General features: G+C 53.3%; 1 protein-coding gene across 1 annotated transcript; it reads right to left on the bottom strand.

Annotated features, from left to right (window-relative positions):
* Positions 1-30,507: 30,507 nt before the first annotated feature.
* Positions 30,508-56,984, bottom strand: CDK18 (cyclin dependent kinase 18). Its single transcript, XM_019976831.2, has 16 exons — positions 56,838-56,984; positions 39,851-39,999; positions 39,547-39,686; positions 38,833-38,958; positions 37,662-37,718; positions 36,592-36,706; positions 36,337-36,431; positions 36,071-36,133; positions 35,337-35,460; positions 35,120-35,240; positions 34,307-34,404; positions 33,985-34,090; positions 33,831-33,873; positions 32,947-33,037; positions 32,573-32,650; positions 30,508-31,924 (listed from the first exon to the last, which is right to left on the bottom strand). The coding sequence occupies exons 2-16, from the start codon at positions 39,972-39,974 to the stop codon at positions 31,890-31,892; spliced, it is 1,416 nt and encodes a 471-aa protein (XP_019832390.1). The 5' UTR covers positions 39,975-39,999; positions 56,838-56,984; the 3' UTR covers positions 30,508-31,889.
* Between the last annotated feature and the right edge of the window lie 13,463 nt (positions 56,985-70,447).

Genomic DNA, 70,447 nt, shown 5'->3' with positions numbered 1-70,447 from the left:
TGGGGGCAGGAGGAGAAGGGGATGACAGAGGATGAGGTGGCTGGATGGCATCACTGACTGGATGGACGTGAGTCTGAGTGAACTCCGGGAGTTGGTGATGAACAGAGAGGCCTGGCGTGCTGCGATTCATGGGGTCGCAAAGAGTCGGACACGACTGAGTGACTGAACTGAACTTTCTATTGAATGACTTCCCTGATGGGCCAGTAGTTAAGAATCTGCTTTCCAATGCAGGGGATGTGGGTTTGATCCCTGGTTGGAGAACTAATATACTACATGCCATGGAGCAACTAAACCCTGGTAGCACAACTGCTGAGCCTAGGCACCTCAGAGAGCCTGCGTGCTGCAAACTGCAGAGCCCATGCACTCCGGAGCCCACATGGCAGAGCTAGAGAAAAGCCTGTGTGCCCCAACGAAGACCCAAGGCACCAAAAATAAATGAATAAATAAATACATATTTCGTATTGAAAGACTTGCAAACAAAGCTGCTTCATCTTCCCTAGAAACTTTGACAGCCATTTATTGGGTGCCCCCTCTGTGCCAACCACGTGACATACAAAAACCTTTTGTTTACTTTTTTATTGAGATTACCTTTATATACATCAAAGTGCACAAGCCTTAAGTGAACACATTGAATTTTTATATGTGTATTTACATTCTCAAGTGACCGCCACCCAGGTTAAATTATAGAACACTTTCAGCACCCACCCCAGAAACAGTACTGTGATTGTTCGGTGTCCTGTCTATGATAGTAGTTCTTTGTTTTCCATTGATATGTAGGAGTCCTTTATATGCATACACCACACTTTTTTTACCCTGTCTACTGTTGATGGCTATTCAGGTAGTATCTGGTTTGGTGCTATTGAAAATAAAGCTGCTGTGTACATTCCATGTATTTGTCTTTTGGTGGACGTGAGCTCTCATTCTATTGAGATTATGCCCAAAAATGAATTTGCCAGGTCATGGGACTGGCTTAGCTTTCGTAGCTGCTGCCAGTTACCAAAGTGATAAGATCAGAGTACAGACCTGTTCCAGTTGCTCCACTTCCTTGTCAACACTTGGCATTGCCTTAATCGTTGTGTTGGTAGAGTCTCGGTGGTATCCACCAGTATCTCAGTGGTTTTAATTTACACTTCCCTTGCAATAAATACTGCTCAGTATCTTATCAAATGCTTACCAACTACCTGCATGTCATCTTTTGTGAAATGCCCCTTCAAGTCTTCTGCCTACCTACAAAATTGGACTGTCTTGTCTTTTAAAAACTTATTTAGGGGTTCTTGATATATTCTGGGTATGCGTCTTTTCTCTGATAAGTGTATTGTAAACAACTGCTTCTTACCTATACCTACATTATCTTTAATCTGGTGGCTGAGATGGTAAAGAATCTGCCGGCAATGCAAGAGACCCGGGTTCGATCCCTGGGTCGAGAAGATGCCCTGGAGAAGATAATGGCAACCCACTCCAGGATTCTTGCCTGGAGAATCCCATGGACAGAAAAGCCTGGTGGGCTACAGTCCATGGGGTCACAAAGAGTCGGACACAACGGAGTCTGAGCGACTAACTAAAGATCGTGTGAGACAGGCATTATTAACCCTATATTATGAAAAAAGAAACTGAAGCTCAGGAATGCGCAGTATCTTGCCCAAAGTCACACACTTAGAAAATAATGAGGCTGAATTTGGGGCCAGGTCTCCTGATTCCAACATCTGACTGCTTCCCATGATATCATTTGCCTCTTATACTCTTTCTTAGACATGTAAGATGTGTGCTTAAGCTTATAGCTGTGAATATTTTCACCCACAGAAACCACTGTTGAACTAAGTCTTCCCATTTCATTTGGGAGCAGTTGATGTCTTGAATCCAAGTATAAGCCTTAGTATACATGGAATAATGGGAAGAACCTGGACCTGGGAGAAGGTCAGGCCTTCACTAGGTTCTGGCTCCCCCCCTGGCTGTGTCGACTCAGGGCCTGCCATTATAAATCTGATTTTCTTCAATGTAAAATATCAGATTCTTACAGTGCTGTGGTGGGATGAGATGTGAGCACGCACACAACAGCTTGCAGACTCTCTGTGGTGCTGCTCACACTTCTTGCTTGCCTTCTCCTGTTCCCGAGTTTCAGTTAGTTTGGGTTTGAGTTCCTCTCCCCTGCAGCACGCTTTGGGTTACAATTCAGCCATGTAGCAGAAGGGCTACTCCTCCAGCTGTTCCAGAGGAAGGATGGCAACTCACATTCATAATGTATATTTACTAATACAGTTGACCCTTGAACAACACAGGTTTGAGCTCTGAGGGCGCCCTTACAGGCAGATTTTTTTTCAGTAAATACAGTACATGATCCGTGGCTTGTTGAATCCTCAGATGCAAAAACTGGGATGTGGAGGGCTGACTCTGGGACTTGATAATCCACAGATTTGTGTATCGACAGTGGGTCCCGGAACCAGGAATGACTGTACTCACCCAAATCACTGAGAAAAGTTTTGAACACACTGCACCATTCTCCACCCTTCTCTCCTATTGAATCTTTCCTTCAGGCCTCAGATGAGCTGTACATTCTACTGGGAGCCCTCTGAGGGCTGCCTCAGGTGCCTGCCCTGTGTCCCCCTCGTCTCCTCACTTACCTCCCTTTCTTGTGTCACCAACTGGGGTGTCCATAATGTGGATCAACTGTCAGCTCCTTGAGGATGGAAGTTGGGGCACACATTAATTATCAGGGCATTGTACAGCAAGCACCCAGGATGTAAGTGGCATTTAGAAAATATTAGCTATGCAAATATGTGTTTAATTATCATAACCTTGAATTTATGAAAAACTGAGGCAAGAAATAATATTCATAGAGGATTCCATGAGGGATGTACAACTCTTCTATTTAATCAGTACTTCTCAGACCTGGCTATACAGATCCTGCTCAACTTATGATAGAGTTACAGCCCGGTAAGCCCAAAGTTGAAAATATTGTAAGTCAAAAGTGCACTTAATAGGGAGTTTTCTGGTGGCCTAGTGGTTAGAATTCTGGGCTTTCACCGCCGTGGTTAGAATTCTGGGCTTTCCCCGCCATGGCCAGGATTCAATCTCTGATTAGGGATTTGAGATCTTGCAAGCCACATGGTATGGCAAAAAAAAAAAAAAAGCATTTAATACACAACCTAGCAAACATCATGGCTTAGATTAGCCTACCTTAAACATGCTCAGAATATTTACATTAGCCACTGGGCAAAATCATCCAACAGAAAGCCTGTTTTAATATTTATTTATTTGGGGTTGCATCCACTCTCAGCGTGGCACGCAGGACCTTCGCTGGGCATGAGGGATCTTTCGTTGTGGCGCACAGGCCTTTCTCTAGTTGTGGTGTGTGGGCTCTCTGGTTGAGGCGCCTAGGCATAGTTGCTCCACTGTCCACTGCATGTGGGATATTAGTTCCCCGATCAGAGATCAAACCCACATCCCCTGCATTGGAAGGCGGATTCTTCACCACTGGACCACCAGGAGAGTCCCAGAAAGCCTATTTTATAATAAAGTATTGAACATCTCTTGTAACTGAATGTTGTACTGAAAGTGAAAAGCAAAATGTAACCACCTCAGTTGCTTTCGTCTGTGATCCCACGGCTGCTTGGGAACATTGGTTCATTGCCACCGCCTAGGATGAGGAGAGGATATTGTACTGCATATAAACAGCCCGGAATTCAAAATTCCAAGTATGGGTCCTACTGAGCGCATATCACATTGTCAAGTCAAAATGTTAGAAGTGAGCCATCTTAAGTTGGAACGTATGAATGTTAGAATAATTTGAAATCTCAAAAATGTCAGACTTTCTGGCTCATGGAGTCTTGTGATGTTGGCAGTTTGCAAAAACTCCCCAGGGCTTTCTAATGTGCAGCCAAAGTTGGAAACCGCTGCTCCAAAGAATCCACATTTTATCAACAAGAGCTGCTTACATATCATGCACCATCTAAGTCTCACATTAAAACTCACTCTTTTAAAGTGTACAATTTGTGATTTTTAGTATAGTCACATCACCGCTGAGAGCAGCACCACTAACTAAGTGCAGAACATTTTCATCACCCCCAGAAGAAACTCTTTACCCATTGGCAGTTGCTCCTCCTTCACCCCTCCCCTCAGACTTTGGCAAGCAATGGTCAACTTTCTGTCTATGGTTTTGCCTATTCTGGAGATTTCATATAAATGAAGTCATATAATTATGTGGTCCTTTATGTCTGGCTTCATTAATTTAGTGTAATGTTTTCAAAGTTCACTTACATTGAAGCTTGTATCAATACTTTATTCCTTTTCATAGCTGAATAATATTCCATTGTTCAGAATGAAAGTACCACATTTTGTTTTTCCATGGACTTTTGGGTTTCCACATTTTGGCTATCATGAATAATGCTGCTTAAACATTCATTTAGAAGGCAATGGCACCCCACTCCAGTACTCTTGCCTGGAAAATCCCATGGATGGAGGAGCCTGGTAGGCTGTAGTCCATGGGGTCGCTAAGAGTCAGACACGACTGAGCGACTTCCCTTTCACTTTTCTCTTTCATGCATTGGAGGAGGAAATGGCGACCCACTCCAGTGTTCTTGCCTGGAGAATCCCAGGGACTGGGGAGCCTGGTGGGCTGCGGTCTATGGGGTCGCACAGAGTCGGACACGACTGAAGAGACTTAGCAGCAGCAGCAGCAGCAGAAGTTTTTGTGAACATGTTTCAGTTGTCTTGCGTATATACCTACAGGTGCATTTGTCAGATCATATAGTACTTCTATGTTTAAATTTTTGAGACTCCTTTCTCATTAAAATTCTTTGATCTCATTGTATTGTATGTATCTCTGTAAGCCACTGCAAATCCTTCTTTTTGCAAGGAGGCAGAGTATAAATAAATAAATAAATAAATAAATCACAAAGCACTCTCAAGCCATCTGTTTAATAATCTGTGCTAGACTTTTGCCAGGATTCTGTATTGAGCATTTGGTCTATAGTTTCCAGAAATACCTTCTGTCTCTTTGTGAAAATCAGAACGTTTTCTTATCTCCAATTTCCTCATGGTTTATCCAGGTTGTTTTTCATTCCTACTTGCAAGTTATTTCGTGACTGTATATCTAATTCATCTGAATCTGGCCCCCAGAATTCATCTGCAGCCACATAAGTTCTCAAATGTCTTGTGATGGACTTCAATTTTTATAGCCAAGTAATTTGTGTTCATGGTTAAAAATAAAGCAGAAGAGCTTACAACGAACAGTCCTACCGCATTCCTTCTCCCTGTAGTCCTACTCCCAGAGGCAACTGCTTCTAAGTCTGTTAGCACTTTATTCTGGGAAGGACTTCTATATCTCTAAATAATGTGCTTATGTGACTATTTCTGGATTTTTCAGTTTAAAATATCCTTTCTTTGTTTATAACTATAAAAGATAACAATTTATTTCATATACATCATCCAAATAACCCCCCTACCCCCCTCACAACGTGGTTGTATAGCTATTTTTATTTAGATCTTCTAAATAAAATAAAAATAAGTGTGTTGATTATCTATTCTGCTTTAAGTAACAGATTTACATCTGTATGTCTCATCCCATCAGCTATTGACAGTAGTCTTGACCCACTATTTTGTAGGATAAGGATATCACCCCTACCTCTCCGTTTGGCTTCCCTTCCCAGCTTCTGTCTTCTGCGTGTTTATTTTAGATGATCAATGTTGATAACCTGTATGTATAATTTTTCTAAGTGTAATTGTCTTCTGTGTTCCATTTATTAGTTGGTTCTAAAAGTTTAAGCCAATAAATAATGTTTACATTTGTAACCATGTAAATATATCTTTTGCAAAGCCAGCAAAGCCCTGTAATTACATTTCTTTTATTTGTTTTCTTTTCTTACAGTTTCAGATTACCTTTCTTCTCCTTCCTCTTAACCCTTCTCTTCTCTCTCCTTGCCATGATGATTTCCTCATGTTTGTTTCTGACTTTTCTGCTTATTGAGTATTCTATTTCTGAGGTTCCTGTCTTCCCCAGGCGCCCCACACAGGGCCCCCTCCGTTATATGCTCTAATTTGGGCCTGTTGCTTTTCTGTTAGGCAGCTGTTGGCCGGGCGCTTCTTTTCACTGCTGCCCCGAGCTGGTCCCACTGTTCTCCTCCCCTTCCCTCCTTCTTTATTCTGTCCCTCCCTCCCTCTGTTTTTGTGTAGGCTGTTATCTTGCTGCACCACATCTCAGGTAATTTCTTAAAAGGAGTGTTTGTATGGGTGAGAGATAATTTAGGAGTTTGGAATTAACATAGATACACTCCTGTGTATAAAACAACAACAAGGACCTACCATATAGCACAGGGAACTATACTTAATGTCCTGTAATAACCTGTAATGGAAAAGAATCTGAAAAAGAATATATAGATATACTTGGTTACATATGTATTACACCTATGTAATTGAATCAGTTTGCTGTACACCTGAAGCTAACACAACATTGTAATTAACTTTACTTCAATTTTAAAAAATGGTTCTTTAGAAAGAAGGAGTGTGGTATGTCATAGATTTTCTGAGTCTCTAGCTCCTCAACGTGTTACAGCTCCATCCTCATACTTGAATGATGATTTGGATGGATATAGACTTCTTTGTGGAAAATTGTTTTTTTCACAGAATGTTGATGGCATCATTCCAGCTTTTGCTAATGAGAGCCCTGAGGTCAGTTTGATTCCTACATTTTTAAAGGTAAAATTTTCTTATTCTCTAGGGAAATGTTTAGGATCTTGTCTTTATCATGGCTATTCTAAAATTTCACCATGATGATGTTCATAAGCGGGTCCCTTATTCACTCATTGTGCTGGATCCTCGGTGTCCCCTTTACAAGCTGTCCTTCAGCTTTGAAGAATTATTTTGTTTTCTTATTTGAGAATTTCTTCCCTTCTGTTTTCTCTTTACTTCTTTTTTTCCTGGATATTTCTCTCATGTAGTCATCAAACTAATTCTCTAACTCTCTTGCCTCTCAACACTTTCTCTTGAAATTTCAATTTCCATAATCCTATCTTTAATTTCCAGGTGCTCACATTTATTTTCTGGTTCTCCTTTCATAGCATCCTGTACTTGTTTAGGTATGTAACACTTCCTCAAATCTCCCTGATTACCTATTAGTTATTGAAAATTTCTTTACTTTTCTGTTCCCTAAATTATATATTTTTATTATGGAGTATCCGCCCCCCAAATTTATCTGTATCTTTTATTCATACCAGAGACTTTTTTTTCCAAATGTCTGATGATCGTTTTCTTTTCATATTTAAGAGTGAGGCTGGTCAGGTCAGGTGGGAGGTTGGCAGTGAGCCTGCATCGCACGAGGACTCCAGTATTAGAGGCGAAGCCCCTGCTCTGGAGGCATTGCACTGAACCCTCCATCTGCGGGCGTACCCCTGGCTGCAAGCCTGCTGCTGGGAACTGACTGTTCCGTGTGCCGCCAGCCCGTCCCCCTCACTTCAGCGGCGGCTGTGTCTCCTGCCTCTGCCCCTCACGGTGTCTGCAAGGTCTGAGCCCCCTCTGGTTCTGCAAGGATGGTGTGCAGCTGTCTTGCTGCCTTCTCCTCTGTCCTCCACCCACATCGTCAGTGACCTCTTTTCTCCATTTCTCAGCTCCTGTGTGTTTCCTGACAATGCTTATCTGCAGTGACTTCCCTCCTATTCCCTTCATCATTAGGAGAGTAAAATTTCCTCGTTGCTTTGTGGTCATTTTAGTGGGGTCACAGAAGAGGTGGCAAACACGTGTGGCCAAGAAACTGTCCTTCATGGGGATCTTCAATCCCCTCTTAATGTGTCCGTTTTACCTTTTTTCAGAGTGGAGCTCATTTTCCTTGACATAGGAGAATGAAACAAATTAAGAGCTTTATTATTGTAACAAATGTCTCTACACTTTGAGAAGGGGAGACTTCGGGGGACCCCTTACTTCTGTTTGCCTGCTTTTGTTTCACCTGTCTTACTGCAGACACCGTTTCCATACCTACCCAGTCAGCCTGTCACAGACCTTTGCACACGCACATCCAAATGCCATTTGTGTCTTCTCCTCTCAGTTCTAAGTCCATAACGTTTCTTAATTCACGGCTCCAGCTCCTTTGTCCAGGTGGGTTTCTCCTGCTCTGTTGCAACAGCCTCTAAGGAGGCTGTCTGCCCACCTTTAATCCAGCTTCCTTAGTCGAAGTTCAGACCTGATTTTATCCCTCATTTACATTAAAGGAAGGACATTTTAAAGCAATTAGTATCACCTCTACAGAAGGCTATTTGACAACACCCATCAAAATTATAACTGCACCTGTCCCTTGACCTGTAATTGCACTTCTAGGAAGTTTTCCTGCATATGGAGTTATTATTGTGCAAGATGACATATGTACAGAGTTATTTGTGGCAGCACAATAACTGTTTATAAATGCAAAAGATTGGAGACAACCCAGTTGACTATTAGTAGAGATTTGCTAACTAAATTAGAGTACATTCACACCATTACCGAGTCCAAGCTCACTCTGCTTGCTGCAGGACAGGCCAATGAATCTGAGACATGAGGTGTTGAGACAAGGAATATGCCTTTATTTGTAAAACTGGCTGACCAAGAAGATGTCAGGCTAATGCCTCTAAATAACCACCTTAGCAGGGTCTGGATGCCAGGTTCTTGTATAGATCAGAGCTGGGGGTGGGGGTGAGGAAACAAAGTTAAAAGGCCATCAGTCTTGCAAATATCTCCTGCTGCTGCTGCTGCTAAGTCACTTCAGTCGTGTCCGACTCTGTGCGACCCCAGAGACGGCAGCCCACTAGGCTCCCCCGTCCCTGGGATTCTCCAGGCAAGAACACTGGAGTGGGGCGCCATTTCCTTCTCCAATGCATGAAAGTGAAAAGTGAAAGTGAAGTCGCTCAGCCGTGTCCGACTCTTAGCGACCCCATGGCAAGTTTCAAGCAGAGGATGTATTCATTTCTTCCTTCCTGCCGTCTGCAGGTGGACAGGGTTCTGAAAAAAGACACTGTTAGTTTAACAGTCAGGCAGAGGGGCAGGATTCTCTGAGGCAGCTCATTATGTATGATTATAATAAGAAAAACAACAAAAAGCAAGTCAAAGAAACAGTTCCAGCATGGAGTCAGAATTGGCTTTTCCCTGCAGCTATTCCCCACTGTCTGGAGAAGGCAATGGTAACCCACTCCAGTACTCTTGCCTGAAAAATTCCATGGACGGAGGAGCCTGGTAGACTGCAGTCCATGGGGTCGCAGAGAGTCGAACACGACTGAGCGACTTCACTTTCACTTTTCACTTTCCTGCATTGGAGAAGGAAATGGCAACCCACTCCAGTGTTCTTGCCTGGAGAATCCCAGGGACGGCGGAGCCTAGTGGGCTGCCACCTATGGGGTCGCACAGAGTCGGACACGACTGAAGTGACTTAGCATTCCCCACTGTCAAAGTCTGTTCCACAATCTTGTGGAAAGGGAGGCAATGACCCTTCTGACTGTTACCTAAGGTGGCTCTTTCTGAGAGCGTCTGCCATTGGTGCCAGTGTTCAAGTGTTGACGTTTGTCTTCCTCTGCTCCCCTTGTGAAGAGTCTACACCTGTAGACTTAGAAATATTGAACTTTGAACCCAGGACGCAGCATCTCAAGGAATCTAGCGCTTTCCTACGTGTGGGAAGATGCAAGAGTCAGGGCTCATTACAATTATTTTCTTGATGTGCACCTCAGCTATCTGGGGTCTATAATCCTGTGTTCTCATATTCTGAGCCTTCTCACACTCACCACAGGGAGTGGCCACCGTCTTATGGCTGCTAGATAGCAGATATTTTTCCTCAGGATTCACCAGTTTACTTTGGAGGGCTGCAACCCCTGATGGCAGGAAAGTTTCCATTTTTTAGAAACCCTCCCATCTTGGTCAGGTTTCCCTGATAGCTCAGTTGGTAAAGAATCCACCTGCAATGCAGGAGACCCCGGTTTGATTCCTGGGAGGGGGAAGATCTGCTGGAGGAGGGATAGGCTACCCACTCCAGTATTCTCTGGCTTCCCTTGTGGCTCAGCTGGTAAAGTATCTGACTACAATGTGGGAGACCTGGGTTCAATCCCTGGGTTGGGGAGATCCTCTGGAGAAGAGAAAGGCTACCCACTCCAGTATTCTCTGGCTTCCCTTGTGGCTCAGCTGGTAATGTATCTGACTACAATGTGGGAGACCTGGGTTGGATCCCTGGGTTGGGGAGATCCTCTGGAGAAGAGAAAGGCTACCCACTCCAGTATTCTGGTCTGGAAAATTCCTTGGCCACAAAGAGTTGGACACGACTGAGCGACTTTCCCTTTCATGTCACTTTCCCCTCTTGGTCAGGAATTTGACCAATATTTGGGAGATACTTCGTGATCAAATTGTGTCCCACAGTGCCGGGAGACTCATTCCAGATCAGGTGAAAATTTTTGAAAAGCCACTCTAGGTGCTAAATTTTGAACCAGGCCCCATCAATAATTAAAGATCCTCTGAATTCTGTCTAATTATACTCCAAGAGACATATTCCCTTGTTGCTTCTCCCCATACCTAGAATCACACTATTACAACCATTTTATGTTACTGATGTGATCTGTTTTCTCATGATGTCTAGCTAGATAAGTTTTGTTGAAGGCCTGGTTATACACTGGGTACTGTAAGAGACAATCTTATAAATTAGACAGGATGTAAGTAACGCAGCTAGTAACATTTGACAATGAAGTAGTGAAGCAGGGAGACACAGAGCACAGCGTGAAAACAAGAACAAATGAAGACAAAGATTGATGTAACCAGGTGAAATCCAGTTGCCGTAATCTAGTGACCAACGGAGCCGTAACTGATTTAACTGCTATCTGCAGTTTCATTGTACTGGCCATGCACACCTATGCATAGCTTAATCTCTGAGAGAAGTGTGTGCTACTGGCAGGATCAACCAGTTGGAGAGAAAAAAGTTTCCATTTTGCTTACAAAGATATAATTTATGAAGTTACTGTAAGTCATAGTTTAAGGAGTTTATAACTGGAAAACACAGATTTAAACCAGTAATCCTTTTAGATAGAAACCATAGAAATTATTTTTTAATTTATTTATTTATTTTAATTGGAGGCTAATTACTTTACAATATTGTGGTGGCTTTTGCCATACATTGGCATGACTCAGCCATGGGTGCACATGTGTTCCCCAGCCTGAACCCCACTCCCACTCCCTCCCCATCCCATCCCTCTGGGTCATCCCAGTGCACCAGCCCTGAGCACCCTGTAGCATGCATCAAATCTGGACTGGCGATCTGTTTCACATATGTTTCAATGCTATTCTCTCAAATCATCCCACCCTCGCCTTCTCCCACGGAGTCCAAAAGTCTGTTCTTTACATCTGTATCTCTTTTTCTGTCTCGCATATAGGGTCATTCTTACCATCTTTCTAAATTCCATATATATGAGTTAATATACTGTATTGGTGTTTTTCTTTCTGACTTACTTCACTCTGTATAACAGGCTCCAGTTTCATCCACCTCATTCAGTTCAGTTCAGTTCAGTCGCTCAGTCGTATCAGACTCTTTGCAACTCCATGGACCGCAGCACGCCAGGCCTCCCTGTACATCATCAACTCCTGAAGTCCACTCAAACCCATGTCCATTGAGTCAGTGATGCCATCCAACTATCTCATCCTCTGTCATCCCCTTCTCCTCCTGCCTTCAATCTTTCCCAGCATCAGGGTCTTTTCCAATGAGTCAGCTCTTCGCATCAGGTGGCCAAAGTATTCGAGTTTCAGCTTCAACAGTCCTTCCAATGAACACCCAGGACTGATCTCCTTTAGGATGGTCTGGTTGGATCTCCTTGAAATCCAAGGAACTCTCAAGAGTCTTCTCCAACACCACACTTCAAAAGCATCAATTCTTCAGTGCTCAGCTTTCTTTATAGTCCAACTCTCACATCCATACATGACCACTGGAAAAACCACAGCCTTGACTAGACAGACCTTTGTTGACAAAGTAATGTCTCTGCTTTTGAATATACTGTCTAGGTTGGTCATAACTTTCCTTTCAAGGAGTAAGCGTCTTTTAATTTCATGGCTGCAATCACCATCTACAGTGATTTTGGAGCCCAGAAAAATAAAGCCAGCCACTATTTCCACTGCTTCCCTGTCTATTTGCCATGAAGTGATGGGACCGGATGCCATGATCTTAGTTTTCTGAATGTTGAGCTTCAAGCCAACTTTTTCACTCTTCTCTTTCACTTTCATCAAGAGGCTCTTTAGTTCTTCTTCACTTTCAAACTGATTCAAATGCATGTTTTTTAATAACTGAGTAATATTCCATTGTGTAAATGTACCACAGCTTTCTTATCCACTCATCTGCTGATGGACATCTAGGTTGCTTCCATGTCCTGGCTATTATAAACAGTGCTGCGATGAACATTGGGGTACACGTGTCTCTTTCAATTCTAGTTTCCTCGGTGTGTATGCCCAGCTGTGGGATTGCTGGGTTGTATGGCAGTTTTATTTCCAGTTTTTTAAGGAATCTCCACACTGTTCTCCATAGTGACTGTACTAGTTTGCATTCCCACCAACAGTGTAAGAGGGTTCCTTTTCTCCACAACCTCTCCAGCATTTATTGCTTGTAGACTTTTTAAAAGCAGCCACTCTGACCAGCATGAGATGGTACCTCATAGTGGTTTTGATTTGTGTTCTCTGATAATGAGTGATGTTGAGCATCTTTTCCTGTATTTGAAACCATAGAAATTATAACCATATTTGCAGTTTACTCAGTTATATGTAACTATTCCTTTTTGTGAACAGCTTTATGAAGCCATCAGTTTCCCTATTAGAATTCTTCCATGTCTTTCCCAGTTCAGCATTATAACCTGAAAGTCAGAAACCTGTGTTTTATCCAAACGTCCTTTTTATAAACCTTCTTGAAGAGGAGACATTTTTGCAAAGGCATCAGTGTGAATAACTGTCTATAATGACAGAAGACTTATGAAGGCAAGTTTAAATCTGATTGCAGTGTAGTTGACAAAGCAACCCAGTTACTGCTGTGACATGCAACACTTTCAGATATTTGGAATTATGACTGATAATATTCTACCAGGAGATAGATTTTAGGGAACTCCATATACTCTCTAGAATATCTGTATCATTTACCAAATAACTTAAAATTTATTGCTCATGTGACAATACCTCTCACGTAGTTTAACATACCAAAGAAACCTAGTTAGGTTAATGTCTTCCTTTGGGGTATTTCAGGGACCCTTTGAAGCATCCCAAAGTTGGCTAGAGGTAATTTGATTTGAGAATTTTTGTCAAAAGAACCTTAAAAAACATTTAAAAGTACAACAGGATCATAGCTTCCTGTGAAAAAATAGTTATTTACTTAGCCAAAGTGACAATAAAAAATTCCAAAAGTAAATATAGAACAGATCACTTAAAAGGTAAAGAAACTTAAAATATGTTATCAAGGGCAGTTTAGCATCTTTAGAAAAGTTGTCTGTTTTGACAGAGAGAAAAACTAAATTTATGTTTTGCACCAGCTTACTTTAAAGATTCATTTACTCAAGTAAACTTGTTTTAAAGTTAGTCCTGACTGATCATGTACAAAACCCTTTTGGGAGTCCATCTTCCACAAATATTTCATCCCTTAACTTATTTTAGCACAATTTTAACTTTTGAGTTTTAGAATATCTGGAGAGATCCTAAAGCATATATTTCTAAAAGTTCACTCAAAACTCTTTTCCCATTTGCACTTTCTTTCCTCAAAAGTTTCTTCACACTGAGTTACTTTCCTTGCTGACATATCATGTCACTGTCTGGCAAATGGCACCCCACTCCAGCACTCTTGCCTGGAAAATCCCATGGACAGAGGAGCCTGGTGGGCTGCAGTCCATGGGGTCGCAAAGAGTCAGACACGACTGAGTGACTTCACTTTCACTTTCCACTTTCATGCATTGGAGAAGGAAATGGCAACCTACTCCAGTGTTCTTGCCTGGAGAATCCCATGGACGGAGAAGCCTGGTGGGCTGCCGTCTATGGGGTCACACAGAGTCGGACACGACTGAAGCGACTTAGCAGCAGCAGCAGCATGGCAAAACCAATACAACATTGTAAAGTAATTAGCCTCCAAAAAATAAATAATAAATACTTTTTTTTTAAAAAGATCTTATTAAGCTTATGTTAAACCTAGGCACAATGAAAGTATTATACTTAATATTGTATTTAATATGTTGATCACTTAAGACATGTCTATATTAATTACATCAACAAACTTTAACAAAATACCAGGTACTAATTTAATAATGAATATTTTCCAGTTCTTGTGAACCTGAAATTCATTTAGCTTAATTTCTCTTGTATTTAGAATTGTTTGGTTTGTAAGCACTTACTTTTATTTAAGCCAATTAAATAGAGCTCTTTTACAAATCAACCACAGCAATGTTATCCAAAGGCAAAAAGTGAAAGTGAAAGTGAAGTCACTCAGTGACCCCACGGACCCCATGAACTGTAGCCTACCAGGCTCCTCTGTCCATGGGATTTTCCAGGCAAGATCCTCTGTCCATGGGATTTTCCAGGCAAGAGTACTAGAGTGGGTTGCCATTGCCTTCTCCAGAGGATCTCCCCAACCCAGGGATCAAACCCGGGTCTCCCACATTGTAGGCAGACGCTTTACCATTTGAGCCACCAGGGAAGATACTACACTTGATCTTAGCCAAAAGGCCAAATCCACAGAGTGGCCTCAGTGCTTATTTCAAGATTTTAGTCCTGAGTCAGGCATAGCAATGTAAACCCCATAAGTTTACAAAAAAGCTTGGATTAAAATTGGGTTTCTCATACATGGAACAAGGCAAGCTCACTTGGGTAGATGGCTAAATATTTGCAGAAAAAGGACTTAAGATTTCTAATTACCTTGGACGAGCCAACTTCTAAATTATTTTACCCTCTCTAAAATTTGAATTTTAGAAGACAGCAGAGATGAGGGTTCCTGAGAAGACCAGATAGGACATTTTCATCTCAAAGATACGGGCAAGTTCTTCCTAGGATGACTTTGTCTACCCTTTGTTTAATACTGAGGGGGAAAGAGGAGCAGGTAATAGGAAAGACAGGCTGAGGAGCCCACCTCGCGGCCCTGGCCTCCTGGGAAGGCGGCAGCCAGAGAAGTGGGCCAGTGGTGCCTGAACCAGTACGTGCTGTCACTGCACGGAAGTAGTCTTTCTGGGGGCAGATGCCCTAGGAGCCGGGTCTATTCTGTGACCCCCTTATCCTGCTGTGGGAGTCTTCAAGCAGCAGCTGCCCTAATAGCTCTTAAGTGCCTGACCCCATGGCACACAAGTTTAATTGACCTGGTCCTCAGCTTAAAGGAGAGCCCTCACCTCCTTGGGGGATAGCTACTGTGCCACAGTGCGCTGTGGGATCTTCAGAACACGCCGGAGAGTAACCCTGGCGGGAGTTCCTCAACTGCTTCTACAGCCTGTTTACAGAGGGTTTGAGGAGAGAGAAACGAGAGAGTTGCTGTGGGGGTGGGCAGGAACCTTAGAGGAAGCACGTCTCATTTTAGCTTAAGCAGTTGGTACTAGATGTCTGTGCATCACCAAATTACACACATAACCAAAATAAACCAAAACCTAGCTAGCTGGAAAGTCACACTAACGTGACCTCCCAGTTCCATTAGATCTATGGCGTTTGTCCAAAATGCTTTATCAAAGGAGTTTTCCTTCGCAGGGGAAGCTCCCCAAGCTGCAGCTGAAGTTCTCCACTGTCAAAGTTACCCGGGGCTCCTGGAGGGGAAACTGGCATTGGACACCAAGCCCAAGGGGGCCTCCAGAGCTATTCACTCATTCTCAGGTGTTCCTCCTTTGCACAGTGCTTCTAACTGCAAGATTGCATAACTGTGAGCCATTCATGGGCCGTTGCTCTTCTGATCTCAACATATCTAATATATGCCCCAGAGAGCTTTCCTTTAGGGTAGATGAAATATTTCCCACTTCTATAAGTTTGATAACACCAAAACACAAAAGATGTAGGTGAATTTCAACAAAGACAGCACAAATTCCAGCCTCGATTCACAGAGCAACTGGATCCCGGCTCAGGTAAGTAAATTTACTCTACAAAACAAACGAACTAATTGCAACCAGGCAGCCTAGCCACGTCAGAACTAGTTCCCCAATGAACTGGTCCCACCTGAGGTAGAGTCCAGCGATAATTCTCCTCTCCAACAGGGTACCCCACCAAACAGGTTTGTCCCATAAAGGAAAAATCCAAATTGAGGGGGAAATATGTTCCCAGCGAGCACAGCAGAGCGACATACCCTACAAAATCAAGTCTGTTGACTCATAACACAAAAGGGCACGCAAAGCCACAAACAAATCAACTGGCTATCAATTGGGGAGACTTACTTACCCTATGAAATTGAGTTCATTGACTTGTAGAAGTTGGTCAGTTCCTTGTTTCAAACTGCTAAGCACTGGGGCAGCTGGGTGCCACTTCCCAGAATCTTGAAGGAAAGATCAAGATGGTCCTGGCAGCTGCTAGGGCCTTGTCCCAATATTCCTTGACTGGGGCCAGCTAGCCTCTAGCAGCAAGGATCCTGGATGGCTAAGCCAAATTTGTTATCAAGTTCAAGCTCTCTCTGCTTGCCACATGACAGGCCAATGAATCTGAGAGATGAGGTGTTGAGGCAAGGAATATGACTTTATTTGGAAATACAGCTGACTGAGAAGACGGCAGAATAATATCTCTAAATAACTATCTTAGTGGGGTCTGGATGCCAGCTTCTTTTATGGATCAGAGATGGGAGAGGTGAGGAAGCAAAGTAAAACAGCCATTAATCTTGCGAATATCTCCTAGAATGGCGAGCCTCAGGCAGGGGATGTGTTTATTTCTTCCTGGTTGGGAAGATCCCCTGGAGAAGGAAATGGCAACCCACTCCAGTACTCTTGCCTGGAAAATTCCATGGACTGAGGAGCCTGGTTGGAGAAGGAAATGGCAGCCCACTCCAGTGTTCTTTCGTGGAGAATCGCAGGGATGGGGGAGCCTGGTGGGCTGCCGTCTATGGGGTCGCACAGAGTCGGACACGACTGAAGCAACTTAGCAGCAGCAGAGGAGCCTGGTAGGCTACAGTCCACGAGGTCTCAAAGAGTCAGACACAACTGAGCAACTTCACTTTCACTTCCTGCCATCTACAGGTGGACAGGGTTCTGAACAAAGGCGCTTTAACAGTCGAGTAGAGGGGCAGGGTTCTCTGAGGCAGGCTATTATATATGATTATAATAAAAGCAAAGGAAAGCAAGTCAAAGAAACAGTTCCAACATGGAGGCAGAATTGGGTTTTCCCTTCAACAATATGATGGAATAGTATGCAGTCATAGAAGACTAAAAAAACTTTTATATATTTATAGGAAATGGTACCTAAGATATACCAAGTAAAAACTGAAGGATGCAACATAAGGGACTAACGCTTGTGTAACATTTTTGTAAAGAGGGAAAAATAATACGTGTTTATCTTCTTATCTATGCATAAAGTTCCTGGAAGTTTACAAGAACATTTATTGAGTCCAAGGAGGGGCGATGCATGGTTGGGGATGGCATGAAAGGGGTATTTTCACTCTATAACTAACTTCTTGAGTCTTTTCTTTGAAAAAAAAAATAATTTTTGGCCATGCCATGCAGCATGCAGGATCTCAGTTCCCTGACCAGGGATCGAACACACCCCTCTCATGCCTTCTGATTTATGGAGCACATGAATGTGTTGTCTGTTAAAATTAAATGAATAAAAAGTAAAACTCCCTCTTTACATTATCTCAATTTAGTTTTTTAAGGAGTTGTATTACACTGAATGATTATAAAATAACTCATATGTTTATCTATTCTATGAATTCAGAATATGTTTAATATAACACAATCTTTTAATATGAAATATGTATTTTGCTATACTAATTTGACTATATATTGCATGTTGTATCTATCCGACATATATTTGTTTTAAAGGTCTTTTTATAAGAAACAGTCTGAAAGGAAAACATCAGTGATTATTTCTGGGTAGTTGACATAGAAATGATTTTAATTTTCTTTATACTTTTCCTGTTTCTCTGGTTTATATGCCAAAGGTAACTGCTCCTAATAATCAGGAAAAAACCATGCTTGCTCCCACTCCCCTCCGTCCAGGGATGAAGCTCAGTGACTTCAAAGCGCCTTTTGAGGCCCTGCCTGTGTTTTCCCTCCTCTCCTATCAACCCTCCCACTGCCCCTACAGGAGGCTCTGTGACTCCTGAACAGACTCCTCGGCCGTTCTCCCTGTGCTACAGAAATGCAACCCAGACGTCAGTATCCAGCTCAAACGTCCTCGCACCCAGACAGAATCAGTGGCGCCCTCCTCTGTGCTCCATGACCTCGGGAATGGACTCCTTAGGCATGTGGCCCTTGTTTCCTGAGTCACTGGGTCCCCAGGAGCAGCCCAGGGGCGGATTCAGGATGGACGCTGGGAAAGTATGGGCCCAACGTCTCCCCTGTGGCTCTCTCTACCTTCTGCAAGACGGAGGTGCTAAGAGAGTTACTGTTGGCTGCAAAGCTCACTTTGCTTTGGTGTCTCCTTTCTGTTTGTGGGCTTCTGGGCTGTGATCTTGGTGTCCTGGCGGACCTGGCTGCAGTCCTTGTTCCCATCCCGGTGGGGCCCTCTACCTAGTGGGATTCTTCACAGAGAACTGCACAGATTAGCCCCCAGCAGTCCAGTTTGAGGGGAACGCACTCTGCCCAGGGTGGCTGGTCTGCCCAAGACAGAGGAGGTGTTTTTCTCATGTCTGTTGGAGAAAGTGGGGCTGGGAGATGTCTCTGTCCCAAAGACTTCCAATCCCTTCCAGGTGCCTTCTGAGTCTTCCTTCCCACTCCTCTCCAGAGGGAAATTGGCTGGAAGGGAAGCAGATAGAAGCAGGAGGAGGAGGCCCCATCAGCCATCCCCTTTCTTGGAGGATCTGAGCCTGTGCTTTGCCTCATCACAGACTCACAGACTGGTACAGAGAAACAAAGCTGTCAGAGAATCCCACTCCTTCCCCGGCTGTCAGAGTGCAGATACCCAGTGATTCACCAAGCCCTGCCCCAAGTCTGCGGGCAACTGAGCCTTAAAAGCAGAGAGGAGCAGATGTCAAATTCCCTTCAGATCTATCTATGCTTTCCCTTAAGCCCCGGCTTAAGAGATACAAACATTCTCCCCTAATCTGGCTGCTGTTGCTCTCATCCATATCCTTATTCCCAAAGAGATTTACTAAGAGGATAAATCTCAGCCCAAGAACTCAGACACTTGGCCCCACTTACAGCGTCTGCTTTGTATGACAGTCAGGGCTAGACTGGACGTGGTGGGCACATAGCCCTGGAATGGACACGGGCATTTACCTATGAAATTCAAACTATTAAGGGTCTCCTCCATGCCCCGAATCCTTCCATTAATGAGCAATAATGAGTAATATTTACTGAATTCTTAATATGTGCCAGACACACTCTGGGTGCTTCTCCTGCATTAAAGAAGCAAATACACTCGTTATAGTTCTGTTTGATACCTAAGGAAATGGAAGCAAGTGGCCCAAGGTCACTCAGCTAATGAATGGTTTAGCCGGGATGAACCCTCTGCCTCCAGAGCCTACGCTCTTAACCTTCAGGCTATTCTGCCAGGGGAGAGGCCTTCTCAAGTGCCCCGGAACCGTTTTCTTGCAGCTGCTTGTAAAGTGCACCTATTCCAGGGGAGGGCCGCAGGCCTGCCTCGTCCACCACTGGAGATGAATTGGTTTATCAGATCCTGCCTGAGGATGACCCCTGGCCTTCTTGAGATGAGGATGGGGAAAAGGAGCCTCGAAAGAGGGCATGGTGGTCGAGGAAGAGAGGATAGGGATCCTTGGAGGCACGCAAAGGTGATGGGGAGGAAGGGAGGAATGGTTAGGTCCCCCAGCTCAACAGAGACAACTCCAGGGAAATAAGCCTGAGCAGCAGTGTGGGTCGTGTGGGAAGGGCCCCTGGGATGACCCCTCAGAGTGCATGCTTTTGGTGTGATTCCTGGCGTGAAATTGAGGGTTTGGGGAGTGGACAGACAGAGGAGTGGAGTGGTGGAAGCAGCCCTCCGGACCTGACCAGGGCTTCAGGGTCCTGCAGGCCACAGCCTGACCCCTGACCCTCTGAGGGTGACCCCGGCCACTCATCAGAGCCCACAGTCTCATTCTGAGTTCTGACAACCCCCCTCCCCGCCGCTCCGCTGGCCCAGCCCTTGGCTCTCAACAGAGTGAAGTGGGTCAGCGGTAGGTGGATGCTGCTGGGAGCCCTCGGTCAGCACGGCCTGGACACGGAGGGTCCACTCCTCCCACTGCTCGCCTGCTGCTGTCCAGGCAGGGAGCCCTGAGTGCTTGCAGGATTTCACAGCCACGTGCAGAGGTGGACCAGATGACCCTCATCTGGTCTGTGCGGAGCTGAGCCCAGAGAGGCTGTCATTTGCCCTGGAGTGCAGAGCGGCCCAGCCAGGATTCAAACCCAGAACTCCACACGCTGAGCGTGGGGGTGGGGCCCCTTTCACTTGTCTACAGCTGCGCCCCAGGCACCCCCCAGGGGCTGCAGCTTTGGGGGCCTCACCTCGGGAGTTCCTTTCCTCCCCAGACCCTCCGGCCACCAGTTCTCTATTTGCTTCAGAATTGTCTGAAGAACACATTTAAAACAAAATGTGGATTCCTAGAGTTCAACCACCACGGATTCTGACTGTTGAAGGCTGGGACGGAGCCCAGGACTCTGCGCTCTTAGCAAACCCCAGGTATCTCTGAAGAAGGAGGCTCCTGATGCGCCCAACTATTCCCCATCTCAGAGGCGTCTGTCCCAAGCCCTTTCCCACGGTTTGTGTGTGGGCTAAATCGCTTCTGTTGTGTCCAATTCTTTGTGGCCCCATGGACTGTAGCCCACCAGGCTCCTTTGTCCATGGGATTCTCCAGGCAAGGATACTGGAGCGGGTTGCCCTGCCCTCCTCCAGGGGATCTTCCAGACCCAGGGATCACACCCGCGTCAGCAGGCAGGGTCTTTAGCACTATGCCACCCGGGAAGCTCCCATGGAGAGGGCCCCTTTATTCTGCCTTTGTTTCCTATGTATTTCGAATATTATGAAGGCTGATGGGAGACTCCTCTAGGCTGCAGATGGGTTCCCTTTGTCTTCCGAGGCTCCAGGCTGCTTCTCCTGGGTCTTGCACATAGGCAGGGACAGGTGAGGGGACAGGACCACCTCTTGGGGTCTCAGCAGGAGCCTGAGGCTGTGCCTCTATTTTAGACCAGGGTGCTGCTCTCTTGCCTGAAATCACAAAACAGAATCCAGCCACCAAGGCAGTATTTCTCAACCTGCTCACATGCTACAGAATCCCCTCTTATTTGGCAAAAATGCAGATTCCTACCCCACCCTGATTTATTGAATTAGAGTAGGGGAGAATGCAGGGCCTGGAAATCTGCACTTGGCCAGCAGTCCGGTCAACTCTTATGCACGTGAATAGCTGAGAAGTCCTGCTGTCGACCATGGACTGTGGAGTGTCACAGACCTGGGTTCAAATCCCAGGCCTACCATGAGGTAGCTACATGGACTGGAACTAATTCCTAACCTCTCATCTGTAAGACATGGCGTACTATACCGGCCTATTTATTGGTCTTGCTGTGAGGATTCAATCAGACCCTGAGAAAATTGATTCAAAGCACCAGGCATACAGCCTGCTCTGAAAGCACACCCCATCTAGTGGCAAAGAGGATGCAGACATAAATGCCTCCCCTGGGAGGGAAGCGCTGCACATTACTCACCCCCCAGCAAACACAGAGCAGCTTTAAAACAATTCTGACCCTGCCTTTCCTCTGGGGTGAGCTCAGTGACGTTTTCAAGGTGACTAGGGCCGTTCCCACCCTGAGGTGTGAGCCATTCCTAGCTAGGGTCAGGCATTGGCAAACCTCTGGTTGGCCAGGGTCCCTGGGACCTTCAGCCTTGCAGCAGGCTGCCAGGAACCGGGAGTCTACAAGTCCTTCCTTTCCCGGGCTCCCCTAGTCTGGCTGATCCAAAGAAATGCCAAAACTTGTAAAAAGCTTCAGCCATTCATAACTGGTCAGCTCCCTCGGGAAACACTCCCCGCTCTGCTGAAAGCTTGCCAGGCGACTTGGTGATGTCGTGCTCTCAGCCCACACAATGGGCAGAGCAGGAAAAACATCCCGCCTGTCCATAGGCTCACATCCTCCTGGGGCCCCACCCTGCGGCTCCCAGAGTTTGGGGATGGCGGTGCAGAGGGAGGCAAAGGGCAGCTGTGGAGGAGGGGAAGGGGGTGGAAGCAGGACCAGATCTCCCCAGTTTGGCTGCCTCCGGAACAAGCTGGGTGGGTTAGATTACAAGTTAAATCTGCTTTTTCTGGCTCCCCTGCCAGTCCCCGGAGACCACTGCTTAACAGCCCCGACACTGAAATGGACTAAAACCTGACCTGGTAAACAAAGCTGTTCAGAGGGCAGTCAGCAGGTAGGCACACCCGGTGGGAGGCCTTGCCTTGCACTTACTTGACTGTGCAAGCTGTTAAACCTCCCAGGCCCTCAGTTTCCACATCCATTGAATGGGAGTATTCCTGTATGTCCTGTCTACTACACAGCGTGTTCTCACAGCAAAATGGGCTACCGTGCATGAAAGCCCCTCAGTAACCATAAACACATCACTGGTGTCATTGTCATTGCAGAGGGACTGGGGAGTGAGGTGGCATGCCTGGGGAGAAACACCCGTGAGGACATGGCCCTCTTCGGCCCAGCCAGCTGGCAACCTGAACCCAGAGAAGAGATCTAACAGCTTGGAAACATGGACACGTGAGTGCTGACCACAAGCTGTGAGAATGTTCAGACAGGCTTGGGGGCCGGGGTGGGGTAGGATAAGTGGAGAGGGAGCAGGGGAGCGTTTACTGGAGAACTTACCCAGAGACCACAGTTCCATACTAAGCTCTGTGTTTTTCCTTAGCGTCGTATATATTTAGGGTGGCCTTTTGGAAAAGGGCTTCCCTGATGGCTCAGAGGTTAAAGCGTCTGTCTGCAATGTGGGAGACCCGGGTTCGTTTGATTCCTGGGTCGGGAAGATCCCCTGGAGAAGGAAATGGCAGCCCACTCCAGTGTTCTTGCCTGGAGAATCCCATGGACGGAGGAGCCTGGTAGGCTACAGCCCACGGGGTCGCAAAGAGTCGGATACGACTGAGCGGCTTCACTTCACTTCACTTCACTTTTGGGAAATGGAGGTTATAAGGGGCTAAGGCCCCCGTGAAGCCCTTGCATCAGCATTGCTGTAGGCCTATTTGGCATCAACATAACTGAGCACGTAGTGCTCAAGGGGTTGATCAGGGAAGGCTTCCTGGAGGAAGATTTGAGGCGTGCCTAATAGGAAGACAGAGGGAAAAGGTTCCCACAAAACCCTAAAGTGAAAACAGACACGTTGATGAAAAATCAGGAGCAGGGGAGGTCACTCTGAGGGCATCTACACCCCCAACCCCCATCACTGTAGGGACGGGAGCACTGAGTCCCAGCACCTGCCTGAGGCCCAGCGTCTGGCTGAGCTGCTGCAGGATGTGGGAGGGGATGTCCAGGCAGAGGTTCAAAGACTTGAAGGAGGAGTCGCCTTCCAGGGAAAGGTGGTCCTTGGTCTGCTAGTGGGAGAGGAGTGTGCACTGGGTGGTCAGACACAGAACTGGAGAGAGAGGAGGGTCAGGGCTGGGACCCAGAGGGCACCTCGCTGGGGTATGCACAGCCCCTTAGAGATGATGGTGGGAACCGGCAGGATGTCTTGAGGCCTCTAGGAGCACCTCTGTGGCCCAGGGCCACATTCTTTTGAGTATTCTGGGGGTGGGATGGGGGTTGGAGGAGTAGAGTAAGGAAACACCTAGAAATAAGACTGACTTTACCATGTGACTAAATGGCACAGGTCTAGAGAGGTCTAAACTCAAAGTTGAGGGTCACCTGGGGGCACTCACTACCCGGGAACAGGCGAGGAAGGGAAGGGCTTGCAGAGGTGGGAGGTGGGTTCCAGCAAGTTCTTAACGTATCGGATATTTCATTTCAATGTTAATTCATTCTCGTTCACAACTATGAACTATGAGGCCCAGAGATCCAATTCACTCTCTGAAACCTGCAACACTGCTAGGTACGCAGAGGCTGAGGAAGGGGTGGGAAGGTGGTCGTAAGTGAAAAGACCCTAGACAGGTTGCTCATACCCTATGAGATTATCTGCATCTGTGAGTTCCGTGAGGAGTTTACTCAATTCTGAATCTTTAGCACTTCACAGAGTGGTTTGGACCAAGGAGATTTTTAATAAATGTCTGTTAAAGAAAAAAATGTGGACTTAGGTAATGGTTTGTTATCTAAATTTTAATGAGCGCCAAAGAATTGATGCTTTTGAACTATAGTGTTGGAGAAGACTCTTGAGAGTCCCCTGGACTGCAAGGAAATCCAACCAGTCCATCCTAAAGGAAATCAGTCCTGAATATTCATTGGAAGGACTGATGCTGAAGCTGAAACTCCAATACTTTGGCCACCTCATGTGAAGAGTTGACTCATTGGAAAAGACCCTGATGCTGGGAGGGATTGGGGGCAGGAGGAGAAGGGGATGACAGAGGATGAGATGGCTGGATGGCATCACCGACTCAGTGGACATGAGTTTGAGTAAACTGGGGGAGCTGGTGATGGACAGGGAGGCCTGGCGTGCTGCAGTCCATGGGGTCACAAAGAGTTGGACACGACTGAGCGATGAACTGAACTGAATGTTACCTAAAAATTTTGATTTAGGTAATGGTTTGTTAAGTTCACAGTACCTTGCCTGACATACATCTGTTAGGATACAAATGAATGTGTGTGAGCATTCTCAGTCATGTCCAACTCCTTGCAACCCCACAGACTGTAGCCCGCCAGGTTCCTCTGTCCAAGGAATTCTCCAGGCAATACTGGAGGAGCAGTTGCCATTTCCTCCTCCAGGGGATCTTCTCAACCCAGGGACAGAACCCAAGTCTCCTGCATTGGCATGCGGAGTCTTTCCCACTGCACCATCTGGGAAGCCCAAGGGACATCAGAATTCTGAAACTCTAGTGGCAGTTTGGAAGGATGGGTGGGTTCCCATGGACAGATGGATTTTATTCCCTCCTGTGCTCCTACAACCCTTCCCCCTTGAGAGAATGATGCTGGCTTCCACCCTAGGGGACCGGCAACATGGCAACAGCCAACAGGCGGTGCTTTTCTCCGTGGCCAAGAAATTCTGAGTGCTTTCCATGTATTAACTCATCTAATCTTCACACCAATCCTGTGATCACCCCATTCTACAAATGGGGAAACTGAGGCACAGAGAAGCCGTTTTCGATGATCCCACAATTAGGAAGTGATAGGGCCAGGATTCAAGCCAAGACAGCCCAGCACTAGAGCTCTGCTCTCGACCGTCTCGCTCCTCTGCCTCTGTCGCTTGGGAACTCCAACCTCCCTGCCTCCTCTGGTACCCTGAAGCGGGGCAGCCAGTTCCGCCACCAAGCAGAACACTTAGCAGAGGTGTAGAAACACAGGCGGTTGAGGGTAAACTTCAAGTCATCACCTCAAGGCAGGAAACTGGGCCCTGACTGCTGGGCCCTTCCTCCTGCTCCAAGGCAGCCCTCCCCCCTGTCCTCATCAGCTCCAGCTTTAGGAGTTCCCACAACCAGAGTCAGCCCCAGGTCTAGAAAAGCCAAGGTGGTCTGGCCTCAAAGCAAATGGCCCGCATCCTGCAATCCAGGTGGAAGGGTTTTGTAAGCCTACAACCGTGGCTGGCAACGCTCCTCTTAGCATCTCTGAGGGACGCTTCTTACCTGTGAGCTGTATCTTCCTGTCCTTGGCAAAGTAGAGATCCAGCCAACCCCAAGACAGCTCCTTCCTATGCAACCTGGTAAGACTTGCCAGAAACACTGCATGCCACTGGAATTCCCAAGTGATCTCCCATCCTCTGCTTGGATGCTTCTAGGGACAGAGAGCTCACCACCTCAGAAGGCAGCTGATCCACTAAGTAATACCTATGACCCAGTGTTTTTTATCATAAAACTCTCTGCATGTTTACTTCCCCAGCTATACTTAAAGCTCTGTAGAAACAAAACCAGGATGAAGTCATCCTAAAGTCTTGCAAAATCTTTTAGATAGAAAGTGCTTAATAAATTCTTGCTACTAGAGATCTTATCAAGGGTGAAGAATGCAAGGAATAAAGTATGATCTAATTTATCAGCTTGCAAACAGCAGAGCAGGGATCTGAATCCAGATTCCTGTATTTTGGAGCCTTGGATGTGCAAGAATCTTCCCTGGAAACCCAGGACCCCACTGACCCCTCCCCCAGGGAAAACACGGATGGTATAAAGTCTTGGTTTTGTCTGAAGAAAAGAAAAGCAAAAAAAAAAAAAACTCTTGGTACTTTTTTTTCAAATGAACAACTCCCCCTCCCCCAAGTAACCCAGACCTCATGAGAGGAAGCAAAGACCACTTCCTAACTGACGCTGAGACTCTGAGTTCCTGCAAGTGGGGTCCCAGTCAGGGTCGAGTTGGTGTCTCAGATACTGGAAACACAGCACGTGGTCAGGAAGTCTTGGATGAATAATGAGTAAATGTGAGTGGGAGGAGCTCAGAGACAGGAAGATGATGGGCTGGGCTAGAAGCTTGAGCAGGGAGGACCGCTGATGGCATCCTAGAGGGCTGAGCGTGTCCCTGCCACTCGGATGGGCCCCCGAGTGACACAGTGCTGCACAGCCATGCCTTGTGCTGACCTCACCAGGACGGGGCAGACACGGGTGCAGGAGAAAGCGATGGTGCCCAGCATCGAGACAACTTCCCAGGGACTGGGGGCTGGGTGAGCAGCTAGGAGAGGCTTCCTTAAGGCAGACGCTGCATCAGATGATTCATCTCTGGACATGTGTTACTCCAGGTGGCCCCCCAGCAAGAGGAAGGGATGGGGGAGGAGCAGAAAGAGCAGCTGGCAGAGGGGAAGGGGCAGAGAGACAGAAGGCACCAATAAGTGGCCTCTGCAGTCCCTCCAGCCGCCGCCCCGTCCGTCCTGTCTGAGGAGAGCTGGCCCCCCTCCCTGGAACAGGGCACCGCCCGTCAAAACGGACGTCACCTACAGCGCTGGAGTGGCAGCTGGGCCCCCAGTGCCCAAGGCTGCCTGCTGAGTTGGTGGGGAGGCCCGGAGGGGCTGGGCAATGGCAGGGGCCTGCCGTGGGGTGGGGCCCAGCGCCTCGCCGTCCGGGGCTTCTGGCGGCCTGTTAGCCACATCCGCAGGTGACCCGGGGGCGAAGGCCTGCTCCCAGCTGCCAGGAATACAGCAGGCAAGCCAGGTGCCAGCCGCCCACACGGCCCTGGAAGGCAGGGGCCGTCCTGTGAGCGCCGCGCCTCGGAATGGCAGGTGGGGTGTGAGCTCTGACAACCCCCTTGCTCCGCGGGGCACAGAGCCTCAGGCTCACTGCGGGAAAGGAAGCGAGAGTCCGCTCCCAGGGAGGCTCCGCAGACGAACCCTCCCAGTATGTGTGTGTGTGTGTGTGTGTGTGTGTGTGTGTTTCTGTGTGTGTATGTGTGTGGGGCCCCGTGGATGCTACTGGCCTCTCTCAGCCTTTAAAAGCAGGGGTCAGGGGCTTCCCAGCTCAAAGTGAGATCCAGAGTCCCTCCCATGCCCCACAGGACTCCATCCTGGCTGTGCACTGGGGTCAGCTGGGGAGCTTTTAGAAAAATGACTGATGGGGCCTCCCTCGTGGTCCAGGGATGACTCCATGCTTCCAACGCAGGGGGTGCAGTTTCGATCCCTGGTCAGGGAACTAAGATCCCCTCATGCTGCAGAATGCATGCAGCCAAAAATAAAAAAAATTTAAAAAAAATTTTTTTAATTTTCTGACACCTGACCCCACTGCTGGAAAATCTGTGAATTTCCAGCATGGAAACCTGGAACCACACTTCCTACCTGCTCCACGATGGGCATGAGGTGCAGAACCGTCGGTCCCTCCCCGCGGGCCAGCCCACCCACCACCCTGCCGGGCTGCTGCGCTCCGTCCAGCCTGGCTGCCTCCTTGTTCATCCTCACACACCCTCCCTTGGGGGTCTTTGGTGGAACACTCTGTCCTTGGGGGTCCACAGAGCTCCCCACTGATGAGGCACTGCTCTCCCCAATCTCACCAGAGGCCCCTGACCACACTGTGTCATCACATGGACCCTGACTCTGCTTGATTCTGCCTCCTCACACCTGAGCCCTTGACATCGGGGTGCTTAATCTGGGTAATGCTTTTCCCCCTCACCAGAACATCAGCTCTGCAACAGCAGGGACACAGCGATCTTGCTCTCTGCCCCGTCCTCTGGGCCCAGCACCGTGCCTGGCACATGGCGGGTGCTTGATACAAATGTGCTGAAAGGTCATCCACGCCAATGGGTCTGAGCTCCTGCTGCTGCAAAGCGAGGGTGCAGAGTCCCGCAACTCGGCGTGCTGGCTCCCACCTGGGAGCCAGGCTGGGACAAATTCCTGGGGCTGAAGATCTGCTCTGGAGACCAGGGCTCGGAGGATGCTGCGTTGCATCAAGACAGGAAGCAGGGGTCTGAGCAGAGGGTAAGGTGGAAAGATAGCCCAGAAGGAACTGAGCTGCTTCAAGGAGGAAGGAAAGGAAATCCGGCACCTGTCCCACACCTGGAGCCCAGCAGGCAAACAGGGCGGCGACCATGGTCAGACCAGCAGCCCTGACCACCCAGACCAGAGAGATGGCGTGACTGAGCCGCAGGAAGGGAAGAGGCGGCCCCAGGCCGAGCCCAGCCTCCCCCTGCAGCACCGCTGAAGAGGACCTCCTGTCAGCAGCTGAGGGCCCCTGCAGGGCGCCGTGCCAGTGCCGGACGGGCTGGTGTGGTGAAGGGAGAAGCCGGCTGCCGCCCCAGAAGCTCCTGACCCATCCCAGGGGCAGAAGAGGGCAAAGGGCGGCCAGATGGGAGATGGCCAGCCAGGGGCTCCAGCCCAGGGTCAGGCCGCCACTCAGGAGAGGCGTATGAGAATGACGGTGGGGCGCCCAGAAGACAGAGGGGCCCAGGACACCTGCCCCATGCGGTGGTGGTCTGGCCACCGGAGAGGCTGAGGACGGCCCTCAAGGCCCGTCTGCCCTAGCCGCTCACAACCATCACTCCCCCAGCTTCCTTCTCCAGTAATGTCCTTTTTCCTCAGGCACTGATTACACATGATGCCTGGTGGGAGCCCCCCGCCCTCCGCCCCGGAGCCCTCTGGGACAGAAACTCGAGTGCTGCAGTGTCTGCAGAGACCCCCAGAGTCCCCTCGACCACTTCAGCCTCCAGAGAGGACAGGAGCTGCTGCAGCAAGAGTAGCTGCCCTGCCCCTCCAGATTCCCAGAGGGCCCGGCGCCTGTGTGAACCCCCGGGTGCCGCTGCCCGGGGTACAGCAGTGGCCTCCGGTCCCGAGAGGAGCTGCAGTGAAGCATCTGCTCCAACTTCCCTCCTGTGTGCTTCTCCAGTCTGCCCCCCTTCTCCTTTGCCCTCCTTGAAGACCCACAGCTGCGGCGGCTGTGAGGCTTCGACGAGAGGCACAGTGGTGGCACACAGTAGGGAGCTCAGCAAACCTCAGGTCTTGCTAGTCTCCTCCCAAATTCAACTTCAAAAGCCCAACGCAGATCCCCACCAATGTGGTTCCCGGCCCCTGCCCTCCAGTTTGGTGACCGGCTGCCCTTAGGAGGTGAGGGGATTAAGGCTGGCAGAATCAGTGTTGAGAACCAGGCCCCGATCCACCCTCCACGTCCATGGTCTTGGGCACGCCACCCGACCCTTCAACACGAGCCTCCTCCCCTGGGCAGCAGCCAGCCCCTCATGTGTGCCAGCAAACAGGACAGTTCTCACGTGTGAGGCATTAGACGTGGCCAGGAGGCGTGCTTTGCAGCCTGACAGTCTCGGGGTGGTCTTGGGGAGAACAAACCTGGACACTGAACTGGAAAGCACAGCACGACGCGGAGAACTCTGGGAGACAGGTGTGAACGGAGGTGTGAACAGACCCAGGGGAAGGGGGCATCCGGGAAGCGGGAAGGGGAGTCACGTCTGTGCAGTTACTGTTGGGCTGGAAATACAGGTCTGTGCCCTAGTTCTGCTTTGCTGGCCTTGACCATTCTCCACGTCAGCCCTCTCTTAAACCTTCCTCCCTGCCTCCCAAGAAGTCAGAGAATCACTCGGTTGGGGGAGCACAAAGGTCAGCTACATCAGACAGAACCCAGACCCTTCCCCAGGACCCCTGGCAGCAACTCGGGCCACGGCGGCAACAGAGCCAAGTCCCAGGCCTCTCCTGCACCCATCCCAGGGTACCCGGGACTGACTGCCAGCCCTGGAGGAGCAGCATCCAGAATACAGCAGGGAGAGTACAGGGCACCAGGCCCACGCCCAGAGTGGGCTCAGGGACACACACCAACCACTCTCCGCTTTATCTGCACAGACACAAGCCTGGCCTGCACTCAGGGGGCCTGGGGAGGCCCTTCCGTCCCCCACCTTTGGCATCAGTCTGTCAACATCAGCTTTTGTGCAGGAGACTGCTCACTCCTTTCTGTACCACATGAATTAAATATATTATCTGTCATTCACAGTACAGTGGTGGGGGGTGCGGGGGACTTATGGATAAGCCAAGACCCTCCACGGCCGCTCCTCAGGCGGAAGGGGGTGGGCAGGGGGCCTGGCCTCCCTTTGGCCTTGACATCTAAGACCCAGCCCAGTGTTGAGACTTTGGGAATACAAGAGGCATGCTCCATAGCTGGGGTGGAGGCACCTTCTCGGGGGCCACAGCCCCACACACTCCCAGTCCCCTGGGGCTCAGGGTAGGAGCCGACCCCATCCCGCCCCACCTTCCTGCACCTCAGACTGTGGGCCTGGCCTCCTCTGGGCATGGGGAGGCTCCAGACAGGCCGGAGCAAGGACAGAGCCACGGGCACTGGGGAGGAGCAGAAGAGGGAGGCTGTGCCAACACCATGGAGCTGGGGCCGGCCTGGCACCAGGCTCAGGGTGAGCCTGCACACCTGGGTGCTGCCCGTAGGATGCTGGTCCAGGGCGGGCCCACCAGCACTCGGGGATGATTAGCAGGAAGAGCTCTCGGGAGAGCCAGACTGGTAGAAGCGGGAGGCAGAGCTCCCAGGGCAGTGCGTGCTCTACTGCCTGCAGTTTTAGGCGATCCCGCTCAGACTGGGGGGGAGGGCGGGCTCCACCGAGATGCAAGAGCGTGGCCAGGGGGCCAGGGCCCCACGGGACTGGCTGGGCCACCAGCAGCACACAGGGTCCCTGGCAAGGAGCAGGCCGTGGGGACAAGTCAGGGGCAATGGGAGAGGGGGTGCGGCTCTGTCGCTCTGGGGACAGCCGGCCCCTCAGGTGGGAGGGGATTTGGCACAAACGTTGGCACCCAGGGTTCCAGGGTCCCAGACAAGGTGCCATGTCACTTCCTGCTCTCGGAGGGGAAACAGGGGAAAGATGTGCGGGCTCCCAGGGGCCTGAAAGGGTCTCAACCAAACTGATGAGGCAGGCAGGCAGGCAGGTCCCCGGGAGGTCGGGGGGCACAGTGGTGCCCATGTCCAAGGCACAGTGCTCAGCTCAGCCTCTGGACTCTCCAGTCCCTGTGGGTTCCCTGCAGGTGCCCGAGGGCTTCAGGGTGGGAAAGTGCCTGAGGTCGCTCTCTGCCCACCACCTCTTCCAAGGGAAGCAGCTCATGCCTGGCCCCAGGGCAGGCAGCGGAGGGGTTGGTGTCTGGGACAAGGGCACTGGGGAGGCACATGGGAAGCAGGGAGAGGAAGCAGCCACGGCCAGCAGGGCTGCCCGAGGTCTCCCGGGCCGGCCACTAGCCCTCACGCATCTGTCCTCCGAGGCCGCGTGGGCTCCATCCCGCTGCAGCTGTGCACGGTGTGACCTCTCGCCCCTGGGCCACAGCAGGGCGGGCGCAACTCAGAAGATGCTCTGCCGCCGGTTCTTCCCTCGCCCTGGAAAATGGAAGGAAAGATGTGGGGCTGCAAGGAGGAGGCGGGGGCCAAGGTCGCCTGAGATGAGCAGGGGCGGACTGCTCTGCCAGAGCCAGCAAGAGCATGCGCTCAGGAGCTGGTCAGTCCTGAGCTCTAATCCCATCCCTTCTACTCACTCACTGTGTGAAATTGCAACTCAGCCTCCCAGAGCCTCAGTCTCCTTGCCTGAGAAATGGGGAGCACTAACTAATGGTATCGACTTCAAGGAAAATTTTAAGATTAAATAAGATGCTATGTTGAAAGCACTTAGCATGTCTGAGGCCATCAGCTAGTCTGGAAATAAGTACAATTCTCCCAGGATAGAGGCTACACCCGGAGCTCAGAATTTGCCGACAGAAGGCACCAGGAAACGGGTGCACCTTCATGGGGCTACTCTCAGATGCGGCGTTCTGTCTGGGGTGTGGGTTGAGGAGGAAGACACAGGGAGGAAGCCTGGGCAGCAGATAGGGAAACCGGCCCTGCCCTGCTCCCTGCAGGCCCCCGGAAGAGAGGCCTGGGTCGGGGAGGAGCCCCCATCTCCCGGCCCTATCTCTGTTCCTCGGGAAGGCAAGCGCTGCCCACCCTGGCCTCCTCTAGTCGGGGCGGGTGGTGGGGAGGACAGGCCCCTACCTGGCTGCTGGAAGGCCAGGCCCCGGTAGCCGGGGTCCTTCTGGAGCTGGATCTCCTTCAGGGAGAAGAGGGAGGCAGCTGCGGGCAGAGAGGGCACAGGCCGGGAGACAGCTCAGTGAACCGGCTCCGCTCCTGCCATCTGCGGCCTCTCGCCCACCATGCACGGGGAGCCGGGGGCACCCCTTCAGTCAGGGCTGGCAGCCCCAGGATGACCGGGCTTGCTCCCCTTGTTATGAAGGAAAACCCGGGGACAGGGAACCAAGCTGCTCAGCCAGACCCGGGCCCTGGGCTCTGGGATCTCGCCCTCCTCGCCCAGACCCGCTGCCCCGCTCCCGGGTCCAGGGAGGCCCCCCCAGCGTCCCCCTCGCACTCACTGTCTTCCAGCTGGTGCACGCGCTCCCCCAGAGACCGGAAGTAGGGGTGCCTCAGGGCCGCCTCTGCTGACACGCGGCTCTTGGATTCATACTGAAAGGCAGAGGGCGGCGGCTGCAGGAACCCCGCTGGCAATATGACCCCTACACTTAGTCCCCTGGCCCAGATGGGAGGGCCAGGCTGACCTGAGCAACCCCTGGGGTCACCTAGCTGCTGCTGCTGCTAAGTCGATTCAGTCGTGTCTGACTCAGTGCGACCCCATAGACGGCAGCCTACCAGGCTCCTCCATCCCTGGGATTCTCCAGGCAAGAGTACTGGAGTGGGCTGCCATTGCCTTCTCCACCTAGCTGCTATCCCAGCTCAAGACTGGCCCAGAGCTCAGGGTCCCAGGTCCCCAGCCACCAGGAGAAAACCAGACACGGGACATAAAGAGACTGATCTCCTCTGGGGATGGAAATACAGATGCGAAAGCATACACAATTATAACTTGAATACCAGTAATACTAACAAGTAATATTAAGAACCACCCTTACCGGGCGCTTAAGCAAGACAGGCACCGTTTTAAGTGTCTTCAGCAACCTCACTTTACCCTCACAACCATCTTACAAGGTGTGAGTGATTCACTCTACTGTGCAATTGAGCCAAGCCAGGCACAGCTAAGTTCTGTAACCTGCCCACGGGCTACGCAGCTAGTGTTTGAACTGGGGTTTCCGTTTGGAGCATGCCTGCTCTGAAGTCTGGGGAGGCCAGCGCTCCTCCCGTGCCGGGGGGCGGGGGGTCCCAGGGAGCCCCAAGTCGGGCCGGGGCTGGGACTGGGGGCCAGGGTGACGTCCTGAGGCTTCAGCTCCCTGCCTGCTGGGTCCCGGCCGGCAGGGAGCACACTCACCAGGAGGAGGCTGCTCAAGAGGTTGATGCCGTCAGGGTCCAACCTGCGGGAGGAAGGAGCTAGCGCAGGCCTGCGGGGGCGCGGCGAGCCCCCAGGCCGCTTCCCCGAGGGACCGTGAGGACCACAGCGGACAGGAGCGGGGAGGAGGGGCTACCTGGGAACGTGGCTGAGGAGCGGCTGGGGGAGGTACCGGGGGAAGTTGTAGGCTCGGAACTCGGTCAGGGCCATCACACCGGGCCACGTCTCTTCCGTGGGGGTCCCTGGGGAGATGAGAAGGGGTTGGGAGGGTGAGAGGCCAGGGCCGAGGGCGATGTTGGGGGCGGGGGGTGTGGTAAGGGAGGAGGTGGGGGCAGAGAGTGGCCGCGACCACCGGGACCCCAGCCCTGGAGGATCGCCCCGGTCCCAGGAAGTGTCCGTGCTGGACGGGGTGCTGGCGCCCCCTCGAGGTGAAATGGAGGGAGCGGCAGGAGACTGACCGAGGAGTCGGAAGATGAGGTGCAGCTCCTCCTTGACCGTGGAGCCTGGGAAGAGCGGCCTCCCTGTGGCCATCTCGTACTGGATGCAGCCCACACCCCTGCAGGGAGCGATGGGCAGGGCCGACGTCAGCCTGGGCCTCCTTGCCCCCGCACTCCTGGCGCTGCTCCACCACGCTCCGCGGCACAGGGGTGGGGTGCCCAAGGCTGCCGAGGCTTCTAGCACAGCACGGCCCCCCACTGCAGTCTCCGTCTGGGGAGCTTCTGGGCTCCAGGACGCTTTGAGCTCTCCCCCTTTTACTCTGTAGGGTTGGCGTCTACATAGCCAGCACCCCGTGGCAGCTCTTCAAGCTGCACTATCTCAAAGTTTGTCCATTGGGAAGAAAGAAGCCCACAGATCCACTCTCCAAGGAAACCCCTGCATACCGCAGAGGCCATTCATCGGAGACCTGTGTTTTGCCTGGAAACCTGGGCCAACTTTTCATTCTACACTGAATCCTGTGTGTGTTAATTTTAATACAAAAATAATGCATCCCTTCTAAATTTTTCAGCAGAACTGATGCTTGGGGAAGATTCATCATATGCACTGTGGGGGCTCTCCTGTACCCTCTGCGTGCTCCTGGGGGGTATTTCAGAAGCACAGCCCAGCACAGTCTGTTGAGAACCAGGGAAACCCCGATGTAGCTCTGACTTAGTTCTCTGACATCCAGTTCAGTAGGATGCCACGTAGCTTTTATTCAAAGGAGGTTAGACAGTCCTTTGAAGAAGCCCATGGGGCAACAGAGGCGAGTCGGGAGGTCCCACAGGCTCGCTTACCACATGTCAAGGGGGGTGGAGTACTCCGTGGACCCCAGCAGCACGTCGGGGGGCCTGTACCACAGGGTCACCACCTCATTGGAGTAGGTCTTCGTGGGCACTGACTTGGCCCGGGCCAGTCCTAGGAGCAAACCGTCACTGCACCTCCCCGCTCCACGGCGCCCGCATCCCGGAGAGACTGTGGGGTCCTCCCAGCCCCGCAGGCTCTGGCCCTCACCAAAATCGGCCAGCTTCAGCTCCCCTCTCTCGTTGATGAGCAGGTTCTGGGGCTTCAGGTCCCGGTGCAGGATCTTGCGGCGGTGGCAGTAGGCGAGGCCCCGGAGCAGCTGGAACATGAAAATCTGCAGAGAGAGAAGGGAAGGGGCAGCCTGAGGTGGGAGCACGCCCCGTGGCTGGGGAAGAAGGGAGCCTGCACCCCTGCCTTGGGGCTGGGACGGGGTGGGGGACACGACCAGGTGGAGGGGAGCTACTGGAGGCTACCTGGTTCTCCTGCCCACGTGGATGCCCCGTCCTGGGCCCCACCCAGAGGGGAGGGCACAGGGCACGCAGAGGAGGCAGCAGGGTGGGCAGGAGAGCGCTCCAGTGGGGAGCTGAGAGGGGCCACTGTGGGCCGGGGAACCTGCCCGGTGCGCACACACAGAAGGGGCCATTCACTCCTGTGAGCTTCCCCGGAAGCTCCTCTTCACCCTGGCAGGTAACTGGTGCTCTCTAGTGACAGACGTGCTGGAAGTGGGAGCGTTACACCAGCCCTGGGGGGGCGGCCCATGGACAGATGAGCTGGAAGTGGGGAGGGTTACACCAGCCCTGGGGGGTGGTCCATGGACAGATGTGCTGGAAGCGGGGAGGGTTACACCAGCCCTGGGGTGGGGGGCGGTCCATGGACAGATGTGCTGGAAGCAGGGAGGGTTACACCAGCCCTGGGGGGGCGGTCCGTGACAAGCAGGCTCTCACCTTGACGTTGTGCATGCTCATGAGGTTTCCACAGTGGTCCAGATACTGCTTCAGGTCACGGTCCTGGAACACGGGGCCTGGCTCAGCCCCAGCCTGACCCGAACCCTGGCCAGAAGCGCTCCCGGAGGTGGGGCCCAGCCCAGGAGTGGGACAGGCCCCGGCTCCGAGCCACCCCTAAGCCTGAGCCCTTGGCCATTCCTGCTGGGAGCCTCTGAGAACGAGGCCCGGGCCGCCCCCACCCCCGCCCCGGCCCCACGCCCACTCACCAGGTACTCAAACACCAGGGTGAGGGAGCGCTCCGTGTGCACGAGGTCATGCAGGGTCACGATGTTGGCGTGTTTCAGGTTCCGCAGGAGAGACACTACGGGCGACAGGCGTGCCTGAGCCCCACGTGCCCCTCACCCCTCTTCCTGGGATCAGCCTCGGGGGTCCCCACCCCAGCCGTGTCTCCTGGCCCCTAGCTGCCCCCAGGCTCAGGACCCCCCCGGAGCCCCAAGCCTGCAGGACCCTGGGGTGCGCACCCTCGCGGATGGCAGTGCAGGGCGCCCCCTCCTCGTGCTCCAGCCGGATCTCCTTCAGGGCCACGAGGTTCTCTGTCAGTTTGCTGCGCCCCTTGAAGACTGTGGCATAGGTTCCCTGGGAGCAAGAACCGCACTCAGGGCCAGCTCTCCTCTGTCCAGCGCCCTCCTCTCTGTGCCTCTGCCCGGGCTGTGACGTGGGCCAGACTGCCCTGCCAACTGGAGGAGGAAATGGCAACCCACTCCAGTATTCCTGCCTGGGAAATCCCACGGACAGAGGAGCCTGGTGGGCTACAGTCCAAGGGGTCTCAAAGAGGCGGACATGACTGAAGTGACTTGGCATGCACGCCCTGCCTACCCTCCCCACCCCGTACCCTTCACTGAAGTTCCCATTCCTCCAAAGCCTGCTTCTCTGTGAAGCTGTCCTTAACTCCTCCCCCGTCAGAAGGAATGTCTCTCCTGTAAGCTGCCAGCAGGCGAGGTGCCCCTCTACTATAGCATTAGCTTTGTTCTTCCTTATATTCTGTCGATGCTTACATGCAGGTCTCCTCTGGCTTCCTAGAAGGACAGGGCTACACCCTCCTCCTCTCTGTAAACCATTGCCCACCCCCAGCCTGGAACACAAAGGCCAGTGCAGTGATAACAGAAATAGCCAGTAAATACACAGCACAAAAGCTTATTCTAGGGACACAGTGCCCTATGAGGTAGAAGAGTTACCACCTCCACTAACAGAGGGGGAAATCAAGGCACAGGGGGAGATCACTCCAGAGCTCACCCCAGGCCACACAGCTAGCCAACAGTGGAGCTGGGACGTGATCCTAGGCATGAAATACTTGCAGAATAAAAAGACTGCATTCTGCCCCAGAGTCCATCAGCCACTCCATCCTCAGGGCCTCAGGGCCTCCTCCAGGACCTGGGCCCACCTTAATACCTGCCAAAGGCTGGGCAAGACTGCATGGCCAAGAGTGTGGATGGCAGGAGCTGTGGGCAGGGGCGTGTGAGTGCAGACCAGGGGAGGCTGGGGAGACCCCTTTCTCCTCCTCGCCATCCTGCCTGGCAACCTGGCCTCTTACCTCCCCCAGTTTGTCCAGTTTCACGTATGTTTCCAGTTTCCCAAAGCCGATATCTGACTGAAAGAGAGACAGAGCATCTGTGAGCCTGAAGGCCCCCGCATACGGTCGATCGCCCTGCCCCGGGCTCCAGGTGGGAAGGGAACGAGACCCTGTGGGTCGGGGGCGAGCAGGGGGAGGGCAGTGCCAGTTGTTCTCTCCCCCTCTTCTCTCTGTCCCTGGGAGTGAGTTTCTTTCTCCCAAGGCAGTGCAGGGGCCAGAGCCCGGGGTGCAGGCCTGGGATTGCCCCACGCCCTCATCACCTGTCTCCATCCTGCTCAGAAGCCTCTCAAGGACAGGAACTGTGCCTTTTTGACACCGCACCTTGAGTGTCCAGTTCAGAACCCACTTCCCTACAGCCTCCCACACTTGCTCTCGCTCAGCACTCCAGTTCAGTTCAGTTCAGTTGCTCAGTTGTGTCCGACTCTTTGAGACCCCATGAACCACAGCACTCCAGGCTTCCCTGTCCACCACCAACTCCCAGAGTCCACCCAAACCCGTGTCTGTTGAGTCGGTGATGCCATCCAACCATCTCATCCTTTGTCGTCCCCTTCTTCTCCTGCCCCCAATCTTTCCCAGCATCAGGGTCTTTTCAAATGAGTCAGTTTTTTGCATCAGGTGGCCAAAGTATTGGAGTTTCAGCTTCAACATCAGTCCTTCCAATAAACACCCAGGACTGACCTCCTTTAGGATGGATTGTTGGATCTCCTTGCACTACAACCCTTAAAAGTACGGATTCCCGGGCCCCACCACCCAGAGTCTGATTCTGTAGGCATATGGATGGGGGATCAGAATCTGTGTTTTATAAGATTCCCCAAGGAAATCTGACAGGCCAAAGCTCAGAAACACGTGCCAGCTGGCTTACTGATCTCATCTCAGTGAAGACTCTGGAACCCAGAGTGGGCTTCATCACTAGTGGGACCCAACTGCTGCTGCTGCTGCTAAGTCGCTTCTAGGGAATGGAGATTGACAAAGGAGGATCCGCTGTGGGAATCCTCCCTGGCCAGCAGGTGGCGCCAGAGGCCCAGAAACCTCCCTGGAAATCGCTGCAGGCCTCAACTGGGACAGGCTAAACCCGGGCCATGCACGGGAGTGGGTGGCCATTCTGGTGAACTCTGACCCTCTTAGGACTCACCAGAGAGGCGCGGCGGGACATTCGGGTGAGCGGTTTGGGTAGGTCTGGGCTCTCCAGCTGCAGCTTCTGTAGGAATTCCTGGGGCAAGCGGATGTCCATGGGCAGAGAGAGCCTCTTACTGATGTCCTACAGGGGCCAGGATGAGACAAGGTGTCCGAGTTTGCTCCCAGGTAGCCAGGGCTTGTGGGGCCTGCATCTCCCATCCTGGGTCTCGCTTTCCCTGTGAACAGTCCTAGCAGGATTGAATCATGGGTGGGGATTTCTTCAAAGTTGTGCTCAGAGGCAAACGTGAACATCCAGGTGGTGCCGGGTGACCTCAGGAGGTCCCTTGCCCTCTCTGGGCCTCAGAGTCACCATCTGTAGCATGAGATTCCTGTAGACACTGTGCTTCTGTAAGCCTGCTTTTCATACATTTGGGCACATGGATATGGGCCATAAGAACAGTAGTCAAATTGTCTAGCCCTTGCTGTGTACCAGGAATGTTCTGAGCACGTGGCATATATTAATTCATTTCATCTTCATCATGATCATTTTAACATAAGGAGACTGGTAGGCAGAGGCTGAGTAACCTGCTCGAAGTTACAGATCTAATCAATAGCAGAGCTGGGTTTTGAACCCCTGAAGTCTGGCTCCGAGGCAACCACCTTCCTGGGCACACACACTTGTGGATGTGTCTCTTATCACGTCCATAGCATAGAGCCTGGAGCCCCTCACCTCCATGGAGAAGCGGCGTTGGTTCTGCCGCCGGTACTGCACGCCTGGGGACAGCTGCCCGAGGTCCTTCCCACTGTCTGTGGGGGAGAAGGTGCTGGACTCTGGCTGGGGGTCTCCACCAAGAGGACCGAGCTGCAGGTCTGAAGGGAGAGGCATCAGCTACTCCCAGCCTCTGCCCCAGGATGGGGGCGGAGTGGGGAGTCCAGTCCACCCTGACCTCTGTCCTTCCCCACCGGGGCCAGTCGTGCTGGTGTGCAGGAAGGCAGGGGAGGGGAGGGGGGGGAAAGGGCCCCAGACCCCTCACCCTCGTTGCGCCTGTTGTGGAGCTGGTTGAACTGCTCTGTGAACTCCGCCAAGGACTCCTCAATGGTCTCAGTGCGGGGCACGGATAGGGAGAAGCGGCGCTTAAAGTTCTTCATCTTGCTCATGATTGGCAGGGAGCAGTGGCGGGTCCTGGGGCAGGAGAGGTGAGAACAGGTGAGAACGGGTGAGAACTGGTGAGAATGGATGATAACAGGTGAGAACGGATGAGAACAGGTGAAAAAAGATGAGAACGGGTGAGAATGGGTGAGAACGAGTGAGAATGGATGATAACAGGTGAGAACGGATGAGAACAGGTGAAAAAAGATGAGAACGGGTGAGAATGGGTGAGAACGGGTGAGAACGGGTGAGAATGGGTGAGAATGGGTGAGAACGGGTGAGAACAGATGAAAAAAGATGAGAACAGGTGGGAATGGATGAGAACAAATGAGAATGGATGAGAATGGATGAAAACAGGTGAGAACAGGTACGAACGGATGAGAATGGATGAGAACAGGTGAGAATGGGTGAGCACGGGTGAGAACAGGTGAGAATGGGTGAGAACAGATGAGAAAAGGTGAGAACGGGTGAGGACAGGTGCGAATGGATGAGAATGGGTGTGAACAGATGAGAATGGGTGAGAATGGTGTGAATGTATGAGAACAGGTGCGAACGGGTGCAAATGGATGAGAACATGTGAGAACGGGTGAGAACAGATGAGAACGGGTGAGAACGGATGAGAATGGATGAGCACAGGTGAGAATAGTTGAGAACGAGTGAGAATGGATGAGAACGGGTAAGAACGGATGAGAACGTGCAGCGAGTCTGGTCAACAACAAATGTGAATCCTGGGTCTTCCCATCAAGCTCTGTCAATCACCCTGTACTTGGGGGCCAGGGCGACATGTTCCTAACCGTCTTCCTTCCTGGGAATCTTATCCCCTCTGGATTCCCTGCCCCTGGGGAGATATTCACAATGTGTATCAAGAAGCAGAGAAAAGTATGGCTCATAATAGTGGCTTGATGTGCCAATGGGATCCTGAAAGCCTCCCCAGGGCCAGACGGTAGCCTTTTAGCTGCCAGAGACCTAGAGAGTTCTGGAAGGAGGCTGGGGGGCAGGGAGGACACCAGAACCAGGTGGCCCCTGGGCCAGCAGCTCTTTACCAACTTACATGGAGGAGGCCAAATATGCCAACAGCCAGTAAGCCTAACTGATGGATGTCCATAAGCTGAACATACCTTAGCCTACACCCTTGTAATGCAGTCTGGCCCAAACCATTTCATAATACTGACACCTAGAAGCCCCTCTCTGGTTTGCTGTGAGTCCCCCGGAGACAGGAAAAGAGAGGAAAGGCATGAGGGGAGGACGAGGGGAGGACCTGGCCCTGCTCCCATCTCTCCTGCTGAAATATGGGAGGTCCGGAGCAGCTGAATGTCTCAGGGCAAAGCCAGAAATTTGCCGGAAACAGATAGGGCCCCCTGGGGAGAGGACGCAGAGCACTGTCGTCCTTCTCACACAGAAGCCAGCAGGCAGGGCCTCCACTGCAGCGCAGACAATGAAGCAGCAGGGTGGGCTGTCTGCTTGCCCCTGGGCCCCCTCCCCAGCCAGGAGGGGTTCCCTCCCGAGGCTGCGCAGCCGTCTTGGCCTCTGAGAAGGGGACATCCTGCTGGCCTCTCAGTGCTGGTGCCACTGCTTCTTCACGCCTACTCTTCCTTCTCTGTTCTGCCCTGAAAACTCAGAGTGGGGCTGTCACACCTCCCCTCCCCTCCCCTCTGTGGTTTCATAAGCTTCCAGCGTGTCCGCCCCCTCATTCTGCTCTGCCCACTTCTCCCTCAGCTACAGTGGGGCTGGGATCAAGAGGCCTCACAGGCACCCCCCCACCCCCCACGCCTGCCAAGAAGCCATCAGGGCCAGCCCTGTGATGGAAGGGACAACCCTGCACTCTGTCCCGGTTTCACCCATGCACCAAGCATGGCCCCTCCCCAGAGGATGCTCTCAGCACTGCCACTGGCCAGTAACCAGTTGCCAAGGCAACCAGGCCCCTCCTGAATCCTGGTTTAAGGGATGATGGGTCAGTAACATGTTTACTTTGTGTAATGATCATATCCTTCTGTCCTCAACCAGCCTGGAAAAGGTCCTTCCCCTGGGCCTGCAGGCTCCTGACTGCCTCCAAAGGAAGCTAAGTTGAGACCTTCCAGCTCTCCTAGCTCAGACCCTTTGCTTCCTCAGGCTGGCACCTCTCAGAGAATAGGCCTCAGGTCCACACTGCCCTCTGAGCCTATCTCTGCCAGTGGGCCCTGAAGTCTTGCCAGTTCAGCCCAATAAATGAAGAGCCAGGCACTGGGGCTAGTGGTGAGTGAAGCCTGGTCCCTCTTCTCAAGGACTTGGGGCTGTGAGGGCTCCTGAGGTGAGGTTCCTGAGCTGAGAACTCCTCTTGCAGCTTCCCTGCAAACGTCACCAGCCTGGAGCTTCCCTGCTTCTCCATCTCCAAGCTCATCCCCATCAGTCAACCTCAGCTGCTCCTCTGGGCTCTGTGTGATATCCCAAGCCTGCAGTCTGCAGGATTCATATGGACAGAAAGCTCCCAGAGGCTGCCAGCCACCTCATTCTTGTGTAGAGCTCACAGGGAAATGGGGGCAGGAACGGGGGCTTCCTGATGGAGGCAGTGTGTAAGTTCCAGTGACAGGAGGACCTCGACATGCCCTGCATGTTCGCTAACACCTCCCACACGACGGGAGAGTGGAGATCTCCCCGTTGCACAGACCACCTGTTTACAAGTTGGGTGAACATCAGCATCAGCAAGGAGTGTCAGAAAAAATTCCGATTCCTCGGTCTCACTCTCAGATTCTAGAACTGAAGCTCTGAGGATGGTGCCTGGGAAAATGTGTTTTTAAAAACCATTCCCAGTGATCTGAACATTAGAGCCATGGTTGGGAAGTAGCTGAGGTCCAGGTAAGGGATGGAATCTGCCCAGGTTTTCAGATGGCCCTAATGTGCTGTGATGGGGAACCCAGGGGGTGGGGGAGACACAGGAAGGTGGGGAGAATGCTGAGTGGAGCACAAGACCCCCCTGGGAGGGGAGGAAATGACTGCCCTTCTCAAACTGGTGCCCCAAGCTCAGTCATGGTCATCCTAGGGGGCGGGGGAACTGGGCACTTGGCTTCCTGAGGTCTGTGTTTCGCCAAGGTGGTGGGGGGCAGTCACGTCCTCTTCTAGAAACAGGGCTCCCCATAAAGCTGTCCTACAGTCTGGGATTTATGGGATGGCGGGTTGAGTTGGTGACTCAGGAATCCACCAGGAGCTGCCATAAATCTGACGCCCTCGCTCTTGCCTGGAGGGGAGGGGAAGGGAAACTCATCAAAAGCCTTGTGGGAGGGAGGTCCCCAATTTCTACAAGGCAAAGGAGAACCACTAAATTCCACCCACCCTCCTCGTGGCTAAGTTAAGAGCAAGGAGCCACTAGTGGAACCAGGAAGCATGGAAAGAGTGAAACTGGAGACGAGCAGGAATGCGGAGCCAAGCGATGCAGACGACACCGGGGGACCAGCTGCTCTCAGCCAGCCTGAGAAGAGAGAGAGGAAGTGGCTGCTGCTGCAGCAGCAGCAATGGGGGCGAGACGTCGGGATGGGCCTCCTGATGGCGGCCGGGGAGCAGGCAGCAGTAACCATGCAGAGAGTGGACACTGCTCTCCGATGGGGACAATTGGGGCATTGAACCCAGCAGGGTCTGAGTGCAACAGGGCAGACTGAGCAGTGAATGATCTGTTGTTTCCTAGCTCAGGACACAAGATGCCTCTGTCACTTCTTTCTTGGGAGTGTCAGCTCCTCAGATTTGAGGGTCAAGGGGGAAGGGAGACAGGAAAAAGGCCTGTTACCTTCGTGCAGTCGGCCCCTCACCCGCGTCGGGGGACAGAAGGGCTCAGTGTCACCCAGCCTGAAGCCAGCCCAGGGCTGGGCACAGTGTGGCCTTTGTCCCCAGGGCCAGGGAGCCATCTGGGGCTGTCCCCGGGCAACCGGTGCCAGGGGAAGAGGGAGACGCGCGTTCAGAGATGCTGGCCTGGCTGGGTGTGGGGTGGTGTTGAAGGAGCAGTCCCTCTTGGGAGCTGCAGGATTGGAAGGCAGACCCCAGCCCTTCCTGCTGCCTAGGTGAGTCCATGAAGTTCTCACCTACCTGCCATCACTTCCTCCTGGGCGCACACCAGCCAGCCAGAGAAGTGCGTCGCACAGGAGGAAGGGGGAGCCGGGCCAGGAGGACACTGACACTTCTCCAGAGGCTGCCGTGAGAAAGGGCAGGGCTCCTGGAGTGCTGGCCGGAGCGGGCACTCACAGAGCCACCATTCCAATCCTCGCTGGCTCCCAGAGGGGAACTGACTTGCTCAAAATCATGCAGGAACTTCCTGGCTGTTGCCAAGTGCACATGCTCCATGACTGCATTGCTCCTTTCTTCTCCTAGCTAGAAATGCCCCCTGCCCCTCCAGAGGCCCAGGTTGTAAGTGCTATTCTCTGCCTCCCAGGTCTCCTCCACCCTCCCCCCAAATTCAAAGCCAGACAACCCCAGATGGCAGTTCTGCGCTAACGCCAGCAGGCCGAGGACAGCGTGCAGCCATCGCTCGTAGGGATGCCATCGCTCGTAGTTCGGCTCGTCTTTCATTCCATGATTATTTACTGAATATCTACTGCATGCCAGGCGCTGTTGCTGACCCTGAGAATCTACTTGTGAACAAAATGGGCACTAATCCTGTCCTCACGGTGCTGACGCTCTAATGGGGGTGGGGAGAGGTAGCAGACAATATAGTTAAATATAATTAAATAAAATACACAGCATGTTAGATGGTGACATGTGCAAGGGAGAAAAAACAGGAAAGAGATGGGGCGTGAGAGGTGAGGTGTTGGAATTTTAAATAGGGTGATCAGGACGTCTTCCTTGAGAAGGTGGCATCTTTTGAGGAAAATTCTGAGAAGGTACCGGGGAGGGAGCTAGTCATACAGAATCTGGGGGAAGCAGTTAACAGGGAAATGGCAGGTGAAAAGGTCCTGAGGCAGAAGTGAGTTTGGGGTGGTCTGGAGAGCAGAGAGGGGCAGATCGTGCTGGGTCCCTGCGGGGTCTGGGAGGGCCTGAGGGCATGAGTGATCTGCTTGGGTTTAGGTTCTAACAGGCTCCCTCTGACCGCAGCACAGGGGCTGCAGGGAGCCTGGCCAGGAGGTGGCAGTGACAGGGGTGATGGCTGGGATCAGAGTGGTGCAGCGGAGGCGGGAGAAGCGCTGGCTCCCGGCCTATCACAGAGGGGCAGCCGGGGGGATTTGCTGACAGACTGCGACTGGGGGAGTCGGGAAAGAGTCATGCGGGGCTCTGAAGGGGTTGGCCTGAGCCAGGGAAGGACGGGCGGCCACCGTGGGGGTGAGGGCGCTGGGAGCGGAGGCCTGGTGGGTTTTGGGCACGAGCTTTATGTTCGCTGATGTCTGAGTGGGGGTGCTGAGTTGACACAAGGAAGGCACTCAGAAAATGTTAGCTCTCTTCTCTCTTTTCTTCCCTCGGCTTCCGGCACAGATGTAAAAATATCAGAAAAGAGGTCCATATAAAGCTCATGCTATAACACACACCCCTCACAGACATTCCTACCGTCCACAAGGCGCTTTGAGACCTTGGGATGGAAGAGGAACAGGAAGCAGGGGACGTGGTCAGCGGTGGGCAGGCCAGAGCCTCTAGACAGAGAGGGCAGGGCAGGCAGGAGGGGTCCCCGTGGCTGACACCGCCAGGCAGGGCCCTCAGCCCCCCGGTGGACAGCGTCCATTCCCGGGGAGGCCGCCAACCTGTAGGCCCTTCACCCCCTGTCCAGGAGGCGCAGAGGCTCCCCGCCCCCAGGACAACCTCTGCCAGGACCCAGAACTAACCCCCGCCCTCCGGCTGGGACACCTGGAAGACCCAGACGGGCAGATCCTGGAGACAGAGAAGGAGGCTGGCAGAACATGCCAGGAAGCTGGGCCATGGGCTCCCTCTCACAGGAATTTGGCTGCAGGCTATTGCAGAGGGCGAGGTCAGCTTTTCCTCCTAAATCTCAGGGAAGCCAGCTCTGAGATCCCTCAGGAAACCTTATGAGAAGCCTCTTTGCCTTCCTCCTGAATAAAGCCCTCACTGGGACTTCCCTGTGGTCCAGTGGTTAAGAATCCGCCTGTCAATGCAGGGGATGCGGGTTCAACCCCTGGCCTGCAAAGATCCCACACACTGCGGACCAGCTGAGCCTGAGGGCCACAACAGCTGAGCCTGCGCTCTGCAACAAGAAAAGCCCGTGCTCCACAGCTAGGGAAGGCTGGTGCCCAGCCACAAAGACCCAGCACAGCCAAAATAACAAAGAGATACAGTTTATTTTTAAAAAGCCCTGATTCGCAGCCTGCAACCCAGGGCCCTTCAGAGGCAGCACCACCTTCCTCTGGGGCTCAGTCCTCCCCACTCCCCACCATGGCCTGTGGTTCGGGTCCCAGGCCTCCAGAAGCCTCCCCAGGCGGGCACCCTCCCGACGGGCACCCTCGTGAAAGTGCGTCATCCATGGGGAGGCCGCGGGGAGGACTCTGCTCACGCCCCTCACCAGGCGCGCTTCGACCGCCAGGTTAGCTCTGTGGCACACAGCAATCTGGCTGTGTCATCAGCACTTGGAGCACCTACTGAGTTCCAGGCACGCGAGTGCTTTTCCAAGTCCCCCCTTTTGCTTTGTTTTGTTTTCTTTTCTTTTAGGTCTCAGTCTCTGCGAGCCCAGGGCTAGGGGATGAAGGAAGTAATTTCCAACTGCCCACTTTCCGAAGCCCCGAGGGTCTGTCCCTCGTTCCCAAAGGCTGACCACCAGCTATGGTCCTCATGACACTCTCTGCTGCTCGCTTCCTGGCCCTGCCTCGGCCACTCTGGGCCCATGGGCAGGTTTTAAAAATAAGCAGGGGCCACGGCTGACCAACTCTGCACACGTCACACGCTGGGACTTCAGAGACACCCCTTCCCCCAGCAGAACCGTGCCTGCAGGGACCTGGCAGATAGCATCTCTTCCTGCACCCTCTCACTGACCCTGCCCTGCACGGCTTGAGGCTTTGGTTTCCCTAGCTTGTAACAAACCTCAGGGGAAGCCAGTCACCCCAGGACGGCCTGGAGCCGGGAGGGAGCAGGGAAGCAGAGGCCCCGGAGCCCTCATCACCCCTCATCACTCACTTTGCTCTGAGAGCTCCAGCCTGGGGGAGAGGCCGTCAGCCTGGGCCTTTCTGAGGGGCCGGGATCCAGGGACAGAGAGGCCTGTGGTCACCCTGCCAGTGAACAGATGCTCTGGACGCAGGGACAGAGCTCAGAGAAGATTCCCACAGCTCCTGCCGGAATGCGTGGGGGCAGGTGGGGAAGGCCTTCCAGGAGCAAGCTGGACTAACCCACAGGAAGCCGGTCAGGAGGCGGCTGTCTGGAGCCCAGGGTTGCCTCTGTCCTAGACAAGTGCACCCCAATTCTTCCCCATGGCAGTGGGAGCAGGGTGGGCTGGGGCAGAGGGAACAGCTTCTGGCAAGCAGCCATTCCCCCAGGGAGGCCTGTGCGGGCCTCGGGCGGGCAGGAGCCACAGCATGGTGAGGGATGGCGTCCTACCTGATGCAAAAGTCCTATCATGAGGGTACGTGCCGTCCGGGCCTGCTTGCCAGAAGGCTCTGCAGTTTGGAGTCATGGGAGGAGCCCCAGCTCTCCCACCTACTAGCACTGTGACCTGGGAAGACCTCAGCTTCCTTATCTGCAAAATGGAGAGAATGTCCAACCTCCTATCCAGTTGCCCCCGGCTGTGAGACCTGACTTTCTCAGTGGCCTTCTGATGACGTCACTTCCCCATTTTAAATCCTTCAGTATTAACACCACCCTCAGGAAAAAGTCCAAACTCCAGCGGCCAGACTAGGCCTCTTGTGTTTTGACCCGTGTCTCCTCCTGGTCTCTGCTCTCAGCCCTCCCTGGAGGGTCCAGCTTTCAGGAACACAGCTGACATTCTCAGAGGAAAGGACCCTCCTGGCCACCCCTGGGAAGGTCTTCCTCACTTTTCCCTCAGTAAAACTGCTCCCTGACTCAGCTGCTGCTTCCCCTGGAAGGCTGCATGTGGCTGCCCCTCCTCCCGGGAGGTAAAACGAGATGCCTCCAGACTGACATGTCCTTCAGGGCAAGAGCATGGACTGGGGCAGCTTTGCTTCCACGGCCTCACGTGGAACCTAACCTACCAGGCGCTTAGCCAGTGTTCATGGAATGAATGGGCATACTGAATTAGACCATAGCTGGTGTGCTGTAATGGCTCATTTGAGCCTCTCCTCTACATTTAAACATTAGACCCATTGAAGACAAAGACCTTACCCCCCAGGACACTCTGTCGGTGTGCAGACCCTTCCTTCCACTCTCAGGCAGGCCAGGTCCTGTTGCTATGTTTATCTTCTCCTTGTCAGGCCAGCCCCAACTCTTAGCAGGTGGGACTTGAGCCCAAGTGGGTGGCCTGGCCCTGCCCTCTTCCTGGGGATACGAAAGCAAGCCCGGGGGTCCATCAGCCAGCCCAGGACTCCCTGGGACATTTCTCCTCTTCGGTTCTCCTAACTCTCCATAGGAACGGGAACCCAGGGACCGGAGCACCAGGGACGAGGGGAAAGCCAACCAAGTGTTCACATCTTCAAGGCTCAAGGCAGACGTGACCTCTTCCTCCCGCCTCCTGCCACACCCCTCCTATTCTCTCTAGCCTGAAATTCTGCTGGCCACGTGGGGCCCCTAACCTGGGCTCCCGCAGCATTTAGATGTCCCCAAGCAGCGCACTTGGCTTGCTGTATTGTAACTGCTGGCTTGTCTGTCTCCCTAGTTTGCCTGTGGGCAGGTTAAGGGGAAGGACTGATCTGACTCATCATTACACCTCTAGCCCCTGACACAGGGCTTGGCACCGCGCAAACCCTCAAACGAGCAGTGAGGGAATCGACGAAAACCGAGCGTTCCTGGTTCGGGGAGTGTTTGGAGGTAAGTGGGCCGCCCAGAGGCTGCCAGTTGCCCACTGGACTCCAAGCCTCAGCTGTAAGCTAGGGTCTTTCCCCAGGGCAATAGGGGCATGGGGTCGGGGGTGCGGGGGCAGAGACGGTGGCTTCTGGCCCAGCAGCCGCGCTCCCAGTGAGGTCTGTGCAGGCTTCAGGGTAGGCAGTTGCCATAGCTTGGTGAGGAAGAGACAAGGGATGGAGACGATCCTCAAGAGAGGTTCCAGATGAACGTGCGCTAAGTTGGGGTTCCCAGGTCTTGTGGGGAGGGGGCTCGGCAGGCCCCGGGGCCCTCCTCCTGGGCTCCCATCCCCCAGGGGCAGATTTCCAGGGCCTCATGGGTCACATATACTACCTGGGCTCAGACCTTGACCTTGACCCCTACAGATGACCCCTCCTCACCCCAGACCACCCCATCAGCCCTGCTGATACTCCGCCACTCTTTTTGGCTTCCTGGGGCTCAAGGAATGAAGCCACATATATCATCTTCTGGCATTTTCTTTTTTGGTCTTTTTTGGACACCCAGCCAAGGCTGGCCTGGAATCTCTGGAGAGGCTGTGGATTTCTAAGTGATAAGGTGGGGCGAGGTACCCTTCTGTCAGCTCTGGTCCTGGCCGTCCCAGACATCCCAGACCAGAGGCAGGAGCAAGAAGCCGGGGCAGACAAGACCTCTGTCTCGTACATCTGCTTCCAGACCAGGCCCACCCCAGCTCCCAGACAGAGGAGACCCTTTTCCACTCCTTTCAGCAGCGTGCATTAAAGAAAGACCCTCAAGGAAGGTCCCTCACCTACCATCAGTGTTTTTAAAATTCCAGAGTCTGGAACATTTTCTTAAGTCTTCCTTGCTAAATTTCAGTGGAAATAGCTCATCTGTTTCCACTCTGTTTGCCTAAGCACAGAGCCTGATGCCCACCATCCTCTATTCAACCAACAGGAGGAGAAATAAAGAGCACCCAGGTCACCTTCCCTTTAGTCTTCCCTCGTCCAGACTGAACAACCTGTCGGGGATCTTTGTTAACATCTCTGGTTTTTTCACCACGCCCAACTTTAGCAACAAACGGCAGGGGCTTTCAAGCACGCATCCCAGGGGAACAGCTGCCTCCCGAGTAGTGAGGGGGCCGGAGGGGAGGGTTTCCCACATCTCCAGACCACATTCCTATTTATACTGCACTCCCCGCACTCGCCACCACCAGTCTGGCCCAGAGATGCCACGCCCGCATTCTGAAGGACCCTGTCCAACATTCTCCACCCTTCAGGGCACGCTGGCCTCCGCACACTCAGCGTGGCCTCCCTCTCACCAGGCGGGGTCCAAGCAGCCGCTGCAGCCACGACCACTGCCCTGCTCCTCTTTGTCTCCAAAGCCCGCTCTGGGACAACTCCAAACATCCTATGCTTTGGACGTCCAGTCAGCGGCGCTGGTTTCTCCCAGTCCCGGTCTCATTCCACAAGCACCTGCCCAGCACCAGGCTCTAGGCTCGGTCCCAGGCTCTCATACGTCTCCCTTCCCCCAGGCCCTGGTTCTCCAGCTTCCTCCTCCCTCCCCTGTCTGGGAGCTCACTTCCTCTACCTGGCCCTGAATGTCAGGCTGCTCAGAGTTCCCTCTTTGGTCCTCTGTTCTTCCGTCTCTACACTCATCCTGACGACCTCAAACTTTCCTGCAGCGGAAACCACCACCCACGTGCTGATGACTTCCAGATTCACAGCTCAGGCCCCACCACGACCCTGTGCCTCACACACAGGCCCGAATGCCTGCTGGGCACCTCGGTCTGGATGTTCCCCCAGGCTCTGGGATATTAGAATTACCCCACTGGGCCTAGGACAGTCCCTGAGACAGCAAGCAGTTTGAGATGTGTATTTAAATGAAAAGGGCATTTGTGTACAACTTGTAAAAGCTGTGTGCTAGGCATATATGTGTCATACATGTTCACCCTATAAATACATGTAGACAAACACTGTCTATAATCCAGCAGGACACACACACACACATACACACATAATACATATATATATATATATTCCAGAAGGCTCTAAATTAAAATGCTAACAGTAGTTATCTAACTGGGTAACAGAATTACGAGTGATTTTAATACCTCCTTTTTGCTTATTTGCAGCTTCTAATATTTCCATAATGAACTTTCATTGCTTATGTTAAAAGAACAACGCTTCTTTCTAAATGAAAAGAAAGTATTTTTAGATAGAGATTCCAGAACTGTTTAGTGCAAACCTTGGGAGAACTATGATTATCTAAGCAGGGTGGGCAAGCATTCCTGTAAAGGCCAGACTGCCAGTATTTTAGGCTTTGTGGCCATACGGTCTCTGCTGCCGTCACACAACTCTATCCCCCTAAAAGTACCCACAGACAGGATGGAAACGAATGCATGGCTGTGTTCCAGTAAACCTTCACTCGTGGACACTAAATTTCATGTATTATGTAATTTTCAAGTGTCACAAAATATTACTTTCATCTTTTGAATTTTTCCCAACCACTTAAACCTATAAATATCATTCTTAGCTCACAGGTCAGACTAATATAGGCTGGATTTGGCCAAGAGCCATGGTTCTTCAAGCCTTGCCCTTTGGCATCAGTGCCTGTATGATGTTTGAATCCCACACCCACTGCCTTGGGAAGTACTTTCCCTCCTCCCGTCTGACAAGGAGGAGGCCTTCCAGGCCTTCCTCATCCACCAGAGCTATGGCAAGGGCCAGCTACCCCGGCCTCAGCTGGGGGAAGGCCCTGCACTTCAGAGTTTGGGGGATCAAGACCCTCCTGGGGTCTCCAAGGACAGCTCCCCTTGCCAGCAGGCTTGGCAAAAGCTGGAATCGCAAACCAGCCATCCTGGACAGGGTTCTAGGAATCCCCAGGTCTGTGCCCTCATCTACCAGGTGAAGAAGGGAAGACTCAGAAAGGGGAGCAGCCTGCCCAAGGCCACTTGGACGACGGGGTAGAGCCAAACTAGAACCGAGGGCTTGTGACTCTGAGCTCAGTGCCCGTTCTGGGGTTGGAAGGGACAGCAAGGGTCTGGCCAGAGATGGCATTCCTTGCACCAGGCACCATTATCAGGGACATCAGCTGTCCATGGAGAGCCGCCTTGCCCAGGGAAGCAGCCAGGCAGGTCTGGCGTCAGCCCAGAGCGTGGCACCCGGCCCAGCCGTGGCAAGGGGTGCTGCCAGCTGAGCTCCGTGCCAGGAACAGGGAGGGGCTTAGGGCCCCCTTTCCTGGCCTCAGCCCATGGCCTACTGGTAGAGGGGGTCTAGGGACCCAGCACTGCTGATGTCACAAGCGTGATGCCCTCCAGCACAGGACCTACTCCCTACCTGCTTCCAGGTGCTGGATCCTGCCAGGATGTGGGGAAGGACAGCTATGCCCCGCCCCCCTCCCCGGGCCTGCTCTCTCAGCAAGAATCTCCTTTGCTGGGTGGCCAGGGCCAGAAGGGAGAAGCAGCCCTGTTTCCTGAGGGGACCCCCAAAGAAAGAAAAGGGGAGGTTCCTTTATGGAAGCGAGGGGGGAGGACAGAAATCATTCTGGAGCTTTGCCAGAGCTTCTCACAATAATGATAACATGGAGAGGGCGCTTGGGGTAAGGGAGCGTGGAAGTGTTTTAAGAATAGTTTCCTCCCCAGCTGGGGGCCTGAGCCCTGGTTTCTACAGGGATCAAGGAGAGGGCAGGGTTCTGAGAACCGCCAAATGCGGTCCGCTGACTCCGTCTGCCACCAGCCCTTGGTCACGACACCAGGTAAGGCAAAAGGCAAGGAGTACCGTTGACATTATCTCATCGGAATTCTCATGAGGCAATACTGTTCCTCTCTCCATTTTCTAAAGAAGGAAACTAAAACTTGGGTGAGCAAGGTCTTTCACCGAAGGCAACCACTTCCTGAGCAACAGGGGCAGGATCTGAACTGACCCCGAAGTTCAAACACTGCCCCCACCCATGGCGGGCAAGAGACACACCCTCCACACACAAAAATGAATGAACATGCCAGCACGCCGTCATTAGCAGGCCACTCAGGACTTCCCTGGCGGTCCAGTGGCTAAGACTCCAAGCTCCCAAAGCAAGGAGCCCAGGTTTGATCCCTGGTTAGGGGACCAGGTCCCACGTGCCACAACTAAGAGTTTGCATGCCACAACTAAAGACCGTGCACGCTACAGGAAGATCGAGGATCCTGCGTGCTGCAACTAAAACCCAGGGCAGCCAAACAAATAAATATTTTAAAAAATTATCGGGTCATCTTGTCTATACCGACCCCTCTATTTCCAGGAAAGACTTTATTTAACGTCAGAAGGGTGGGGTGGGAGCACAGGGTGAAACCACTATCCAGAGTCCCAGGCTCACCACTGCCCTTCAGAGGTCCAGGTCAGCGTCTCCAAGACCAGGGTGTCCTGTCTTACCAGGGCCGCTCATGCTGTCAGGGAGCCTGAAGACCCTCTTGAGTTCAAAGGCGCTTCTCACCCTGCCTCCTTACCACTCCTCCTCTGTAGACGGGACCCTGAAGATGGCACAAGCTGGGGGGCTCTCCTTCCAACGGGAGGTCTGGCCGAGATGCGCCCACAGCGCCCCCTCTTCCTAGTCTGCTGCTGCGCCACGGGCCAGCTCCTGCCAGGCCAGCCCCGGGCTCTGTTGTGATCCTGGATCCCAGGCTGTCTGAGCGGCCATGAGCCCAGCCTTAGAGCTGGCTTCTGTGTGCATGCAACGGCACATGGGCTTTGGGGCCCACGACAAGACACTGGTCTGCTCCCACCCCCAGAGATGGGAAAGTGCCTACTCAGCAGCTGATGCCAGGAGGGCGAAGGGTCCAGGGTGGACAGAAGAGAAATGTGACTCACGCCCAAAGGGGCGAAGCTAATTGGGTGAGTCTGGATCCGGGCCAGCCACTCCCTCCCAGACAACAGAGCAGAACTGGGCCCGCAGTTGAGCACTGGGGGAGGGTCTTCTTACCCCAGGGAAGGGAGGCCTGGCAGAGGGCCCTCAGAGCAGGAGGCTGTTAGCTTTCCAGCCCCCACGGCCCACCCGACTCCTCTTGGAAGCTGAGATAGAGGGGAGGGTAGAGTCCCAAGGCACAGCAGGTCCCCTCCTGGCAGGTTCTCATCTAAGAGTTCTCATCCACCTAGCCCCCACTCTCTTACACAGGGACCTCCTCCTCAATCTGGAGGAATGGAAAAGATACTGCTAAGGGCCCAGCTTGATGAGATTAGGAAAGCCTGCCTCCATCTCTACCCAAAGCCAGGCACAGTGCGATAACTAGGAATTCGTTCCCAAACAACAAATAAAACCACTGGTTATTTAGCATTTGCCAGGTGCCAGGCAGTGTACATCACTTCATTTAATTCAGGTAACAACCCTCCCTGTTATGACCTCCATTTCACTGATGAGGAAACAGGCTGGGAGAAGCTCAGGAGTTTGCTGGGAGAGAGGAATCACACAGTGAGAGCATGCTGGGCTGGCCCTCTCCTTTAGATCTCAAACTCAGAGTAGGAAAAAACAAATCAGAGAAGGGATAGGTGGAGATACTGAACAAAAGTCCAAAGCAGGGTGATCCCAGAAAGTAGAGGCCAGACTGCGGTAGGAGCTGGGAGGGGCCAAGCCAGGCATGGGGCCTGTCTACCTGGGCACAGGAAGGTCAAATCACCAGAGGACAGTCTGGGTCTGTAGGGAAAACAAATGCAGACATAAAGGCAGCTCCCTCTCCTCGAGGCCCACGGTGAGGGGGCACTTCCAAGGCAGGCAGCTTGATCCCACGAGGTCTTAGACCAAGAACTTAGTTGCTCCTCAGATCGGGTGCCTCTCTCCCACAACCCATGGAGAAGCCATGCTCTGCCTGGCACAGGACAAGTGAGAGTCCTTACTCAGAGCACCAGCCCCCATCCTTCCTTCTCCAAGGACCAATACAGAACCAGACAGCTCCGGAGTAGGCTGGGGTCTCCCTTGATGGGGGCATGAACTAAGAGCCAGGGGGCTTGAGGTCAGAGGAAGTGGGATCCCACCTATGTGGATCTGGGGAGAGTTGGTGTCGCAGAGTCTCTGTTTCCTCACCTAAAGTGGGATGATAATAACAGCTGTGGTGGTGCTACTGGTAAAGAATCTGCCTGCTAATACAGGAAATGTTAAGAGATGCGGGTTCAATCCCTGGATCAGGAAGATTCCCTGGAGGAGGGCATGGCTTCCCACTCCAGTATTCTTGCCTGAAGAATCCCATGGACAAAGGAGCCTGGCAGGCTACAGTGCATAGGGTCACAAAAGTGGCACATGGCTAAAGTGACTTAGCACGCACTCATGCATAAATAATACCTACCTCATAAAGTTACGTGACATACTGCTTGGCTCCCCGTAGATAATTGATAAACGGTAGCCACTGAGGCATTAAGAAATCAAATGTAACTTACTGAAAACTACTCTGGCTCTAGAAACCCCAGTAGGTTTGGGAAGAATGAAGGCTCCTGGCTGGGGGTGGGCAGCCAGAGGGAAGAGTCCTAGGAACCAAGGGGGTGGGGAGTTTGCAGGGCTGGGGGGAGGTGAGGCTCACAGGCTCATCAGTTGCACAGGAGCTGCCTGAAGCAGGGTAACCTGAGACAGAAGCTCTCCCGTGGCAAGGTGACCCTCTCTCCAGAACACCTTGGGATGCAGACCCAAACCTAGGAGCCAGTATTGCCTGGGGCCATCTTTGCCTTCCCCCAACCCTAAGCAAGGGGTCCCAGACACCCTCCGCCCCCAGCCCCCGCCCAGGTCAGAGGAAAGGTAGGGGATCCCTCTGAGGATGCGCCTGTCAGCCAGACATTCCAGCATCCTCCTCCTAAGGATTCTGCTCCCCCAGGCCAGTGTCCAGGAACGCGCTGTGTGCCTGAGCCCGATGGAAAATGCCCCACGAGCACGCTGAATCTCACAGGGCGCCGACACTGGCGGGCCAGGCCAGTGGTGTCAGTGAGTCACAGGGCTCAGGACGCAGTTGGGGAATTGCTGAGGGCTGGGCTGGGGGTGGGGATGAGGTTCTGGGGAGCTGTCTCCCACTCATGCTGTAGGGAAGGAGTTCAGAGAGGATCAAAGGCCCCTGGTGCCCAGCAGGGTGTTGATCCCAAGCACGGGAGATGGAGATCAGTCACTGTCTCAACCGCAGGACTCCCACCACAAGGCCTGAAGACAGCTCCAGAAACCCTGGCCCCCAACAGGCAGAGAAGAGAGGCCTCCAGCCAAAGCTGACTTCAGATTTCTGATTCCTGATCATCTCCTCCCCTTCCCAAGAATCCTCAGGCCACATCTCCCAACTGGCCACCCACCCTTCCCATGACTAAATTAACCTTTTGCCTGTTGCGCCTGGGTGGGCAAGGGGCATTGCCCCTTTGGTTGGCCTGGGAGAGAAGAGCCCCCCGCAACCCCCGCACCCCCACACACCCCCTAGCGCTGGAAGCTGCAGGGCTTCACGTGTCCTGTCCTTCCACCTTCGCCCTAGGGCCATGGCCTCCCACCCGCGCCAGCCTGTCTCTCTGGAAAGTTCACCGGAGCCCCGAAAGCCCTTCAAGGCGGGGTCTGGTCCCACACTGGCGGGTTCTCCCATTACTGGAGGCTCCTGACCCTTGCCCTTCCCAGGAGGAAGGGAGCAGAGAACGCGCCCGATTCCCGACCGGGTGAAAAACTTTGCTTCCTAGGAGCTCGGGGGAGGCCAAAGTGAGTTCCGCTGGAGACGCCCGGGAGGGGCGGCGGACCTGAGAAGGCAAAACAGCCCTCCGTCCTAAGCGCCTGGACGCGGGGAGCCGGCCTGCGCAGGGAGGGCATCGCCCGCCCCCGAGCACGCCGGCCCAGCCGCCCGGCGATCGCCGACCTCCCCGCGTCGCCCTGGAGTCGCCCTGCAGCCCCGGCCCCTGGCAGAAGCAGACCTGCGCCTTTAAGAGCCGCTGGGTTTACCTTTGCTCCGTTTACCCGGCGCCGCGCTGCCCCCTCCTCCCGGGCCCCCCGCCCGCCCGCCCGGCCCGCCAGCCGCCGCGAGTCGCCCGCGGACTCACCGCGCGTGTCCTGGGGGCCGCGGTGCGCCGGCTCCCGCCCGCGACAGCCGAGGGGCCGGGCCCTGCGCCCTGCTGGGGTCCCTGCCCGCCCTCGGAGCTGCGGCCGCTGGTCGGGAAAGGTGAGCGGCTCCCGGGAGAGGCTGCAACCTGAGCGGGAGGAGGAGGGGAGGAGGGGAAAGGGGAGGTGGGGAGGAGGGCGGGGAGGAGGGGAGAGCCCGGCCCCCGCCAGAGTTTTTCACACGCACGGCCCGACTCCGCCCCCGGCCCGCCCGCCCGCCCTGCCCACAGCCGCTGCCAATCCCTGGGGCTCGCTCTGCCCTGGTGCCCACCCCTCTCTCCCATCTGGAAGCCAGGGTCCAAGCGCCTCTTCCGGTTTCGTCCCTCCGCCTGGCCTCCGTCAGCCCTCTGGGGCTGCCCTGAGCGCCTTGACCCGGGGATGAGGTCTCCAGACTTGGAGCACCCAGGACTGGGGCCAGGGCACCGGAGAAGTGGGGGGATTTGCTGAGTGTCCACCTCTCAGTGAAGCTCTCCCAGCCTTCTGGGTCTGACGCTGGATCCCAGCACCTGGCACCCCAGGAGTTAATGTGCATAGACGGGTCCCGTTGGTCATTTTTGCCTTTAGAGTTCTTGACAGCAGCAGTCCTGGCAGGGCTGTCCCTCTGTCCAATGGGATTTATCACTTACCTTCAGGTAAATCAGGGCTTCCCTGGTGGCTCAGGCAATACTCTGCCTGCGATGCAGGAAACCCAGGTTCAATCTCTGAGTCAGGAAGATCCCCTGGAGAAGGGAATGGCTATCCGCTCCAGTATTGTTGCCTGAGAAATCCCATAGACAGAGGAGAGGTGGGCTACAGTCTATAGGGTCGCAAAGAGTTGGACTCTACTGAGCGACTAACACACTGGCACACAGGTAAGTAAAGATAATCATCGCTCCCACTTCCTACCCCAAGGAGTAATTCAGTATCTCCTTTTGGAATAAAACCCTGCGAGCCAACTGAAAATTAATTACCCAAGAAGGCTTACGGAATACCTCATGCTAGGCCAACTTTCATTTTAGAGAAGGGGAAACTGACACCCAGAAAGGATATTGGATTGGCACAGTCTCACAAGGAGTTAGTGGCAAACCACGATGAGGACCTAGGCCAAAGGCCACCACCATCCCTGCCCATCAGATTTCAGGGATCAAAGGAAAACTGGGATGGGATCAAGGCCCCAATCTGGCTCCCGTCCAGCGCCACTTCCTCCTGAAGGCTGTGAGGAGAGGAGATGGTCACCAAATCAGGGAGGTCTGTGGCCTCTGCGCTGCGAGTGGACGTGGCCTCTGCAGTCTGGGGCTCCTGGCAGAGGACTCTTGAGGAGGGGTAGTCCACAGTGGGGATGTGTTTCTGCTGAATGCTCTCTGACAATTGATTGAAAGTGACTGCCACTCTTTAAGTCCTAGGCTTTGAGCCTGGGCCTTTTCCCTAGAGAGGAGACTGAGTGGTTAAGAATAGGAAAAATTTCTTTCTGGAAGACATGGGCCTGAGATCTGCCCTCCGACATCAGCCTTCATCCAGCCTTCAGCACAAGATCTCTTGCAACTCCACAGGGCTTGGACTTGGGAGGGAGAAGACAGACACCGGGCCCATCAGGACAGTGACCAGGCAAAGGGCCTCCCAACTCTTTGCTCCCTCCGTCTTCTCTGCCAGGGCATGCAGATTTCCTGGGCCCATGTGCTCTATAAGAATAAATCTGCTGTGTGCTGAAGGGGTGCAAAGAACGATGGATCCGGAGCAAAGTCTACTGGATCTGGAGACTCCAGGCTTTCAGAAGCAGCAGCAACCTGCCTGGCTTCATAATCCACCTGTGTGATAAAAATACAGGCATGCAGGGAGGAGTCCATGCAGTGGCAGGGCAGGAGCTATGCTGAAGAACTGTGTTTTAGAGGATTAGAGAGAATGATGTTTATGTATATGGGGCGTATATGTAGTTAAGAGGTTTCAACAAAACTTTACTGATCATCTCTTCTATGCAAACAACAGCCAATTCTCTAGGCACAGAAGATGAATGAAATGCAGCCCCGCCCTCAGGGAGCTCACTCTCCCGTGGGGCAGTAAGTGACCAGTTCCTGGGCTGGAGGGCCAAGGTCAGAGCTGTGGCTGCCTGGAGGGGCTGTTCTGTTACTTGAGTGCAGGGTTACAGGATGAGAGGACAGTGGAGGGGAGGAAGGGCTTTTGTGTTTTTCCAGCAGGGATAATATCAAGTGCAAAGTGCAAGGGTGGAGAATCTGGCCACACAGCTCTGTGAGGCCAGAGCTTAGAGTGGGGCTGGAGGTGACTTCACAAAGGGAGCAGGTGCTGGGGTCTGAAGAGCCTTCTAATTCACCAGGGCTAATGAGCCAGGGTCCTCTCCTACAAAAAGAGGCAACATTTCAGAGGAAAGAGGAATCACTAGGTCTGTGATTTAGGATAAGCTCTCTGGTAGTCAAGTGGAGGACTGATGTGGGGAGAACCCCAGTTTGGAGGCCGAATCTGGTGAAACATCATGAGGAATAGCAGGAGAGAGGAGGGGAGGAGAGACAGGAGACAGGGTCACGGAACTTTGTGCCTAGAAGGTAAGGGATCAGAGTGTCCAGGTTGGAACCACTGGTGTGATGAGCCAAGCTGGGAGCTTCTTAGGGACACCTCAACTCCCAGAACCTCCTGTGTATCCTTGGGCAAGTGACTTAAACTTTCTGAGCCGAGTTTTGCAATCTGTAAGTAAAAATACTAAAATTAATGTGTGTGGTTGTGGTACATATTAAACATAATGTATGCCAAGGCACAGGCTTTGGCTTGTTACAGGACCTCAGTACATAGTAGATGTAATTACCTTTGTCCATTCAACTAACATTTATTGAGCATCTGCTATGTGCCAGGGTCTGTAGTGGATCCTTGGGATTTAAATCTCAGTGCCTGTTCTCATGCAGGTCGGGGTCCAGGGGAAGAGAGACGTGCAGAGGAAGAGCTGCACGGCAAGGTGACACGGGGCCCAGGAGAGTCAGGGACACCTTCACAGAGGAGAGGGGACAGCTGAAATGACGGAGAGTCTGCGACCTGCTCAGAGACTGTCCCGCCGCCCCTGCCCTCTGACACGGCATTGCATTTCAGCATCTTTGAAATCTTCAGTTTTGATGGCAAAGCCTTGCTCCTTGCAGTTGGGCGGGGGGAATGGGCTGTAGATGGGTGTCTCTGTGGAGTCTGAATGGCAGATGGAGCCTCAGCAGCCCCAGGGAAGGGCACGAGCGTATGGACAGGTAGGAGGGGAAGCCAGGTGAGAGTGACCATGGGCATGTGGACTGAGTTTGCTAGCTGGGTAAAGAGCCTGTGTGTGTGTGTGTGTGGCTTATCCTGATTTTTCTGCTCCCTTTCTCTGTTCTTTGGAAAGTTGCCTCCAAATCCTCTGATGTCCCCACCCTTCTGCCGTGCAGATTTTCTTTCCATCCATCTCTCAACAAGCCAAGCTTAGTAGAAACCACAAGCTTAGTAGAAACCAAGCCTGGGTCCTCCACTAAGAAGGCACCCCCCACCCTACCGCCCCATCAAGTAAGACCTTGGGCTGTAAAGCCACATAGACACGTGACCTTGGGCAGTTACTCATGTCTCCTGCTTGCCCGTCTGTAACATGAAGATGGTAACGGTCCCTCTCTCGTGGGGCTGTTGTGAGATGTAAACCTGCGCCCAATCAATTCTTTCTTCCCTTCTCCGCAGGTCCTGTTACAAGCCAAAGCCTGTCTCCTTGCAGAGAGTCAGACAAGACTCAGCTAGGGGTTTCCCCTGGCACCCCAGCCCCCGGGGCCCCTCTTCTGCAGGCCCCTCTGCTCTGCTAACCTAAAGGGTCTGCGGCTTTCCTGGGGGGCTCTGGTGGCCCCAACACGACAGGCTGGGAGGCCAAGCAGCGTGACAGAGGGGGCCCAGGGGCAGCCCAGCCCACTCCTTGCCCCATTCAGTCCCTCCTCCTCCCTGCCAGTGACAAGCCGCTGCCCTGCAGGTAGGACAGGCATCCCTGCGCCCGGAGGACTGAATGCAGAAGCTGGAAACAGCTCTCCCTCACAGACTGTGTGGGCAGCTTCTGAAAAACCAAAGTTCAAACCCGCCCCACTTTCTCTTGGGAGGCGCAGCATCCAGACAGGGAGAGCTCAGCCAGCAGAGAAACCCCCTTCCTGCCCCAGTGCCGCAGGCTCTCCTTTCTGACCCCACCCGTACCCGGGCAGACACAGTCTCCCGAAGCACTGCAGGAACGCTTGGCGGGCCCTGACCTCACTCTGCCCCTAAGGTGCAGAAGTCATTTCCTTCTCTGGGCCTCAGTTTCCTTCTCTGCAAAATGGGAATAAAGTGAATGCTTGCCTCTCAGAAGGATTCTATGAGAGTATGAATGTAGAAGTGCTTGCTTAACTGCAGGAAGATCTGCATGTGTGTAGATCATTAGTGTTTGGCCAAAGGGCCCTTCTTGGAGAAGGCAATGGCACCCCACTCCAGTACTCTTGCCTGGAAAATCTCATGGATGGAGGAGCCTAGTAGGCTGCAGTCCATGAGGTCACTAGGAGTCAGACACGACTGAGCGACTTCACTTTCACTTTTCACTTTCATGCACTGGAGAAGGAAATGGCAACCCACTCCAGTGTTCTTGCCTGGAGAATCCCAGGGATGGGGGAGCCTGGTGGGTTGCCGTCTCTGGGGTCGCACAGAGTCGGACACAACTGAAGCAACTTAGCAGCAGCAAAGGGCCCTTCTTAGAGTTCTAGGAGACAAGTAAAGACAAGAGAATTGAGAAACTAAGTAAGAACAGATAGAAACTCTCCCGAAGGGCATGTGTGTCCTTGGCAAGGAGGGAGAGTGGCAGCGAGACCTGAGCCCACAGACTGAACCCCTGTGGCCTTGCTCCTTAGGCTGCACAAGTCGATTGGAAAAGCAGGATGTGGCTGGACTCAGCCAGATCTTACTCCGCCTCTAAATAAACCCAGGCCAAATGTTTTCCAGTGATCTGTGGAGAGTGGGGATGAGTAGGAGAAAAATATCATTTACCTGATTCCATTACGATTCTAGTAGAAGGCCTAGGAGTTTCCACTTTATCACCGCACCAAACATCACATCCTCTCTTCACTGTTTGTGCCAAATGTACAGGCACATTTGTACTTGTGCGTGTGTACACACATGCACACACATGCACACACATACATACTGCACGACCACTCCAGACTTCAGATGGGGTAACAGCTGCATCCCTAGAGGGTTCTAGGACAGGGCAGGCACATAAACAGAGCCAGCCAATCACAGTCCTGTTGACCCTAGCAACCATCAGGCCAATTAGAACCCCACCCCTGTATCCAGCAGTCCCTCCCAAACATTCAACACACACACGCGCACACACACACACACACACACAGCCTTCAGGTTGCTGCATTGCCACGGCAACGAAACCACCAAATAGAGCCAAGAAAATGGGAAAGCGGCCCTTGGCAGTGAGACCGGACAGACACTGGGATGAGGATGCAGGCAACACAGGCTGGGGTTGGGACACTGAGTAGGGTCCCCATGCAGGACGAGGGAGGAGAAAGAGCTGGTTCACCAAGACTTTCCAAGTCCGTGTTTTAGCCATGGGCCTCCGTCTCCTCATCTATGGATGGGCGTCAAATGCTCCTGCTTGTATTATATTATGTGCTCAGAGCATGTAATCACTTTTCAACTAATTAATAGGGATGGAAACTATAGGTTACATTTTTAGAAAAACCTGAAGAGATGTGAGACTTCTGGGTAAAAAGAGAGTTGATAGGTCCCCAGAAAGACCTAAAATCAAGTCCTAAAATTCAGCTCATGAATTCATTGTGAGTTGCAACTCAGTTCAACTTGAGAACACTTACTTGGGATGTACCATTTGCCAGGCACAGATGCGGATTTCTGCTGTGGCCAGGCAGCCTTTGAGGGGCCTGCAGCACATCTTGGTGGAGGCGACTGGAAAGGTCCAGGAGACCCGCGAGGTGGGCCTGAGACAGGTGCTGGTACGGACGGCAGACTGCCTGCAGAGACTGCCCAGGCCAAAGAGAAAGCTGAGGCTTCGAGCCTTGCGCCCCACTGGCTTTTTGCTTCCACACCTCAGACTCCTCCCTTCAGTCAGCTGCCAGCGTGATCTTAGTTAAGAGTGAAAAGCAGACAGTGGACTCCTCTGCCCAGCTGCGTGATGGCTCCCCAACAGTGGGCCTCCGGTCCCCAAGGCCTCCTTCAGAACTCGGTGAAGCTGAGGGGCTCCCTTCCCAGAGTCACATGCACAGTATATTTCTTTCATTTGGGGGACTCTGGGCCTCTTTCAAGCTTGTTCAGGGAATCGCTTGTGGAGGCATGGCCTGAGAGGCCCCTAGGTGACCCGGCCTCTGCCTCCCTCGCGAGCTCGTCCTGACCTCCCCCGCTGGTGTATGCCTGGCCACATCAATCTGCATGCAGTTCTCTTGCACACCTGCTGTGTTTCACTGTGACTTTGCTTATGCTGTCCTCACCAGCTAGAGAGGCTTCCTTCTGGTGTCTAGTTAACGCCTCCTCCTTCCTCAAAGCCCAGCTCAGGAGTCACCACCTCTTCGAAGCTGTCCTGCCGCTGCTACTGCTAAGTCGCTTCAGTCATGTCCCACTCTGTGCGACCCCAGAGACGGCAGCCCACCAGGCTCCCCTGTCCTTGGGATTCTCCAGGCAAGAACACTGGAGTGGGTTGCCATTTCCTTCTCCAGTGCAGGAAAGTGAAAAGTGAAAGTGAAGTCGCTCAGTCGTGCCCGACTCTTCTCGATCACATGGACTGCAGCCTACCAGGCTCCTCCATCCATGGGATTTTCCAGGCAAGAGTACTGGAGTGGGGTGCCTCTGCCTTCTCCTCGAAGCTGTCCAGACAGGCTCAATTACTCCGCAGCCTGAATCAGTTCTGCTCCGTCTACACACTTCTCTCCCCGAGGGCCTCCTGATACATGGGGACTCTGTCTGTCTTCTTAACTATGCTATGAGCTTCCTAAGGCCAGACACCATAACTTTAGCCTTTGTATTCCCAGGATCTAGCATTTAATAGGTCTGGAGAACCAAAATGGTGAGACTGAATTGGCAGAGGAAACGGAGCGGACAAAGGAGGTGAAGAACAAGTCGGGAGCCTTGAGCAGAGAGGGCATCAAGAAGGAAGGGGGCATCAGAAGGGGCCTGGCAGTCAAGCTGGTGAGGGACTGAAAATCACCATCGAATGTGGCAACTAGGAAGCAAACAGTCGCGCTTCTCCCAGGGCTCACCCAGCTCTGGGATGAAAAGCCCTGGGCAGATGGAGGTGGTCAGTCACTCAACATCGGCGACCTTGAAGAGGGCAGTTCTGCTGGCAGGGGTGGGCACAGCTTGATGTGATGGGCCAAGGAATGATGCGGGCAGGGAAGGGAGATTGGAGTGCTCTGACTGCTGAGTTGTTAGGCTGTGCTGAGGGGGGAGAGCAGGCAAGAGCCTGGGGGACTCCCCGGCCCCACCGCTCCAGAGAGACGGCAGACAAAGCTGTCAAGAGCACTGTGGGCATCGGGGTGACTTCCTCCCGAAGGGCTCCAGCCCCACCGCCCGACTGTTCCCCCACCACCCTGATCCCCGCAGCGGCAGCTGTGGCCTCTGTCCTCTGTGTATCTTGTCCACTGAGCACAGCAGATTCTGCTTGGACAGCTTGGGGGTCCTCTCTTCTTTTGAGTTGTGAAAGTCTTCTTTGAATCTGTGTATCCTGTCCAAATAATTAGATCCTGAACTTCCCGAAGGCAGGGATGATGTCCTCCCCCCTGCCTCCCCTTTCTTCCTTCAGTAAACACTAATTAAGTGCTGTCTCTCCAGCGGTCACGATGATGGCTAGAGTTCCTGCTCTCAGGTGTCTCGCAGTCTGGGTTCAGGAGACCTGAACGTGGAGAATTTTACACCCTGGAGCCAGCAGAGAGCTTCAGAGAGTCAGTAAAAACCCATACTGTTATATGCCAGTACTGCCTCGGTGTGTGTGTACGTGTGCACGCGTGTGTGTGTGCGTGTGTGTGTGTCAGAGATGGAGACTGCATGGCTCTAAAGAGAGACTCTACAAATGAACCTATTCAAGTGGAGTCAGTCAGCTGGATTCAAGTCTGATCTGTGTGATATGGCAAATTATTCTCCACTCTGTGTCTCCTTTTCCTGGTCTGTGAAACAGGGACCATACGGTACCTTTCTCCTGGGGTCACAGTGAGGGTTTAATGGGGAATGTACAGAAATACATTCTTGGAGAAGGCAATGGCAACCCACTCCAGTACTCCTGCCTGGAAAATCCCATGGATGGAGGAGCCTGGTAGGCTGCCATCCATGGGGTCGCTAAGAGTCGGACACGACTGAACGATGTCACTTTCACTTTTCACTTTCATGCATTGGAGGAGGAAATGGCAACCCACTCCAGTGTTCTTGCCTGGAGAATCCCAGGGACGGGGGAGCCTGGTGGGCTGCCATCTCTGGGGTCTCACAGAGTCGGACACAACTGAAGGGACTTAGCAACAGTAGCAGTACAGAAATAACTTGCCACAGTGCTTGGAACAGAAAAAGAGGACGATCAGTGTTAGCTCTTGTTGTTTTTAAGAGAGAGAGAGTGAGAGAAGCATTTGTGAGACTCTCAAAGGGTTCTTGGTCCAGAAAAGGCCAAGAGTCAGGGGTCCAGTGGGCGAGACTGCCCTGCGTGCTGACTGCAGGGCATGCAGTCACAGGTGCTAAACGGTGTTAATCTGAGGGACGCTTCGGGCACCTTCAACTTCCGCTCTGCGTCTCCCAAGCACCCTGCTCTGAACGGTGGTTCAGAAGTAAAGATTGAACGGACCCCTCATGGCCCTTGAGTTCAGGCTGGAACAATATGTGAGGTGAGACCAGAACTCCGTTTCTCCCAGTTGGACGGATTAAAGGCAGGAAAAAGAAGAAGAAGAAGGCCTTTGCTCCTGATCACATTAAAAAGCAATAGTCTGCACAGCAATTAGGCCCCCGTAAATTACAGAGCCTGCCTGTCAGCTGGCTCGGCGCTATCTCATTAGCCAGCGTGCCAGAGACGCTACACGCCCTGCCGGGAGCCGCCCCGTTGCCAAGCGCCTGCTCCATAATTAGACACAGAGTCCCGGCCTCGGCGAGGCGCCCACCCGCCCCTCCTGAGGGGCAGGTGCAGGGCACGGGCAGGCCCAGCTGTGGGCCCTGCTCAGGGGAAGGGAGGTCAGAGCGCAGGTCTCAGTGGAGAGTCCCAGCCCTGCTGTGACCTTGGGAGGAGATCTGGGAAGTCCTCGGGGAAGGAAGTGAAAGGGCAGGGGACAAGGGCAGGGACCCCGCCTTCTCCCCCCTGGACACCCGGTACCGGGAGCAATGGGCCAGACGGGCCTCCCGGGAGACTCTGGGTTGGAGGTGAACTCCAGGAAGGTCAGGAGGTGGTGAAGTCTTTGCTCCAGGTTTTTCTGAGAACATTTAACCACCCAAGCCACCCAGCACGTGTGGACACACACACACACACACACACACACACACACACACACACACACACACACACACTGGTTCTCAGTCACCCGGGGGCTGGTGGGGATGGTACCTGGGGCTGGGAGAGGACTCGGGGCTGGGGCAATATGGCCCCCGGAGGCCCCTGTAGCCAGAATTGCAGTAAGGGCTAGGCTGGCAGGCAGGTGCCCAAGATGGAAATATAACAAGATGTGTGTCGGAGAAATCATTCTCCAAGCCTCTTAGGGCAGAGATGAGCACCCCTAATGGTCAGGAATGCTCCAGTGACGAGACAGTGGGGCTGGACACCACAGAGCTTGTGCTTTGCCAAGTGGAGGACATAGACTCCCTGGGAAGGCAAGAGGGGCCCGAGCTGGTCCCAGCAGTTCTCTGCTCACCCCCACAGAGCCCCTGGCCTCTCTTCTAGATCCGCTTTGCACAGGTGAAGAGAGGCGCCCAGGGAGGGGTGCCGGGTGCCCAGCCTGCCCTGATGCCCGCGGGTCTCCAGCCAACCACGACCACCCACTGAAGGAGGGAGAAGACACTGCAGGTGCCCACAGCACTCGTCGTGCGCGGCAGCCCAGCCCCGGAGAGAGGGTGAAGCAAGAGAGGGGAGACTGCAGGGCAGGCAGCTGCCCAGGGCCTGGGGCAGGCAACACGTGCCCCTAGGAGTGCCCTCGTGTGCCCCCTCCCCAGCCCAACTGGCTTGGGCCCCGATGGGTCCTGTTCCAACCTCCAGCTCCAGCAGCCCCATCCTGACGGAGAAGGGGAGCACTGCAGAGAAAAGACGGCTTAGGGCAAGACGGCCAGAGACGGGGAGACCTGGGCCGGAGCCCCGAGGGCGGGTGTGGACGGATGTGGACGGATGTGGATGCCATCTGGCATCCGTTGGTGAGGCATTTCGTCTTAACAGGGCACAGAGCTCAGGAACTACCTCTGCTGAGAGAAGAGAGCTCGGACCTGGGCCTTGCCCTCCCCCAGGTGCTTCTCCCAGCTCTGACCAGCCCAGGCCAAGGCTGTGCCCCTCGGCGCCCCCAGTCCTAGCCAGGAGGACAGCAGGCTGTGGACAGCCTCAGAGGGTGACTCACATCGCTGGTCTACGAGGCTGGCAGAGCCTGGAGCAACGCCAGGTGGGCTGTGCTCCTCCCAGTGCCCGCTCCGAACCCCAGCTCATCAGCAGCCCTGGGCCAGGCCGGGCCCAGAGCCCCCCTCCCACTGCGGTGCAAAGGAACCAAGTTTCCCAACTCAGCCTGTCTCGCCAGGCCCACTGGGAACCCTTTGCCACCACACCTTGGGAGCCCAGCCCAGGGACCATTGTTCCCTGGAGCCATGGCTCATTTTCCTGGGGGCTCCTCCCAGGCCAGCTTCCCCTTTTCCTGCAGCCAGGGAGGGGTTGGGGCTCCCGGGTGGCCAGGTGTGGCCTGAGGAGTGGGAGGGAGCCAGGCAGACAGCAGGGGTCAGTGGGGGTCAGGAGCCAGAAGCAATCCGGACGGGCCCTGACATGGGGGCACTCCTGGAGGAGTGAGGAGGAAGTGGGGGGTTATACTCACAATCCCCTTTACTTTGGGGGGAGCCCATGACCAGAATGGTGAAGACTGCCAGGGCCTCCTAGGAACACACCCCGTCTGCGTGAGGGAGCAGATAAGCCTGATCAGCTCAGACATACCTGAGTGATCACTTAGGTGCCGGGCCCCTACATGTGCATAAACAAGCATGTCTGGTCAAAGCATTGGCTGTGCCGGGTCCTAACAGGTGAAAATGGACCTGAGAGGCCAGGCAGTGATAAGTCTACCTGTGTGAACAGGTGTGACCGGCTACAATACCTGAATACACCAGGCTGCCCCAGAGCAGACCCGAGTGCCAAATGACCTGGCAAGAGAGACCTATCTGGGGAGCCAGCTTCTGCACGTGACAGCCCGGCCTCACAGGTGGGCGTCTGGCAGTGCCCGCCGTGGCAAGGGGAAGGGGGGCACTGGGACCCATCGGGACCCCAGGCCCACTGTTTGCTGGCCCCTGGCCACTCAGGGGTGGTAATACCACTCTGCATTTCTTCCCCAGGATCCCGGCCGTTTATGAACTCACGACTCCGCTCTTAGTTAAACACCTGGTGACTGAACCTGACCCAGTATTTACTCCTGGATCACCAGGGCAGCCTGACGCTGCCACCGCAGCCAGCTGGGTGCAGGGGGAGGGCCACAGAGGGAGGCCCTGCTGTCTTTTCTTGGGTCGTTGTTGTTCAGTCGCTCAGTCGTGTCCAACTCTTTGCGACCCCATGGACTGCAGCACGCCAGGCCTCCCTGTCCATCACCAACTCCTAGAGTTTACTCAAACTCATGTCCATTGAGTCGGTGATGCCATCCAACCATCTCATCCTCTGTCGTCCCCTTCTCCTCCCGCCTTCCATCTTGCCCCAGCATCAGGGTCTTTTCCAGTGAGTCAGCTCTTCGCATCTGGGGGCCCAAGTATTGGAGCTTCAGCATCAGTCCTTCCCATGAATATCTGCTTGGGCACCGGAGGGTCTCTCAGGCCATGGGTGCGCCCCCAGGCAGCCGTCTCCTACCTCCTCCTGGCTCGGGCTGGGAGGGACAGAAAGGGGACTCTGTCCCCAGGGACTGTCCCTAGGAGGGTGAGAGTCGAGTAGATTAGGGACCTCAGCCAGAAGCTGTTAGAAACCCAAACCTCTCCCTCGAGATAAGAAGGCCCCCGGATTCTGCCCTGGACCCAATGGGTGGGAGGCTTCCGGGGGAAGGAGCCTCCCTGCAGGAAGCAGCCAACCTGCTTTTCTTTGGAAGGGGATGGAAAGAGGAAAGGGGGGCTGGCGAGCCCCTCGGAGGAATGAAAGCAGATGGCTCCTCAGCAACAGGGCTGGGCCACCTCCCCGCAAAGGACTCAGACCCGAGACTCTGAGAATCCAGGAACTTGGTGATTTCCCTGCATTAGGCACTAGAACTTTCCCTGGCATTATTAGCCATAAACCTCAAAACTAAAAACACTCAGAGGGTGAAGAATCTGCCTGCGGTGTGGGAGACCCAGGTTCCATCCCTGGGTTGGAAAGATCCCCTGGAGAAGGGAATGGCTACCCACTCCAGTATTCTTGCCTGGAGAATCCCATGAACAGAGGAGCCTGGCAGGCTACAGTCCATGGGGTTGTAAAAGAGTCAGACATGACTGAGCAACTTTACTTTTGCTTTCCTTCACTTTCACTTTCTTTCGAAACCCGATGTAATTGCCAGGTTCTTCCAGAAAGAAGAGCTGAGGGATCTCTTACTAGCCGGGCCTGAAGGAGAAGCCCTAGAGACAGAGCTTCAAAGAAGGGCAGGGAGGGGGCTGAGGTGGTGGGGAAGCTTGCTAAAGAAAGGAAAAGCAGGGACAGGGGTAGCAGCCAATGTGTTTTCCTGATGGGAATTTGCTTTACGGGCGCCTGTTATACGTCAGGCACCCTGTGCAGATCAGAATTAATGCTCATGATGACATTAAGTAGACATTGTTATCCCATTTTACAGATGAGGAAACTAAGGCTTATAAGTGGTCAAGTGACTTTCCTGGTCCCTAGAGTGAAAGCGTTAGCCTCTCAGTCATGTCCAGCTCTTCACAACCCCATGAACTGTAGCCTCTCAGGTTCCTCTGTCCACGGAACTCTCCAGGCAAGAATATTGCAGCAGGTAGCCATTCTCTTCTCCAGGGGATCTTCCCAGTCCAAGGATGGAACCTGGGTTGCTTGCATTGCAGGCAGATTCTTTACTGTCTGAGCCACCAGGGAAGGTCCCCAGTGAGAGGCAGGGCTGAATACAAATCCAGGTCTGAATCCAGAGCCCATGTGCTTTCTGCAATGCTTCATTGCTCAAACCAGGCTGCAGACGCCCTCCAGACACCAGAGCCCAGCATAGGGCAGGTCAAGCCAGGGGAGGGAGTCTCAGCCACAACCTCAGGGTGCCCACACTCAGAGGTCATGCTCCTAGCAGCCCCCAGAGACCGCCCATCAGAGGCAGCACCACTCAAGAGAAGAACACAGGCTCTAGCCTTGGAAAAATCTGGATTCACATACCACTTACTGGGCTTCCCTCATGGCTCAGCAGGTAAAGAATCTGCCTGCAACGCAGGAGACACAGGAGACGCAGGT

Source organism: Bos indicus, chromosome 16, assembly GCF_029378745.1.
Source record: "Bos indicus isolate NIAB-ARS_2022 breed Sahiwal x Tharparkar chromosome 16, NIAB-ARS_B.indTharparkar_mat_pri_1.0, whole genome shotgun sequence".
NCBI lineage: Eukaryota > Metazoa > Chordata > Mammalia > Artiodactyla > Bovidae > Bos > Bos indicus.
The sequence above is the reverse complement of the archived record's forward strand: the minus strand, read 5'-3'. Positions and strand labels throughout refer to the sequence as shown.

Bases quoted from the DNA above. Each gene is read 5' to 3' on its own strand.
- CDK18 (XM_019976831.2), bottom strand. From the start codon at position 39,974: ATGAGCAAGATGAAGAACTTTAAGCGCCGCTTCTCCCTATCCGTGCCC. The intron at 37,719-38,832 runs GTGAGTCCTAAG...TCTCTCTTTCAG, and splicing joins TGTCCCGCCGCGCCTCTCTG to TCAGATATCGGCTTTGGGAA. The intron at 34,405-35,119 runs GTAAGCGAGCCT...CGCTCCCTGCAG, and splicing joins TCCACCCCCCTTGACATGTG to GGGTGTGGGCTGCATCCAGT.